At 43.5% G+C, this 72,089-nt stretch overlaps 1 non-coding gene across 1 annotated transcript; it reads left to right on the forward strand.

Annotated features, from left to right (window-relative positions):
* Nucleotides 1-23,736: 23,736 nt before the first annotated feature.
* LOC124992023 (small Cajal body-specific RNA 16) lies at nt 23,737-23,922 on the forward strand. Its single transcript, XR_007110031.1, has one exon. It is a non-coding gene; the product is annotated as a small Cajal body-specific RNA 16 (non-coding RNA).
* The last annotated feature ends 48,167 nt before the right edge of the window (nt 23,923-72,089 follow it).

Below are 72,089 nucleotides of genomic sequence, written 5' to 3' on the forward strand. Positions count from 1 at the left end.
TGAACTAGAGAACATTCATGATTTGTTTTGTCCATGTCTTGAGACTGTGTGAGACTTGATTTAATGGTGGTTGGCTAATTAATCTGGTGGTGAAAATTTAAGACAACATAGTTTTTAGGCAGTGTTATGGATTTTGCTCACAGCTTTTACAAAGTTTTACTGAGAATCAGGAACAGAAGGCAGTGAAAGAGGATTATGAAAACTTGAAGTTTGGTCATAAAATTTCAGGTAAACTGATGCCAAAGAAGGTGTTGCTGTTGGAGAAATTCCATCTAAGTACGTTTCACAGAAATAATAGGAAAGATGGCTTGAAAGCATCTCAGAAATTTGCAAGATCAGCCTTTTTCAGGCTAAAGGCTGTAGCATGAAAAATTCCTTTGAGAGGAGGCTATGTGGCACCTGCTTGCATATGGTTGCCTAAATTCTTTCACCATGCTCATCTCCCTGGGCACACAGAGGCCACTTCAACCATGACCTGAGAGAACTCAACCACTCTTTGAACTGGTGGCAGACCCTGGCATCAACCACGTGGTGCTGATTATTGAAAAATATAAAATCGTAGAGCTAATAGGGTCTTGAAGTCTTCCATTCAGATTTTAATTTTTCCAGGCAAAATGTGACAAGGTAAGAATTTCTTTGAATGGTCCATGAGAGCTGTGGGAAGGAAGCCAAAACTGATGTGGAGACACCTCAGATTTAAACAAAGAGATGCTAGTAATGTGAACTGTGTACTGAGAAAAGTTGCTAGCTATAGAGAGTGTCAGGTTAAAAGAAAGGTCATGTGAGCTGAAACAGGCAAGGCTAAAGGGGCAGGAATGTCCAGGTTTTCTGGACAGCATTTCTCTCTGTCACTGGCTCCCTGTGGTGCCAAATCCACAGGTATTTGTCACCGCCTGCAGCAACAATTTGCACGGGTCTTTATGGGCAGTGGACTGGAAACTGAGCTACCTCTATCTTTGAGCTGCTTCCTTCCTTGCTTGCTTGTTTATGGAGGATAGAGGAAATGAGGTTTACTTGCTTTGAGAGGAGAGAGAGAGAGAGGCTTTGCTTATTGGAGAGAAAGAGACTTTGCTTAAGAGAGAGAGACTACACTTTCAGAAATCTTCTTAGTTCTGTTGCTTCTTCTAAAAGGTGCATCCTGCATCCTGTGAACTAAGGGTGCGTCTACCTAAGGTGCTTTAGTGATATGTCCCGCGTACTGCGATCTGTGATCTGCAACCTAAAGATGTGTTCTCTGTTCTCTGCTCTGCAATCAATCTTCCGCCACTGCCCCTACTCGCTGTTTCTATCTGCTTGCCGCTTCTTCTTCTTCCTTTCTGCTAATGGCTTCTCTGCTTCTTTCTGCTAGCTGCTGCTCTTCCTGTCACGCCTTACTCCTTGTCACTTTTCTGTCTGCTGCTGCTGCTCCTTACTGTCACTCCTTACTTACTGTCACACCTTACTCCTTGCCACTTTTCTCTGTCTGCTGCTGCTCCTTACTATCCTGCCTTACTCTTATATTCCTGCTTATATTCCCTCCAGGAGGCGGAGGGCGGGGCCATGCCAGTTGTGATCAGGTGAGAAGTCAGCTGCCCCATCACGGCAAGGGTTAAAATGAGCAGGCCCAAGTTGGTGCGCTGGGGAACACCTGTGCACGCGTTGTGCTCATGGACTTAACTGAATACGGCCAGTGATAAATCACCTGAGTGCACTTATATCAATTAACCTCCTCACTGCTGATGTGATCAGGCGCCGTTCTGGCTGGCACAGCCCCCAACATCTCTCCACCATGTGGAATCTCCTAGATTCGTCAGTGCAGACACAGGACCTGTTCACTGGCTGGGTTTCAGTGTTGGTTTGGTCCCATCCTCTCTGTGCCCCCATTCCTCCATCTTGGATTCGGATTGTTCACTCTGTGCCACTGCATATTGAATATGTATAACTTGCTTTTGATTTCCACAGGAGCTGACAGTCAAGAATTCACCTTATTATTAGATGGGAATACGGAAAATTTCAATGATTTGTAAATTTGGGCAGTGCTGAAACTGTGAAGAACATGGAGTTCTTAAAAATGAACCAAATGCACTTTGGATTTTGAGATGGACATGAGCTTTCAGGGACCAGGGGTAGAATGTTATAGTTTTAATATAGGGTGTCCCCCTAAATGCATGTTAATATAGGAATTTATCAGAGTTGATCTCATCAGTCCATCCTGGTTTGAATGGACTGGCTTGGTAGTAACTCTAGGCAGTTGAGTCATGGCTGGAGGAGGTGTGTTACTGGGGGTATGCCCCAGAAGGTTTTATCTTCCCTGTGGGCCCTTCCCCTCTCTGCTTCCTAGCTACCACAAGCTGAGCCACACCCTCTACCACAATATTCTTCCTCACCTTCGAACCAGGACAATGGAGATGGCTGGTCAAAAGTTGAACTTCTGAAATTGTAGACAAAACAAACATTTCCTTCTCTAAGATATTTTTATCAGTTATTTTGTCACAACAGTATAAAGCTGACTAATATATGGAGTTCATCAAATGTAATCTACAAGCTGATCAAACCAAATATTCAAGGGAGAAATACTCAGTTTACATAGGAACTGGAAATTGAATGACTGATTAGCATCTGAAACTCTTCCAAATCTCCTTGGACTTCCCACACAGCTGAACCAGAAGGTGGAAAACAGGTTCACTATGTTTGCCACTTTAATTATTCTAAATTGCCATGAGTAAGTGGATCCCTGTCACCAGGGGTACAAGACATTGTGCTTGAAATTCAGAAGTTGCAGTTCTTCCTGTGAAATGATCCTAGTCACTGACAAATCACATCAGTTCACTAAGGAAAACAAATCTCTCCAGTCTAACTGAAATGAAGTCTTGCATTATATATTAATTAAAGAAACTTATCTATTCAAAATCTGGCAAATGGTAAAGGAAAGTGAAACTGTGTGGGTAAAGAAAGTAGTCATAGTTGTTCATTCATATTTTACTACAGCAACAGAGTCTACAGCATCTATATGTTATGTTGATTAATTATTTTCCCTCATCTCTCACCACATTAACAATGCTACTGGTGAATTTTGACCTTACATTTTATGAGGCAAGCAAAATTAATATCTTTAGTTGAAAATATCTTTCAAATACTCTTGATATTTCTTTGACCTATGTGTTATTTAAAAGTATGCTTTTTAGTTTTTAGCATTTGGGAGTTACTCAGTCATCTTTAAGTTTTTAATTTTTTATTAAATCTATTGTTATCCAACAGCATACCTTGTATAACTTTTTCTTCCTCACATTCAGTTTTACTTTTTATAGTATCCTAAAACTAAAATGTTGTCATAGAACTTCTTTTAATTCCATTGTGGTATAATAGCATACCTTCTATCACTGTAAATTTTTTTCAAATTTAGATTTACTTTTGTAACACAGTCTTTTTTTTATTGTAAACAAATGGGATATATGTTGTTTCTCTATTTGTACATGGAGTCAAGGCATAACATTTGTGTAATCATAAATTTACATAGGGTAATGTTGTTTGATTCATTCTGTTATTTTTTTTGTAACAGAGTCTAAAAAAGGAAACATTGTCATAGAGCTTCTGTTCTTTTAAATTCATTAAATTCTGTTTTATGAGCCAGAATGTTGTCTCTTTTGTGACTGCTCTGTGTGGACTTGTGAAGTTTTTAATTTACTTTTGTTGCATGAAGTAGTCCATGGAACTCACTTACATCCAGTTGCTGGTGATGCTGATACTGATCTGCCTTCCTGGATCAACTCAGAACTGATGGAGGGGTGCTGAAGTTCGTCCTGTTAATAGTAGTTCATCTCCTCCTCCTCTTCAGCTCTGCAGTTTGCCTTGTGCATTTTGACACTATTTTTCAATGTGTACCTATGAAGGAGTGTTGTGTGTCCTTTGAGAATGGGCCCCTTTATCAGTATCCCTGGCTTCACCCCTGATTGTGGAACCTCTAACTTTGCATCCAGACAGGCAGAAATGTGGGAAGCTTGAACCTGATCACAGGGTCTGGCTTCAGAACAGAGACTGGGACTCAAACATCCATACGTGGACAGTGCTGCCAGATCCAAGTGGTCAGAGTTGGATTGAATTGTGCCATAGGACTGCAGCTGGTACTGGAGGAAGCACCGCATACTTGGTGTCAGGAGAAAAAAAACCTTCCCACTGCTTTTTTTTGAGTTTCTATTAGAATAAATTTAGTGGATGTTCTTCATTGCTTTAGCATTTAATGCAAACATTCATGCATATTTGATAAAAGTGTACATATATATGTACACATAGACAAATATAGAGAGACTGTGTTTTGACTTGACACAAATACACATATAACTTTTCCAAATATGCATGCAAGTTCAGAAGTCATGGACTCTAATTAATAGTAAATGACAAATAAAGCACAGACATATTCACCCAACAGACTAAATAATATTTGAGTGGACCTGCTAATGCTATGGCATAACATTGAAGAAGCTACATTAACTTTGCTGTATTTTCTGTTTCAGATCAATTTTCAACATATTTAGGCCAGAATCAGCAAAATGTTTATTAATTTTTTTTCATTTAATTAGAACAATAATCATCAATGGAGAAGGTCATATGTTCTTTTAAGGAGCTTATAAGCATTTTATTTAGTTGCCCTACTAATGCTATAACATAAGCAATTTTATTATACACATTTGATAGAACAGGAACTTAAAGTTCATTTATAATGGTTATCCAGGATTGTAAAGTGGGTAAGGAATAGAAACAGGATTAAATGCAAAGCAAAAGAAAACAAAACAAATAAACTAGTCAGACAAAATTGTGAATAGTTTTTAGGTTGTCAAAGCACCAAAATCTAGTTTAGGATAGTGCCAAAAGGCACATTTAAACAGTGATTAAAGCATAGTTTCTCAAGGTGCAATTATCAGGCCTTCAGAGTGACTTGGGTGTTTCTTCAGTTTTGAGAATCACAAATTTAAGTGATTTAAGTGCCAAAATTCTTCCACTAAGGTATGTCATACTGATTAAATAGCAGAGTTTCTTAAAATTACTAGCATTGCTTGCATTTCTGTGAAAAGTACAAACTACTCGATCAAAAGCTGATTGTTAGATTAAATAAAATTCATGTAAAATACTGAGCATATTGGTTAGCAATTAGAGATACTGAGTGAATAAAATCCACCTGCATTGTCATCACAAATTGCAAAGCTTAATCTCTTTACTTCCTGCAGTTAAGTCATGCTTGTTGAGCCCAGTGATCATCACTGAGCAGATGCCAGTTTGCCAGACACAATTCATGGTATTTGCTGTTCTTAACAGGTACCTCTATACCTTCCCTTCCTCTTTAGCCTGGAGTAAATCCAGGGAGCTCATTACTGCCTCACATTCCTTTACCCTGTTCCTAGCCAAAGGTGATTTGCCTTCAAAGTGGCAGTACTCTTAGGAAGGTGTACCTATGTGGAGGAAGCTTTCAGTGGATACCTGGGATTCCTAATGAAAGTGGCATGATACCAGAAGCCCAGGTGAGAGTCTACAATGATGATTAAGGTGGATGTTTGCAGTCACCTGTCAGAGAATACATCACAACATATATGCAACCCATCAAGTATGATCCTCTGCTATGAAGGTGAGTGTGATTTGGTTGATACTTATTTTTCTAGTAATTTAGAAAGTCATTCCAAATGATTCATATACTTATGTGTCTGGTGGTATTTTACACATGAATTTTTGAATTGCAAAGTAAACTTTGTAAAGCTGCATCCACAAATGATGGGAAATAAGTCCCCTAACTGTTCGCATAATGTTTTGAAAATGTAAGATGCAGTTTATTTCCACCCAGACCCATCAAGTCCAAAAATCTTCTTGAAAGAGCCATCAGTTAGGTAAAATGATTAAGTTCTTGTTAGTAAATTTTTTTCACAGAATCATGTGGCTGCTTCCAGATGGAGAATTTTATTTATTTATTTATTTTTTTCGTGGAGGGCAGGATGTAAATTGTTGAATGTAATGCCAATATCTAGAAAAATGATCTGTGTTTTCATGTGTGAATAGGGAGATGAATCATTTTACCTACCAGCATCAGAAAGAACATGTTCTTGAGGTAAACAGATACAAAATCCTCATGTCATTTATAATGATCCTAAGATGGATAATTTTAAAAAACAAGGGCAAGATATACTGTTAATTTTGAAACAATAGAAGAGTCTCTCAATTTGGGGCGGGTACTGAAGCTTACCATTGAGCTTCATGAACAGTCTATCATATTTTTTTATTTTGATTTTGAGACAGGGTCTTGCAAAGTTCCTCAGGATCTTGCCAAGTTGCTAAGACTGACCTCAAACTTGTGATCCTCCTGCTACAGCCTCCCAAATCTCTGTGATTACAGGCATGTGGCACCACAGCCAGCTCCCTTTCTTTCTGTAAAGGTTGCATACCTAGATGATTAGGAAGGATCTAGCCCCTATTCCTGGAGGTGAAAATTTCCCTCACTTTTAAGCTATATACATACAGCTTAAAATAAATTTAATCCACAAACTGACCTAAAGAGGAATTATGCATTAGCATCTGTTAACATTCTCATAATTTTCAGAGTTACCTTTGCCTTTTAATTAGGGAATACTGATTTCAATTAGCAAATAAAAGCAGTCATTTATCCATAATGTCAGAAAATCCTTAATTTAAAAAATGCTTTGAAAAAAAGTAGAGTGAAGATTACCAATCTTCAGTGGTTTATGTAAATGAAAGAAATTTAACACCTTCAAATTTATTTTCTATTAAGTTATCTGACTGCTGTAGCATGCCATAAAGCATAATTTATTAGGATATTATACATTATTATTTTTTTTCACAGTATAGGAGAATGAAGATTTATTTACTTGTTATAATTTCTCCTTAACAGCCATAGTTCAGATTAAGATATTTTATTTAGACACAGATCTGTGTGCATGTCTATGTTTCTCTTTTCCTTTCTTTTTCTCTCACATACAAATACTTCTACCTCTTTTTTTCTCTATTTCTCTACTTCTACCTCTAAGAGTATTTATTCTGAAAAAGTCTTAACTATTTTGAATGAGAAATTCATTCTTTTCAAATCTTAGAATTTCAGCTTCATGTTGCAATAGCATTTGGTCGAATGATCAAATTGACATTTTCTCCTATTACTTTCAACCTTCTGAACCAGTAGAGAAAATGGTAACATGATCTAGACTAAAAACTAAAATTAAACCAAAAAACTTGTGTGAATATACAAAATGCCTTGGGAAATTAATTCTAAATTCTCCTATACATTAAATATATAATTCATTGGATGATATGTCTGGAAGATTTATAATTCAAAACGTAAGAAATAAAATTTAAGTAACTTGCCCTCTCAAGAATAAAATAATGATGACAATATTTTTTAAACTATGATTTTAGGTTCATTTTAGTATACATTCTGCACAGAGAGAAAATATTATTCCTAAAATCATCTCATATCCCACCAGGAACACCCTATTAATTATGGAAAGCTGCCTAGGAAGCAACACCCCAAGTTTGGTGATCCTCTAGCTGTAAATTCTGCAGCCACAGGATTGCTGTGTCATGTTTTGAAGTTGTAGGGAGGCTTTGCAGCCCAGGAGTCAGCAGACAGCACTAATTCTGCAGGAAAGGCTCCTTAGCTAGAATGCAAAGCAAGGGACCATACACACTGACAAGGACCTGCAAGTCAATCTGATTACAGAGACCTGGGTCCACAAAATCTCTGCCTGTTTCGCCCAATTTTTGCCTACAGGACTCATTTCCCTGACATCCAGTGCTTGAGCTAGCCCCTCTAGAGATACAGTTCCTCCTGTTTGTTCTGTCTACTCTCATCTGAATGCTTCTGTGGTGGATGTGACACTGCCCTTCTGTGGATCCCTGACGCAAACCACCTGTGTGTGAGGTCCTTGTGCAAGAAGTGGGTCCTAAATTTCACAGCATCAGAGTACTAACAAAATCAGACTCCCAGAGAGCAAAGAGCACCGCCACCCTTTCTGTGTGTGCAGTAATCAATGACCAGACAATGTCTACAGAATCGGTTCAGATATCTTCATGACTTTAAAGCTTCAAATGAAATAGATCTGAGTTGTCCTTGCCAGAGAGAGGTCTAATATTCTGTGGAGGAAAAAGCAGTGCATTTGTGCATTTTTCTTCTGATAAAGAGGGGCTTGTCTTCTTAGAGCTCTGCACTCTTTTGGTCTTCACGAGTTTACAAGTTTTGTTTTCAGTAGGGAATTAAAAAATTGTAAACACTCAAAACATATTTCTTATGCTCAGTGTGTAACAAATTTATACCTGCAAACCATTCCAAATGAAGGCACACTCATTTTTTTGGACATTTTAAGTTTGACTCTATCTCCAAAGAAAGTGAATCTGTTCAATTTTAAAATCAAGTACTGGGATGTCTTTAGTTATATTTTTTGCTCACATTTGCTGTGGCTAATTTCTGTCTTCTGTGTATTCTATATACATTTTAGGATAGTTTATCTACCAGATTATCCTTGGTATTTGAACAGGGACTGCATTGAATTTATAGGCCACTTTGGGTAGTATGGACATTTTAACAATATTATTTCTTCCAGTCTAAAACCATGGGGGCTCTTTCCTTTGTGTTTGTTTGCTTGCTTCTTCTTCAATTTCCTTTTTATGTGGATGTCATTCTTCATAGAAATATTTTATAAACTTAGCATTTGTATAAAACCATAAAGTCCCATATAACAAAACCAATCTCGAGCAAAAGTAACCCAACTGCTGTCTTCACACTCCTTGACCTCAAAAGTGACTGCAAAACTGCAGTTACCAAAGTAGCATACTACTGTCACATAAATAGAAACAAATACAAAAGAATAGAGGACCCAGAAATACATCAGCCAACTGACTTTCCACAAAGGTCCCAAGAATTTAAAATGAAGAAAGGATAGTCTCTTCAATAAGTGCTACTGAGAACACTGTGTATCCACATGCAAAAGAATGAGACTAAATTCCTGTCATCGTGTAATGAAATCTCCTCAATATGGACAAAAGACCTAAATGTAAGACCCGAAACTGTTAAACATGTATGTCATAAGAAAAATGCTATATGGCATCATGATATTGTTGCAGCAAGGATTCTGAGACAAAAATCTTTAAAGTAAGATTAACAAAAGCAAAAAAATTTAAAAATAGGATAACATTCATTTGACAATCTCCTGCACAACAAAGAAAAAAAGCCAAAAGAAGGAAAAGATAGACAAGAGAAATAGACAAGAAAATGTTTGCAAACTAGGAATCTGACAAGGGGTTATTATCTAGAAGGACTAAGGAACTAAAACTACTCAATAGCAACAAAAAAATTTTTAATACAGAATGGGGAAAGGACCTGAATAGACATTTCTCAAAAAAAAAAATTGTAAACAGCTATATGAGAAAACAGTCAATGTAATTAACCATAAAGGTCAAAACTACCATGAGGATCATCTCACCTCAGAATAGCAAATGCTAGTGAGGGAGAAGAGGAACTCTTGCACACACCTGGTGAGAAGGCAGATTAGTGCAGCCTTTATGGGAGAGAATAAAGAAGTAGAGCACCCATGCGACCCAGCAATACATGCTAGGAAAATCAAGTCAACACATCAGAGATACATCTGCATGCCCATACCCACTCCAGCACTATTCACACCAAGGCAATGTCATCCACTGAGGCCCTCATCAGTGAATCCCTGTTGACAGGGATATGGTATACAGGCACAAGAAAATACTAATTGCTTTTTAACAAAGAGATGTCATCCTATCATTGCAGCAGCATAGATGATGGGGGAGCATTATGCTAATTGAAGTAAATCAGGATGCCAAAGATGAATACCACATGATCTCACTGTGTGAACTCTAAGCAAGTTGAGCTCATGTGAACTAAGAGCAGAATAGTGGCAGCCAGAGACTGGGGAGCCTGGTGGGTCAGGGAATAGACAGGTATCAGTCAATGACCACAATGTTTCAATTAGTTAAAAAGAATAATTCTGGTACTCTAATGCACAGTGAGGCAAACACAGCTAACAAATAATGCATTTTGTATTTAAAATAACTAATAGAGAGAATTTTGAAGATTCCCATAACAAAGAAATGATAAATGTATAAGATGATTGCTATGGCAATTAACCTGACTTGATCTTTATATAATGTGTAAATATGTTGAAATGTCAAATTATACCCCATAAATATAAAGTTATTATCTGTCAACAAGTAAAAAAAAATCAAACATCAAATTCATAATTGACCACTCCTTCTCCCAAGAGCTTAAGGCCAAAGATGGTTTCACAGGCAAGTTCACTATTCCTGTATCAAGGACTATCATGTACAGACAAAGTGATCCTGACATTAATGAACAGATGGACACACTTGCAAAGGAACAAAACAGAGTACCTAGAAAGAGATCAGAAAAGGACAGTGGCTTAACATTTTCAAAAGTGTACAACTGGGGCCAGGTTGTAGCACAGTGGTCAAGCATTTGCCTAATGTGAATAGATCCTGAGTTCACCTGGGATCAATCCCAAGCTCTTCAAGAAAAAAGAAGTTTAAAAAAAAGAAAAAAGAAAAGAAAAATGTGTGCAAGTAATCCTATGAAGAAATAATAGTCTTGTTTAGTCTGCTAATATTGATCTCACTTTAAGGTGAGGTATTGGAAACCTGCAGGAACACTATAAGTCTATAGGGGGAAACTGCAATACCTTAGATTCACACTGCTAGAGGGGAAGATGCATAAACAACATGAGAAAAGAAGGAAAGAAAGTGTCCAAAACAAACCTAGATGCTATATCAATAGAATCAAATGACAGCATGGGAGAAGAAATGTCAGAGGGAGTTCAGAATGTACATAATTAAAATGATCCAAGCAAATGATGAGATAAGAGAGCAAATGCAGGCAATGAATGATAGCACAAAAATAACAGAAGAGCAAATTCAGGAAGCAAAAGATCATTTCAATAATGGATCCATGTACTGTTGAGAAGAAGGTGTATTCGCTCATTGATGGATGGAATATTATATAAATGTCTGTTAAGTCTAAATTATTGATTGTGTTATTGAGATCTATGGTTTCTTTGTTCAATTCTTATTTGGAAGATCTGTCAAATGGTGAGAAATGTATGTTAAAGTCACCTAGTATTATTGTGCTGTGGACTATTTGGTTCCTGGAATTGAGAAGGGTTTGTTTGACATACATGGATGTGCCATTTTGGGAGGCATAAATATTTCTGATTGTCATGTCTTGCCAATTTATGCTTCCCTGTCCTTTATCTCTTTTGATTAACTTTGGCTTGACATCCACTTTATCTGTTATTAGGATGGAAACCTCTACATTTTACTGAGTCCATATGCATGGTATGTTTTTTCCTATCCTTTCACCTTTAGTCTGTGGGTATCTTTTTCTATGAGATTTGTCTCTTTAAGGCAGCAAATTATTGGGTCTTTCATTTTAATCCAATCTGCCAGTATATCTTTTGATCGATGAGTTTAGGCCATTAACATTCAGGGTTATTATTGAGATATGACCTGTATTCCTGGTTGTTTTGGCTTATTTTGGTTTTTAACTTGACTTGGTTTCTCCTTTAATTGGATATTCCTTTAGGGAAGTTCCTCCCTTTGATGACATACATTGTTGTTTTTCATTTCTTCATCATGGAATATTTTGCTGAGAATGTTCTGTAGTGCTTGCTTTCTATTTGTAAATTTTTTTAATTTTTGTTTATCATGGAAGAATTTTATTTCATCTTCAAATCTGAAGGTAAGTTTTGCTGGATTTAAATTCTTGGTTGGCATCCATTTTCTTTCAGAGCTTGATATATGTTGTTCTAAGTCCTTCTAATTTTTGTGGTCTGGGCTGAGAAATATTCTGATATCCATAGTGGTTTCTCCCATGTGTAATCTGATGCTTTTCTCTCACAGTCTTTTAAATTCTATATTTATTTTTATGTTGAGCATTTTCATTATAATGTGCCTTGGTTTAGATCTGTTGTACTTTTGTACATTTGATGTCCTGTAACTTTTATATATGTGATTTTCCATATCATTTTTCTGGTTTGGGAAATTTTCTGATATTATCTCATTGACTAGATTGTTCATTCATTTGGTTTGTATCTCTGTGCCTTCCTCAATACTCATAATTCTTAAATTTGGTCTTTTCATGGAGGATCTGTTCATGATTCCTTAGCACCTTCTCTGTTTGGTCAACTTTGTTTTCAAGATTAAATATTTTGTATTCATTGTCTGAGGTTCTGTCTTCCAAGTGATCTAGCCTGTTGGTTATGCTTTCTATTGAGTTTTTAATTTCATTTGTTTTTTCCTTCATTTCAAAGATTTCTGTTTGTTTTTCTTTTTCAGAATTTCTATCTCTTTATTAAAATTATCTTTTGCTTCCTGCATTTGCTCTTTTAAATGTTTATTGGTGCAATCATTCAATGCTTGCATTTGTTCTCTTATCTCATTATTTGCTACTCTGATCATGTTAATTATGTACATTCTAAACTCCCTTTATGATGTTTTTCTGCCGTACTGTCATTGGATTTTATTGATATAGCATTTGCTTTGTTTGGGAAACTTTCTTTCCTTGTTTTCTCACATTGTTCACGTATCTTCCCCTGTAGGAGTGCAAATGTGAGGTATTGCAGTTTCCCCCTGTAGACTTATAGTGTCCCTGCAGTTTTCAAATACCTTGAAGTTAGAGATCAATATTAGCATCACACCATACCAACAATATACATTCTTAACTCAAATAGTCCCTTTTAAGATATTAACCATATTGTCTTATAAACAGAGGTTATGAGTTTGATTATTATCTACAGCATAACCAATAGGTTTGCCATAAGGACTACAATTTCTAATGGTGGACAAAAAGGATGGGGAGGGATGAAGGATACAACATTGATGAGATAAGAAGTGAGTCTATAGAGGTATTATGTCATAGGAATAGCAAAAGTGGAATTAAAAGAAATTGGTTGTTAGCATATGAAAAGGGAGAAAGAGTCTACAAGGAGACAGATAAGAGGAAAATAGGATGAGAAAAATATTAATAACAGAAAAGAAAAGTAGTAAGTATAATAGGAATAATTATAATATTACTACTAATAAAACAATCTACAATAAAACTATACAGTACTGTTCAAACTCCCTAGCCTTCAGGAGCCTGATATCTGGGAGTAACTTGATAATGCAGTGATCCAAGAAGGGTGCTGCTCCTCTAGGGATGGTGACTTTCAGGTGTGGTATAATCCCTGTTAGTGAGAAGAGGTACCTCCACGTGTTGACAGATGTTCAACAACAGCACAGGTGCTATACCATGGGCTCTAGCTGAGCTGCTCAGGTCCTGGGTCTCTGGGCCTGCCTCCCTGAGTGGAAGTCTCACCAACCGGCACTGATCTGGGCCTGGGTCTCTTGCCAGCATGTTTCTTAATGGAGGAAAACTAAAAGCATTACCCCTAAAATCTGGAAAGAGGCTGGGATGCCCTCTCTCAACACTTCTGTTCAACATTATCCTTAAAATTGTAGCTAGAACAATTACAGACCAAAAAAATTAAAGGGGTTTGAATAGGAAAAGAAGAACTCAAATTATTACTATTTGCTGATGACATTATTCTATATTTAGAGAATCCAAAAAATTCCACCAGAAAACTAGAAAAGATAAATGAATTCAGCAAAGTAGCAGGATACAAAATCAATGCTCATAAATCTAATGCATTTCTATTCATAAGTGATGAATCCTCTGAAAGAGAAATTAGGAAAACTACCCCATTCACAATAGTCTCAAAAAAAAAAAACTTGGTAATTAATCTAACAAAAGATGTGAAAGACCTCTACAATGAGAACTACAGAACACTAAAGAAAAAAATTAAAGAAAACCTTAGAAGATGGAAAGATCTCCCATATTCTTGGAAAGGCAGAATTAATATTGTCAAAATGACCATATTTCCAAAGGTGCTATACAGATTTAATGCAATTCTAATTAAAATTCCAATGACATCCCTCATAGAGATAGACAAAGCAATCATGAAATTCATTTGGAAAAATAAGAGACCCAAAATAGCCAAAGCGATCCATAGCAGGAAGAGTGAAACAGGAGGTACACAGTATCACACCTGCATCTATACTACAGAGCAATAGTAAAAAAAATGGCATGGTATTGGTAACAAAATAGACAGGTAGACCAATGGTACTGAATAGAGGACACAGAGACAAACCCACATAAATTTATCTCATATTGACAAAGGTACTAAAAGCATACAACAAAGAAAAGATAGCCTCTTCAACAAATGGTGCTGGCAAAACTGGAAATCCATATGCAGCAAAATGAAACTAAACCCCTATCTCTCACCCTGCACAAAAACTCAACTCAAAATGGATCAAGGACCTCAGAATTAGACCAGAGACACTGACCTAATAGAAGAAACAGTAGGTTCAAATCTTCATCATGTTGGTTTAGGACCAAACTTCCTTAACATGACTCCCAAAGCACAAGAAATAAAAGCAGGAATCAATAAATGAGATAGATTCAAACTAAAATAACTTTTTCTCAGCAAAGGAAACAATCAACAATGTGAACAGAGAGCCTACAGTGTGAGCAAAAATTTTTGCCACACAAACTTCAGATAGAGCACTAATCTCCAGAATCTATAAAGAACTCAGAAAACTTTACAGCAAGAATACAAATAACCCAGTCAATACATGGGCTAAGAAAATGAGCCCACACTTCACAGAAGATCTGCAAGCAATCAATAGATGCATGAAAACAATATTCAACATCTCTAGTAACAAGAGAAATGCAAATCAATACTACCCTAAGATTTCATCTCACCCAAATTAGAATGTCTCTTATAAAGAATACAATCAACAACACATGTTGGTGAGGATATGGGGGAAAAGGTACACTCATACATTGCTGGTGGAGAAGCAAATTAGTGCAGCCACTCTGGAAAGTAGTATGGAGTTCCTTTGAAAACTTGGAATGGAACCACCATTTGACCCAGCTATCCCACTCTTGACCTATACCCAAAGGAATTAAAATCAGCATACTACAGTGACTCGGCTACATCCATGTTTACAGCAGCACTATTCACAATAGCTAGATGTCCTTCAATATATGAATGGATAATGAAACTGTGGTATATATACACAATGGAATATTATTCAGTCATAGAGAAGAATAAAATTCCGGCATTTGCATGTAAGTGTTTGGAGTTGGAGAATATCACATTAAATTAAATAAGCCAGTCCCAAAAAACCAAAGGCTGGATGAGTTCTCTGATAAGTGGATGATGACACATAATGGAGTGGGGAGGCAAGAATGGAGGAAGTATTGATTGTACAGTGGAAAATGAGGGATGGAAAGGGGGAAGATAAGATAATAGAATGAGACAAACATCATTACCCTATATACATGTATGAGTGCACAAATGGTGTGAATCTACTTCATGTACAACCAGAGAAACAAAAGTTGTACCCCATTTGTGTACAGTGAACCAAAAGAAAAAAAAATCACTACAGAAAAGCATTTGGCAAAATTCAACATTATTTTATAAAAACTGTCAAAAAATTAGGTGTAGGAATGGACACACCACTACAAAGTGAAGGTATCATATGAGAGCTCACAGCTAATTTCACATTGAATTCTTGGAAGGTGGGTGATTTTCTTCTGAAGTCAAAAAATGCACAGGAGGCTCACCTGCATCTTATCAGTATAGCACAATTTTAGAAGTGCCAGAAAGACTATCTCTGAATTGGGAATAAATTATTTCCAAACAAAACACAGGGTACATTTCTGAAATATATGAAGCACTGAAACAACTCATCATGAAAGCAAAGTGATGGTATTTAATGTGGGTTGTCTCTTCAAGACCTTGTCCTTTTCCCAGAATGTCTTGCACTTTTGTAAAAAATCAATTGGTTGTGAACGTAGGACTTTATTTCAGCATCTCTTTTCTTTTCCTTCAGTGAGTGTGTGTATTTAAATACAATGACATGCCATTTAAAATACTATAACTTTGCAAAATAATTTGAAGTCAGGTGGGATGGTGCCTCATTCAGTACTTTTATTTCTAAGTACTTTTTGTAGCCATTTCAAATGGGATATAAATCTCTTTCCCAATTGCTCTTACCTCTTACATCACAGGAAAGGAATCTAATGCCCGAGTAGCTGACATTCATATAGGAAGAAGAAATTATATGGGGTCTGGGTCATCACTTTGAGTGTGTTCTGTTGAGAAAAATGTTCAAATGGAGTTGATGAGAAAATCCACAGTATTCAGCACCAATGGGTCAACTAATGTTGACCTTATTGTGACTGCTGAAACAGCGCAGGGAGGGAGATAGAAGAGAGGATGAAGAGAGGCACCAGCAGCCTTGTTTACATCTCTGTTCTCTACTTCCTTTTAGCAATCAGAATCAACACATGATTTGAAGATAAGCCTAAGCATTAGGCATCTGCATGTTCATTATGTTACAATGCTTTTGTCTGTGCATTTGAAATATTTCAAAATAAACTAAGATTTTTTTCTTTTTATTACATTATTCCAGGTTTCATATATATACCTTTTGTCTAATTGATATGATTGATAAGATGTAAAATTGAGGATTATAGTCCAGCTGGACTATCCCAAGGAGATCTCTTTGCATAAACATATAATGATACTTCATAGAGTGACATGATTAAATGCCTTGTCTTGGCTTAATTAAAGGAAGTAGATTTTTATCACATATGCTTCATACAGATATTAAATTCAAGACAACAGGTGATAAATAAATTGCATTTTGAATTGAAAATTTATTTTTATGTAATACTGATAAATCATTCTAATATCTATTGTGTTTCTGAATTTAAATTATCCCATTTTGACATAATGCCTTTACATTAGGCTAGAAGGAGCTGGTGTTTAATACTAAAAGCTTATCATCTAATGGGTAATTACTGAACACCAGGAAGCGACTGGCAACACTTGATTAGTTGGGTGAATAATTCAGAGAAAGGTAACCTAGTGCCACGGGATTTGTCTCTCTGCCAAGTGTCATGGTGGCAACACACAGTTGTCTCTCTAGTGTGCTAACAAATGTCCTTACTGGTCCCTGATAATTTCCCTCAAGTCCCTAAGGCGTTAAGACTCTAATTAGCTGCAAATTCCAAGAAAAAAATTAGTCTTAACCTTTGCTAATTGGGTGGGTGCTCAACTTTTCCACACTCATTAAAAGTTTTCCATCTCATATCAGTAACCTGACTTAATGAGTCCCTTAACACTACTCTTTTAACTAGGGCCTTTCCCTCCCATAAACTGTGCAGGGAATGCATTTGCAATTGAGTCCTGCCTTGATGTCCTCAGCAATGCACACCCACATACCCCCTAATATAAAGGCAGAAAATGCACCAAAGCTTCTGCTACTCTGGGCTCCCAGGCAGAAAGATGTGTGCTTCCAACCCTGCTTGCCAACTGTATTCATGATCTATTGGGTAATAGACTGTTCAGTCTTCTCCATACACTTTGGAATGCACATGAATTAAAACCCACATGGGGAAAGGATGTTGTAGGAAGAAAAGCAAACCCCACAGTGGCTGAGAGAAGCTGACCAGCAAACTCTCAAACCCAAAGAGCTGGTGAGATGCTGCCATTGGGTCTTTCTTTACTTATTAATGAGGTGATGTGTGAGAGGCTGTTGTGTGTGGTCCTTCTTTACCTATTCATGACTTGATGTACAGGCATATATACATAGTGGCCTATTGGATAGTCATTCTACTCAGTTGCATTGTATAAGTATAAAAGGATATGAGTGAGGGACTCACCTTATTTCTGAGGTGCTGTGCACCTCTAGTTGCTGCAGTGTATGACTGATGTCTGACTTTCCCCTGAAAGGCATCAGAGTGAAGAAGTTTTGCAAGTTAGTCCAAGTGTCAACACTGAAGCCTGGCTCAGATCCTAGCCTGTGGCTCTCCACAGCCATCCAGACAAACTCCCTGGTACAGATGCTTATGGTGCCCAATGCCAGGCAAGATGATCTTTTTTAAAAACATTTTTTTGCCCCTTCAGTCCTCAATTTAGAGAGAACTTGGAGAAGAGCACCCCTCTTCCCTTCGTATTTTCTTTCTCATCCACCATCAGGCTCAATACTTGATACACCCCAGACGGTTCACACACAGGTATAAAAGTGTGTATATATGACAAAGGACATGTGGTTTGCTTGTTAAAGTGAAGGAAATTCAACCATTCCTTCCTCTCAGAACTCCATTCTCTCTCTGAATGGACCAATGCTCTGAGGAATGTCCCATCTGGGAACCTTCTCAGGGCTTTGCCTGTGGGTGGGACTTCTGTGGGGATGAGGTAAGGGGGAAAATGCAGGTATTTCTTCCTGAGGTCTTGGTCACAGCTTCTCCTTATCCCATGCATTGTCAGACAGGTCCCTTCCAAGAGAAAATGCCATGGTCTGCCTCCCATGTTAATCATTCTCACCTCTGGACACCAGAAGCCCAAGGATTTCACCATTCCCCACCCACATCTGAAGGTCCATCTTCTAGATTCCTATCTACCACATAGCCCAACCCATGTCCCTGATGGAGACAGTCTACTGCTCTTGCTTAGGTTGAAGTGACTGGTCAAGGAGATCAGAGTTCCAAGCCACCCTGAAGACCAATGCTGCACTTAGTCTGCTGTACTTACTGTGAACTGCTGAGCATCAACATCTGGGACTGTAAACAACTATGGTTTGGTGCCCTTGGGAAGCATCAGAGGAGAATTAGCAGCACTCTGTTCATTCCTTTGTGGGTCCATAAAATCCCTTGTCCCCACAGCATCCCTGGGTCCCTACAACAACCCACATGATTATGCTGTTGCATGTTAAGGGTTCTTTCTTTCCTTAACTTCCTGTTTGGGGTTTTTATGAACAATGAACCCAGAAAGACTCTTTATCATCTCCCAGGATCTACATGCAACAAATTTGTTACTGTTTGTAAACTAAAATTTCATTTTGTGGTATATATTTGTGTACTTTACTACATAACACCTACATATTTTTCTAAATAAACAGAATTTAGACATCTAAATTCCAATTTAGACATCTACTGTCCCTTATGAGATAAGACTGTTGCTTCTCAGATAACTCAAGGCATTACAGAGTTTTAAAGAAATTTAAAATTGTGTTTCTAATTACTTTGTGACTTTAATTTTTTATTTCTCTGATTACTGTAGTTAAACAATTATATTGATAGAGCCTCACCTCTTACCTACACAGTGCTCTCCATGCTTCCTCTCTGTGCTTCCTCAAACACTGGGCATGGTTGGTGATCAGACATATGCTAGTGGGAAACATACTATCAGGAGAGGAGAACTGTGGATAACTTCCTCACTTCATACTCCCCAGGGGGAGGCTCCTACACAAAAGGGTCCTATGTCACCATTAGTCACCCCTAGTGGTGCTTAGCTGGGAATGCCCCAAGCTACCAGGCTGCACCCCTTTTCCACTTCAGCTCACTAAGATCTTTCTCTTCAATGCAGTTGTACAACTTAATGCTTTATGTCAGGCTCCAGTTTCTGAGGATCCTGAGACAAAGATGTTTTTTAGAGTTACTCTGGAAGAACATCCTCAAGATGGGGTAAGGATGCCATTGTTGATGGTCATTGATGCCCAAGCCATGTGGGACACAAAGCCTGTGGTTATGCAGGAAATGAAATAGTTAAACTCTTAAAATTTGAAATATGCTATGGTTGAGTGGGGTGGAAGTAAAGAAAAATATTGGAATTTTTTAGTAGTCTGCCTGTGGTTAAAATCACTGAAAATCAACTGACCCTATAAACATATTTGCATATGTCTGGCAAGAAACACAGTCTCCCACAAGGCCAAGGTGAGGGATGACAAATGAGGCCATGGTGTTCTGGACCCATGCATTCTTCCTTCTCAGGACACTGGGTTATATCCAAAATCTTGGTTCAAAAGATTTACTGTCTTAGATGATTATTCTCATTTCTGGGTGTTGTCTCTAAACTATGCCTGTTTTGCTTTTCAAAGATTATTCTAATACGCTTTTTAGATGTCAGTTTCTTGGTAATTCATTATTTGATGTAGCCATTAACTCTTGAGATTTCATATCACTCCTGCACCTCCTTTACTGTGAAGGGGTCTCCAGTCCAGTATGCTGATGTATCCAATGCTCTGTGAACCAAGGAATGCCACACCATACTCAGAACCTATGCTTGTTCTTTTGAGAATGAATCTAACTCTGCCATGGCTGATAAGTTCTGATGTAGTTAATTCATCTCCGTCGTGGCTGGGCAGCCCCTTTAAAGGATGTTTCCACAACAGAAGCCATCATTGCTCTCTGTGCAGACAGGTGGTCTCCAGAGGCATCAACACATCATCATTGGAGAGTTGGAGTGTGTGCTGTTGGCCTACACATAGCCTGTATCTTTGCCAGAATGGTTTCTCACTTGATATGTCCACACTGTGAATATAGCCAAGGTTGATGACAGGGTAGAGGACATTGACAACAGAATCATTTTGGGTTTTTTTGGTCATTATTGTCCTTTCAGACTATGTGTTAACAGGAAGTAAAATGTTTTCCTGCTTCCTCTCCACTGAATATGTAATTCTTCATGTGTTGAATCCAGACCTCTGTTACCCATGTTACCATCTTTTCCTTTCAGTTAGCCAAGCACTTCTGCTGGTGCACAAGTGGCAATGACCTCTAACCTTGAGCTGCCTTCTTTCTACACAGCAAACAACCAAATGTGTTTTGAAAGTGCACTGTCTCACTTGTCACTATAGACTCCCCTTGTGAGAGTCACAGGTCCTGTCCTGGTGTTCACTGTGCTCTCCTACTGTGAAGGGCACTCAGGGATGTTCCTCCTCTTGCTGAGTTGCTCCTTGTGGTACCAGATGTGAGATAAAGGTGAAGGATGCTGTTGAAGTAGCAGCAGACAAATGAAGACTTGAACTGCCTGCTCACATCTGCCCAGTTTTTCCAATTTGCTGGTTCAATGCTGAATGCAGGCTATTCAATTTACTATGTATTGTTCTGGAGTTGTTGAGTCTGATGGCTTGGTGAGAGGAGGGAATCTTGGTCACTGTAGTTATGGCTATGTTGTCACTGGATGTCCTGTGATGAGATTTCTGTGTCTGCCAGGATCCAGTAGCAAGGCAAGGTTTGTGTTTCAAAAGGCATGTTTTTCCCAATGTGAGTGTGTATTTGACTTGTGGGTATTCCACTGGGGTGTATGATAAAAGACATAAGACACCATTCCCAAATAATAGTACGTGGTAATACCATAGATTTTAGCAATCGTGTGATCCAAGTTACAGGGCTGACATAGCATCAAGATTATTTGTGATCCCTTTGCTACTTATTTTCCTATTTGATTCAATTTAAAGTCAGTTGTTTATGTGTAGCCTTACCATGTGATTCAAAACAAAAATCCAGGTGTGGGCAACACTACCTCCCAAGCCCAAAATGTATACTATTTTTTTTCCTGTTTTTCGGTTTTTATTCTTTGACTAGAAGTCAAGGTGCAATGATCCATCCTGTACTTTGAATATCCCATCACCCTTTAGCATGTAGCTTCCTATAACCTGTTTTTTGGTAAATCTTTGATTGTGATAATGTTCATCTGCCACTCTCTGGAGTACTTGTGTTTTAGAAGGCTTCCAATGTGCCAGACACTTTCTGTTTTTAGAATTTCAAAGTTTGGGTTTTGAATAATAACCAAATGATTTTATGTTTATTTCACATGTTGACATATTCTCATTTTAGTAGCAACAAAAAGAGTGTCATGAGTTATCCTCAAAAATAGGTCAAAAAATACTGATTTCATGAACACTTAATGTCTTCTTAGTGCATTAATAGCTATACATAATAGTAGGGTTTATTTTAACATAATCACATAATCATACACCCCTGAATCCACTTCAGTACCAAGTGTTTCCTCTTTCTCTCCTCCCTCCCCTCATTCCCTTTCTTTTACTCTATCAGTCTCCCTTCCATTTATTGTTATTTTTGGTGCTTTAGAGACACATATGCAGGTGAGTTTCATTGTGTTGTACTCAAACATGCACAAAGCATAATTTGTTCAATATCATTCTGCAGTTGCTCACTTTTCCTGCTCATCCTCTCTCACCTCTTTCCCATTTCTCTACTGCACTGATCTCCCTCCTATATTCATGGAACCCCATCCCCTTTTTCTCCACTTGCTTTGGTCTAGTTTTCTCATAGGAGAGAAAACATTTGAGTCTTGGCTTTCTGTGTCTGGCTTATCTCACTCTGCATGAGGTCCTCCAGTCTCAATCATTTACCAGCACTGCTATAATCTCCTCTTCTTTATATTTCTTTTCGCCAAATCCAACCAGCCCATTTTCATTGAATCAGTTTGTCTTTTCCATGGTGTGTCAAAGTAATTTGTAAATCACTCCACTATATTATAATACAAGGCAGGAGAAAAAGCATGATCCCAAATGAAACTGCAGACAGAAGTCTGCTACATGTGAATGCAAATGGTTTTTGCCACTCTTCTCTGTAGTGACAGAAAAGAGTTTACTTAGCAAATCAATAGTATGTGCGTAAAATCATGTAAATGTTCCCTGCAAATAAGCCAAATTTAATGCAAGAACTTTCACTTGAGTTTCAGATGTTAGGGTAATAATCTAACAAGATATTACACAAGATATTAACACACCATGCCCCCAGCCCTACCCCAGAAGAGCAGCCTCAGGCAACCAGGCTGGGTAACTGCAGGCAGCCAAAACCCTGGGCAAGCTGATGGACCTCAAGGTGAGGGGAACTGAGGGGAAGGAGGTCAGTCTGGTGGGGTCAGGATAGGAAGCTATGGCTGATTTGGAGTGTGGCCTCTGAGGGGTCATGAAGGACATCACTGAGTCCAACAAATGGTGGGGCAGCTGGGGAGCTGGAAGCTTAAAACCCTCACCTATTCCTTGTTTTCAGGGTGACTTCAAGCAGGTCGCTTAGAATTTTGGCCTGTAATGAAAGATAAGCAAGCGCAAGATCAGCTAACTCGCAGGGAGTTCTGAGGGTAAAGGAGGCAACCACAAGCTGTGACCTCCAGGCAGGCCCTCCCTTGCTTTGCATCAGAATTTAGGGCTTGCTGCCCCACTGGACCCTCAGCCTCTGAGGGAGAGAGGATACTCAGTCACTCAGGGCCACAGGGCTTTGCCAGAGCCCTTCCGGGTCCCCCTGAGCCATTCCACTAACAGGGATAAAGAGCTCTCATGAAGACGAGCAGACACCCCCAGCTGACCTTGCCTGCGCACTCCCGCTGCTCTGGGGGCTCCTCCTTCTCCTCCTCATCACCATGATTTGGGAGCGGAGACACTTGCTGCGGCTGTTGGCAGGGACCCGCTCTAGCCTCCTGATGGCCGCGGCCCCCTCTGCCACTGGCCCGGGGTCACCGAGACCCCAGGCCCTCCTCACGGGGCCCCTGCCACCTGCGGCTCCCCGCGGGACCAGAACCGAGGGGCCGCGCCCCCCAACCCCCAGCCGCTGGGACCTGGATGGCGGCCCGGAAGCGGGCACTGGGCGAGCCGGCTGCTGGAGGGTGTGAGTGTCGACGCGGCCGTCCTCCTCAATCTTTGCTTTGCTCTTCCCCAGGGTTTCCGCAGAAAGTGAGAAACATCCAGCCCCGGGTAGTGGGGCGAAGGCATGCAACGAGTCCTCCCTCCTCTGCTGAGCGTTTTCAAAAAATGACCTTCGCTTGCGTAGAGCAGGTGCATGCAGCTTTGGGACAGTGTGTCCAAAGGGAGATGGTCTGGGTAAAGGCGCCTGTGTGGGTGCACCTGCCCCGTGGTCTGTGTAGCTGGTACCAGGCAGCCCCACCCTGACCTAGAGTGAATTCCCAGGGGGAGACTTCCCTGGGGTTTGAATTTGCAGTAACAGGTGTGACCATTCTAGCAGCAGCTTGATGATCATGTATGACACTGAAAAGAGGTCCTAGCCCATGGGAGGAAGCTATAACTTGTTTGGGAGAGCAAGTAGTTTTCAAAACTGTGGACCATGTTGTCATTTGTTTCTTGGAACCGTTTACTGATATGTTGACCAGGCACCACCGGGAAGTGTTGGGGATATGAAGATAAAACAGTCAGGGCTTTTCTCAGGGAGCTACATGCCATTGGGGAAATGAAGTTAAATTATCGAACTTAGAAGGGTGGAGTTCCTGGGGCACCATGGCACACACCTGTAATCCCAGTTACTGGGAGGTTGAGGCTGGGGAGGATTGGAAGTTTAAGGCCAGCCTGGGCAATTAAGGAAGATCTTGTCTCAAAGGATAAAAAGGCTGCAGGTGTAGCTCAGTGGTAGAGCATCCCTGGGTTCATTCCCCAGTACCAGGTGGAAAAAAAAGAGGTGGTTAATTTAAGCGAAGGTGAATGTTCTGAAGGAAAGCACAGTGTATCCCAAGGAGTCTGATGGAGGTTGGAAAGCATTTCTGAGGATGAGACTTGAGCTGGACTTTGCATAAGTAGGACTTTGCTTAGAAAGCAAGTGTGTACAAAGGCCTCGTGGCCTAACCAGTGTGACTGGAGGTGGAAATGGAAGAAGACCATCTTAGCCCAGAAAGCAAGCAAAGCCAAAAAGGTGCAGAAGAACCAGACCACCCAGGGCCTTGTGGCTCAGTGAGGATTTTGGTCTTTGTCCTTAGAATAGTGGGATACTATTATGTGTTTTAAACAAAAGGAAGATGTGCGTAAATCTTTAATTTCAAAAGATCACTGGGTCCAGAGCAGTGCTGTTCAACAGGGCTTTCTACAATGATGGACATTGTCTAGGGTGTATGGAGCAGCCACTAGCTCCATGTGGCCAGTAAGCATTTGCTGTGTGGCTGGCATGACTGAGGGATAAGATTTCTTACCTTTGGTGTAAAGTATGCCTGATGGCTGCCGTAGCCTAGCCCACTTGGGCGGGGAATGGTGACCCTCACTAGGGCTTCGGGCACACAGGTATTCTTGCGTCTCTTGCACCTTGTCTCTTCATAGACAGAGAGCTTCCAGTTCCAGGGGCTTCCTCTTACTTTCCCTTTAGCATATGAAATATAGGCAGTAACTCATGGTGGAACTGTTAGTATTTTCTTTCTTGCCTGGAGTTTCGCCTGCTCCTTCATGAAGCAGCTTCTTCCTTCCCCTGACTGCCTGTTTGGTTGTCAGCCCAGGTTGCAAGGTGACATTTTCAGCTGGCATCGTGTCACATGCCTTGGAGGGGGTATAAAGTAAAGAGTGGTCCTGGCGGTGGAGCACATGCTCAGTGAGCAGGCGGCCCTGGGTTGAGGGGCTCGGTGTCTGTTGAGGTGGACATCAGTAAGTATGTGGGACAGTAGGCAGGAGCATTTTTAATGGGAACTGGGAGGAGGTCAAGGCCATTCTTAACTGAGGAAACAAAGGCAGGAAGTGAGAGCGTGTGTGGAGGTAGGGGAGCTAGTGCTTGTGCTGGGCTGGGGAAATGCATGGCCTTGGAGGGGAAGGAAAACGAGGTGGGAATGTGTGGCAGGGGCTTTGGCCAAGCAGACTCAGGCTGGTTGTGGCTTTGTGACCAGCAGGTCTCTGAGGTAAGAGCCACAGTTAAAGCCTGGAGGGCGATGGTCAGGACACCACTATGATCACCTTAGGGTGGTAGGTGACCAGTCTTGGGTCAACCAGATCCTGTAGACCTAGAAGGAGAGGGGCAGGTGGAAGCAGGGTCCTCATGGGGTAGAACCCCAGGGCACTTTCTGCATTAAGTGTTCAGACTTGGTGAAGTAGAATGAGAGCTGATGAGGTGTCCTTTATTGCAGATCAGCTTGCTGGATGAATACCTGATTGTGGTCCTGCGGGTTCAGTGCTGGCATAAGCTGTTGTGGTTTAGAGCCTCCAGGTTGGTTTGGTCTGGTTCTTAGCCACGTGTGTTGTGAATGGTGACCTGCTGAAGACTGTTGCGTGTGGGTTTAAATCAACAGTGCAACCCCAGGGTGTCTCTTCACCCTCTGTGGTTTCCTTGTGGGTGGCCGCATGGGCCAGGGGCTCCTGGCTGAGATGCACACTGGACACTGTTTCCACCTGTTCCAGGGAGTGACTTGCACTCACCACCTGCATAAGTCCTTGGGACCTGTGGGTGGGCACTGGGACACTTCATCCCCCGGGAACATGAGCTGTTGAGAGGTGATGATGTGCGTGGGGAGATAACCAAGGTCCCTGGCATCAGCCCCTGTGCTCCTGGGTGGTGTCAGTGCCTCGCTTTGGATGGGAGTTGCTGGAAGGTGAATGGTCATATGCTGTGCCAGGCTATGGTTGCTGCCCCTGTTCCTCAGGTTCCTTCAACCCACGTGGGCCTCTTGCTTTAGCTCGCTGACCAGGACCTGGATGTCACCTGGGGCACTTCCAGCCTTCTGTAGGGATGAGCAGCTCCCTTGTCCCTACCACTTTGTCCCTCTCCACCCCTGTCTCAGGAGTCCCCAGCAAGACCAGAACCATGACCATCACCTCCCTTCCTGTCCCCAGTCACACACACATCCGAGGAGCGTCGTAGGGATGGGGGACACTTGGCATCAGAATGCTTGGTCATCTGTTATGTGAACCACTCGCCTCCACCAGCCCATGTTCTGGCTGAGTGTTTCTGGTTTTGCATGTAGTGCATACATCTGACCAAATGCTGTCCCCACGTGGGGGCCATCGTAGCAGTGGAAAAGGTTTGTCCTGGACCTCTGGCTTGTGGTGTCTGCTTGCATTCCTTTTTATGGACCTGCTCTTTGAACAGTGACTTCATGGTCCCCTGCCCACCCCTATCTTGTCCACCTCAACTCCTAGAGGCTCTGTCCATCCAAGGCCAGGAATAGAATTTAAGTCCCATGAGGTAAATATTCAGTGGGTTCATGGCAGTTGGCTAGTAACCTGAAGGACCTGTGCTGCAGAGCGAGGCAGCCCCCATGGACACAACCACACTTTAGTTTGGGTGACCCACTAAGGACCTCAGCACTGAGGTAGAATGTGGGCTTCAAATCCCAACTCCACACCAGCTGCTGTGTGACCTCAGCAGGTCACTTGCCTGTGCCTTGATTACTTCAGATGCGAATGGTGATGATGATAACTCTCCCAGGGGGTGAGGTGAGCAGGTTGTGTGACTCATTCTGATGGGACCCGGGCCTGCTTGCTGGGGTGTGTCTCCTGCGCTCAGAGCACATCAGTTCTCCAGTTTTGAGTTCCTTGACTGCAGTTAGGAAAGTCCTTGGGGCCTTGACAGGTGCTTTCATCAGCAGGAAGGTACCCGCATGCCATCTAGGCAGGGAGCCAAGGTCTGAGAAACTAAGCTGTGCTTTGAGACATGATACCTACTGAAACAGCAGTCCCATGTTGATGTGTGAATAGACCATGTTGGAGGCCTGTTAGTGACTCATTCTGGTGGGCAGTCTTTTCCTGCATGCAGAATATTGATCTCCATGGCTCCAGGCATACCTTGTCTGTCTCATAGTGTGAAGATGTGGCTGTTGCCACATACAGGCACGTTCCTGGAGCTGGTGCCATCTTGTTGGGCAGTTTGCCTGGAGGTGCTGGTTCTCTGAGCTTTAGGAAGCCAGCAGCTGGTGCTAGGGAGCCATCCATGAACGCCAGCGCTTCTTCCAGGTAGCAGCAGCATCCCGTGAGTCCTCTGTTAGGGTTGGGACTTCTTAGAGTGCAAGAGTGCCAAGAGCAGGGAAGAAGGTCAAGGAGAGAATGACTGACCCAAGGTGGATGACTGAGTTGAGCCATGGGTCTCCCCACAAGTCTCCATGCCTGCAGGTGCTTCTGGCCTTTGCCTCCTGTCCTTTTCTCTTCCACCCAGGTGCCGCCCCAAGGTGACTTAGTGTTGAATTTCCTCTGCCTTTCTCTGTGACTGTCCTGTGGCCCTGACTATTGTCTTCATTAGTTCTCTTGAATAGTCATGGGCTCCTGTGACCTGGTGTGCTGTGGCCTCTGGTGGATAGTGGGAGGGAAGTCCAGACTCCACTGGAGGAGGCCTGAGACACCCAGATCGGTGGCCTGGAAGGTTCCCACTCATTGCCCACTCCTTGATCAGTTTCTGTTCCTTCGTGGATTCTGCCCCTGCTGGCCTATCCATGACTGAGGATCGGTTTACATGTTTAAAATGGGTGGCAGTGTGTCTTAGATGCACATGCCTGTAATCCCAGTGACTCTGGAGCCTGAGGAGGAGGATGGAAAGCTCGAGGCCAGCCTCAGCAACTTAGTGAGACCCTGTCTCAAAATAAAATTTAAAAAGGATTGGGGTTGTAGCTTAGTGCACCTGGTTTTATTACCCAGTGTTACAAATAAATAAAAAGAAAAATGTTTTCAATTATTGGAGATCACTGTGGGACATAACAGGGTTTATAACCCGAAAAAGTATAAAACCTGAACCAAAGTAGTTGTAATCAGGACTGTGAGCTTCTCTCTGTCCACTAAGGGGTGTGAATCCTACACCAGACTGCTCGCTGGAAACAAAGTACACAAGCTGCGTTTTTTTTTTTAAAGCCAAGACATTTTTTTCACCAGAAAGTTATACCAAAGATTTATCTGCAGGGTGGGGCTCTTGCTTAGGAATCCCTCCATTGGCCCCAGTTATGTACAGTTCTCAGGAAGTGTTGATCATGCCCTGGAACAGCTGCATTCTGCTCAGGCACTTTGGGGACAGGAGCATGCTGTAATGTTTCTGTCCCTGCAGAACACTCCCAGTGCCAACTGGTGGATTACTCACAGGGAAAGTGTCTCTGATGAGGAATCCAGCACGGTAACACCACCATATTAAGGACTTGCCAGTATCTCAGGACAACATTGCTCATACTCCAAAGGTACATATCAAGACAGCAGAGTTTGCACAGAGCTGCTGTGGTTTAGATTGCTGGTGGTTGTGCACCAAGAGAGGACTGTTGCATGTGGGAGAGACTGGCAGTTCTGGAAGTGTCACTTAAGTAGAGTGCTGTATGCCCTCTGGGCCTGGTTAGCAGTTTTCAGATGGATTAAACAAATGTGTAATTGAGCACTTACTGCCAGCTGCATTAGGCTACAGTGGAGCAAAACCAACTCTCCACCCTCAGGGAACATCTATCCCAGCATAGGAAGATAGGAAATAATTCATAATTTGTGGAGAAAAGAAAACCACTAGGCTGGGAAGGAGTCAGGTTTGCAGTTTTAGGTGAGGTGGCCAGGAAATAGCTGGGGAGATGACATTTAGGAAGATCCTAAGTCAGAGAGTAATTTTTGAGGCGGCAGGAAGAGCCTCCCATGCAGAGGGGGTTGCAAGTACAGCGGGGCTGGAACAGGAGAACCAGAGGGTTCTGTGGGGCATCTTGGTGGGGTCTTCCAGGCCTTTTGTACAGGAAGGAGAAGCCTGGGCTCTTCCTTAGGGAGCATCAGGAGCTCAGACTCCTCTGTGCCCATCTTGGCAGGGCCTTTCTTTTCCTAATACAGTAGTGAATTGGAAGCAGTTCCTGTGCTAAGCATGCCCAACGAGAGGGTCCCCAGGTCCCAGCATGGGGAGCACCGTCTCTCTTGGGGTAGCTGTAGGAGTTCACTGGGCCCAGAAGATAAGTGACATGGGAATGGTCCTGTGGATATGGTAGGCAACAGCTCCCTACACAGCCTGCCTCCTCATGAAGACCTGTCCCTTCACTATGTCCACAAAGACAAGAGACCTCCCATCCCCAGGGCAGGGGCCTCACCTGGCACCCCACTTGGTCCTGTTGCCCTGTCCTGGACTGCTTCCTCCTCTGCACATCTCCTTGAGGGTGGCAACACTGTGTGCACTTAGTTTTTCAACAAAGAGTAGATTTGTTTCTTCCCTTTATATTTAAGTTGCTAACAGGACTACAAAAAGCACCTTCTATAATCCTCACAAGCAGAAGCCTGTTTGGGCTTTTCATGGTTCACATAAAACAATTATTTGTTCTGGATTTTTTTTCTGGATCAATTACGCAGCTACAGCAGAAAACGGGTTCTGCTATTGCAAATGAAATTACAGTAAACCCATGTAAGTCGTTGGAAGGTCACGCATCCGTGAACCGTCAGCTGTGGGCAGTTATGTAATGGTTATGCGAGGCTGTGAGGCTGCAGCTGCCAGCAGAAAAACATTTAGGTTGTTTTGTGTATTAAAGAAAGACTCCAAATTCCTTCCGACAGCAGTCCTCCTTTAACTGAACCAAGGCCCAGTTTCCAGGGCTGGCTCCCTCAAGGGCTCGCTGCCCTTCCTGCCTTCTGTGCAGGGCCGTCCCCACCTGGGATATTTCTCTATTCATAGTTCCAACATGAGGCTGCTGGCAAACTTGGTTGCCATCTCTTATCAAGACAGTCATGGGGCCTGGGGTTGTGGCTCAGTGGTACAGCACTTGCCTAGCATGTGTGAGGCACCAGGTTCAATTCTCAATACCACATAAATAAAGGCATTGTGTCCATCTACAACTAAAAATATTAAAAAATAAAGTCACAGGCGAAGCCCCACAAATCCAGAGGCCCCTCCCAGGTACATTTGCTGATGAACATGCCATCTTTGTTCCAAAAACCTTCGCCCTTTTGAAAGTCGATGGGGAAGATAAAAAGAAGAGTTTAAAAGGAGATAAGGCTTCACGTCCCCCAGCTTGGCACTGCTTTTACTTTATTTTTCCATGCTGCTCAGCCTCTGGTACAGGGCATGTAGGGCTCTTCTTCACTCATCTTCATTCATGACTGCCAGCTTCCTTTCTGATGGGTTTGGACAGAGCTGTCCCGAGCACCCTTCTCCCCTCCCCAGGCCCCAGTGCCACCATCCTGTGACTTGACTTCCTGTTGAAATCTGTCATAGTCTGCATTTAGGGCTTGCATTATGTATTGCAGACCTCCCCCGCCCCTGTGGCAGGGCCTCCACACTTCGCTTCCTCTTATTTTCCCTCCATGTTTTCCCCTTCTGTTTTGTTTTTCTCTTCAGCTGGGCTGCCTTTGAACTTCTTACTAATTTTTCCCAGGCCTTAGCATGACTCTGTACCAAGTCAATCACATTAAGTAATCTGTCCATTTCAGTTTTTTCTTAGAGGCACGAAAAGAGACTTCTCAGCCACCTTAATTATAAGTTTGTGTTAAAAGTCTTGTTACAGCCAGGCACAGTAAGCACCCTGTAATCCCAGCTAATTGGGATGCCACGGCAGGGGGATTGCAGGTTCAAGGCCAGCCTGGGCAACTGAGCAAGACCTTGTTTCAGAATAAAAAATACCTGGGGATGGAGCTCAGTGGTAGAGGCTGGCCTGGCACATGCAAGGCCCTGGGTTTCATCCCTAGAACCAAAAAAAGTTTTTTCACAGTCTTGAGTGGACCAATTCAGAAGCTGATGTTTCAGTGGGGATTTTTTATAGAAAAATTAAAAGTTTGACTTATCAAGCTAAATACATAAAGAATGACCAGCTAAAAGCTCTAACAGCCAGCTGGCTGGGTGGGTAACTGGTTTTCCTGAAAACTTAGGAATCTTACCAGTCTCTTGTCAGACGGAAGTTATAAATTAGACCAGGTGGGAAGGGCCCTGTTACAGCCTGGCTTAGACCAATCTTTATTGTCCCTCATTTTGACCAGGCAACATAACTGCCTTGGTTACCTCTCTATTCAGAAGGCCCGTCTTGTCTCATTCTTGGTCTGATGTGCATGAGTCTCCTGGGCATCTTACCAAGGAGCAGTTCTTTAGGCCTCAGGCCTGAGAGTCCCGTTTGTCTCCACTCCAGGCCAACTCAGTGAGGGTAGCCCTGTCATTTCCCAGGTGTAAGCCATGCACCATCCTGGCCACTGGCCTTGTTGATGGACTCACTTGTGCTTCCTGAATAAGGTAAGTTTCCCAGCAGGGGCATCAGAGGTCATGATCCCCTGTAGTCTGGTCACCTGGGCTCTGTACTGTGCATGGTTGGATCTCTGAGGCCTCTCGTTGACGTAGGTGCAGCCAGACACGATGAGGAGCCTCCAGAGACCTTGCTGATTGCTGAATAAAACCAGTCCCTTGTTGGGGAAGTATACTTAAAACCTACTCCTGGCCCAGAAAGCCCCTCTAGGAAGGTCAGAGGGAAGGAAAACAATCTCACGAAATACACATTAAACCAGCACACAGCATCATCATGGCAGCCTGCTAATGGGCTGGCAGAGGTGGAGGGAAGTTGCCTGCTGGGTGAACTCAGAGGAAGTGGTCAGGGGATGGTCAAAGTTGGGCCCATAGCCCAGGAATGGTCTGGCTTCCTGGGTGATAAGGGAGAGGTTGCTCTGGGATCCTGGAGGAAAGATGGTGAGCCATGAGCTCTGGGTCTGGGAGAGACTTGTTCAGTCACTAAAAAAAGTGTGCACTTTTTTTCTCCTCTTCTTTTTTTTTTTCCCAGAAAGGGAAGTTCTGGAAGAAGAGGGGTGGAGGCCAGGTGGGGAAATCTCTTCCCTTTTGTCCAAGGGGAAGAGTCTGACCTTTAAGATTTAGTCTGTGTTTGCCCTCACGTGACGTGATTACCAAGGCTGGAGTTGACTCCTGTTTGCACAGTATTGAGAGACTCAGAACAACAGAAAGCCAAACTGTTTCCTAACCAACTTTCATCACTAGTGATCTCAGAGACAGTGAACTGAGGATCATCTAAATCACCCAGACCACTGCCCTGCCTGGCCTTCCAGAAAGGGCACGGCTACCTGGAAGGCCAGAAGTGGCTTCTCATGGGAAGTACAGTCCTATCCCTGGCGTGACACTTCTGGCACAAATAAGATGATAGATTAGTTGTATCTAATTATATCCTGGAAGGAAGGAGGCCAATTGTCATGGAGCTCACACAGGCACCTATTTTGCCAGGAAAAGTGGAGGGACTTGTCAAAGGCCCTTGACACTGACCACCCTTGGGAATGCTGTGGGCAGCACAAATGCATGTGAGCTGCATTTTTACCAAATTGCTATAGACTCAGATATTCTATTCAAAGTTCAAATCTTAGTTTTGCTACAAGTCTGGGTGAGGAACTCTAGGACACCAGACCTGAGTCTCCATTTCCTCACTAGTGAGATGGGCTTCATGTTCACCCTCTGCAGTTACTGTGAGAACTGCATATGAGAAAATATGGGTGATGCTTCCCAAGGAGGCATGGGGTATTTTTGAAAGCAAGAGCCGGGGTGTGGCTCAGTGTTAGAGTGCTTGCCTAGGAAGTGTGAGGTCTGGCTTCTGTCTCTGCCTAGCAATTGTGAGGTCTGGCTTCTGTCTCCACAGCATAGAAAGCAACACTCCAATGATGTTCCTTAAAATCTTTGCTCTAAGGCTTTGGCCACACAGCTCAGCCCTGTGTTTGATCCCAGCACACACAGGCCTCTCCATGAAAGGAAGCTGTGGTCTATCTCGTGGACCTGGGATAGGGGCTGGAAAGGAGGGTCCCAAGGACAGAAGGAAGGAGCTAGGCCTGGTGGTTTTGAAGAGAAGTGGAGTGGGGAGCAACTCCAGTGAAGAGAGGGTGTTCAGAAGAGAGAAGGCTAAAGAAGGGTTCTTAGGGTAACTTGGAGACCCAGTCAAGGCAGGTTTGTCACATTTTGCAGATACAAGTACAAGACACATGGTTCAATTTGAATTTCAAATGAACAATGATTTTCGTAGACTGAGTCTTAAATATTGCATGATGAATATCTATACTAAAAAATAGCTGAAACTCAAAATATAATTGGTTGGTTCTGTACTTCACCTTGCAGCCTGGGTCAGTGAGGCCTGAATGACTTTCACAGTTGCTGAGAGGAGTGTAAGCCTGCTCTTGGACTCTCTGAAATGCAGCGTCGCACTACTTCTCCCTCTCGGGAGACTTGGGCTTCCTTTGAGTTGCTCAACTCCTTCTTAAACAAAAGGGGACCCTGGCCCTGTTGGATTTTACCAGACCCCCACCCTCTGAAAGGGGAGGTGGTCAAGAAACAGCACTACACCTTCTGTGGGCTTTGGGTACAGTTTTGGTGGCTTGACTTAGAGGAAACCATGGATGCCCCACCCATCTGTTATCTTGTGACTCTCCAGATTCCCATAGGTCTCATACATGATTAACAGAACTGTGGTACCCACTGATAAATGGACACAAGGCACTTGTCAATGGAATTTCCTGTCACATTCATCTCCTTCCTGCAGGCCTGAGTTTAGCCTGGCCTCCCCCAAGAGCAGGATACGGCCCCTTCCAGAGCCCCTCACAGGTGAGCCCCCAGGCTACAGCTGATGATCTGTTCCCACCAGCCATCGTCATGCACTTCCCACACCTGGTTGCTCCCAGGCCTTTGCTCCTCCTGTAAGAGCTAGCCTTCTGTCTAGCCTTCTGTCTAGTGTCTACCAGAGGCACTTGCAGACCTAAAATTCAGAGGGTTTTTCCATTGCAGTACACTTCCCCCACCTCCCTTGCAATAATCAGTATTCCTTTCCAATAAAGTCTCCTACACTGAATTCCCCAACACAGTGGTGCTGGGGATGAAACCCAGCATGCTGTTCAAGTGCTCTACCTGGGCCGCATCCCCAGCCCTGGATTCATTTTCCAACACTGGGGCATCTGAAAGGCCCTGCTCTATTGGAGTCATGGACGGAGGCCTCAGCATCAGCAGGCAGCTTGGGGCTTGGTCACAGAGCCACCCCTGGTTCTGGCCTGCCATGCAGCCTCTCCTGCTCTCCCACATCCTCTTGAGATTCAGCTCAGCTGAGACACTGCCAGCAAGGGCTCCCCTCTTCTCCCAACCTAAAGGAGAGATAAAAATTTGGGACAAAATCAGTTTTAAAGGTGTATCTGAGCAAGGGAGAATTCATGAGTCAGGCAACCCTTGGAACCAGAAGAGGTTCAGAGAACCCTGGTCTGGGCACGGGATTTACAGATAGGCAGGGACTGGGGAAAGTGGGAACAGAACAGGAGCAGACCAGTCTGGTCACGCCAAAGCTGCCTCCTTGCAGAGGCACAGCAAAGGACTTCCTTATCCTGAAGGCTACAACTGGCCTGTCTGGCATTAGATATCCTCTCCCTTGATTTCTCTGAAGGTCAGATAAACAATTTAGTTTTGGCATTTGTCCTGAAACTTTACCATTTTGGTCAGGTCCTCTGGAGCCTAGTACAGGAGCTCAGGCAAATTGGTGGCCTCATGAGTTTATTTAACATCAGGAAACCTATCTCTACTTGGTTCTGAGATAGGAATTTTGAAATAAAGAGAAAGGTACTGAGTCCCAGAGGAAGTGCCCATTCAGCACTGAAATGCAGGAAGCACAAGAGAATAGTCCCAGCTCCTGAGTGACAGACCCTGACCCCGGCCTTGACCCCCACCCTCTTAACAAGAGGTAATACTTAAGTGCAGAGAAGAGCGGAGTGGAAACAGCAGCCCTGGCACTCACCCCCTGTGAACGTCAGCACCCACCCAGTGGGCCACTGTCTCCCTTCAGAGAGGGTCCCGTGCTCCCTGGAACCTGTATTCACTTTTCTAAATGAACCTGTCTATGCCTTTGACTGACATGTGCTGAAATTCTTTTCCATCTCTTAAGCCAGGAACCCCTGCTGGTCTTGAGTTAAGTTCCCCCTGCTCTCTGGGACCCCTCTTTGATGACCCCTCTTCTCCCCTGACAGCCCTGTGACCATAAGGGAAGGAGTCTTGTCCCAAGGGATTTTCTTTGTGTGTTTCTTTAATTTTTTTTTGTCCCTCAACTGGAAAGTCCACTGCAGGCCATGATGACCATCCTGCTCACTCTTGTGTCCCTGATGCCCAGCACAGATGCCCGAGAGTACACACAGAGTGTGTTTGTGAATGAGAAAGAAAACACTGGCTGTGACCTCATGTAGTCACTGCACCTGGCTGAGCCCAGGTCCCAGGGGAAACAAGGGTCCAGGGCATAGTGTTTGCCATTAGACCTGGAATAAATCACCTTGACTGGCGGGGGTGTAGCTCAGCAGGAGAGCATTTGCTCAGTGTGAACTGTGCCTGGGTTTAGTCTGCAGCATCATAAAACCCTTTCCATAATGTTTCCCATTCTTCCATGTTTGATAGAACATTTACATCAACCTCCAAAGGATTAAATGAGGGCAGGTTATAGTGAATGGAGGCTGCTCCCTTTGGGAGGAATGAAGAACATTTCCTCTTACACACTTAAGTTTGATAATTGGGGGTCTGTGAATTAAACTGATGAAAGACAGATAAGCAACAGAAAAGACCAACTTTTAAAAATTCAAATACACAGGAGTTCACAGAAAAACCTGCCTCAAGAAAGTGGTTAGAATTTGGGATGGGAGAGTTTTCTGGGAGAATACGAGAGAAGTGTTGGCCCTATGATTTTGTGACAGTGTTTGGCTGATCTCATTTTGTTACTAGAGATTGAATCCAGGGGCACTTAACCACTGAGTTACACCCTAGCTCTTTTTTATTTTTTATTTTGAGGCAGGGTCTTGCTAAGTTGCTGAGGCTGGCCTTGAATTTGCAATCCTCCTGCCTCAGCCTCCCAAGCAGCTACCTCCACACCTGGGATTACAGGTGTGTGCCACAGTGTCTGGTTCTTTAGGTGATTTCTTATCCTTCTGAGTTCAGTGGTAGGTGACAGGAGTCAATCTTTCCCGGTTGTAAAACAAATATCCTGGGAAGGGACTTATGACTTTGGATTTTCAGGAAGTTCTGCCTTTCAGGATTTAAGGGTAATTCAGAAAAAGAAAGAAAGGGAAAAAAAATAACAAACCCTCCGTCTGGCGATCCTTTCATCTCCTTCTTTTGCGGTTGCTGGGGAGGAACCCAGGGCCTCACACATACCGAGCACTCCAGCCTTCAGTGAGCTCTCTACCCGTAGCCTTAAAAAGAACCTCATTTTGCTCTGGACCAAGGCAGTCATCCTCTACTGCCCTGCCTCCAGGGAAGAGGATCCTCTTCAGAGTTAGGAGAGGCAGACTGTCGCTGGCTCTCTACGGTACCAAATCCACGGGTATTTGTCACCGCCTGCAGCAACAATTTGCACGGGTCTCTATGGGTGGTGGACTGGAAACTGAGCTACCTCTATCTCTGAGCTACTTCCTTACTTGCTTGCTTGTTTATAGAGGATAGAGGAAATGAGGTTTACTTGCATTGAGAGGAGAGAGAGAGGCTTTGCTTAAGAGAGAGAGACTACACTTTCAGAGATTCCATATCTTCTTAGTTCTGCCACTTCTTAAAGTTGCGTCCTGCATCCTGTGAACTAAGGGTGCGTCTACCTAAGGTGCTTTAGTGATGTGTCCCACGTACTGCGATCTGTGATCTGCAACCTAAAGATGTGTTCTCAGTTCTCCGCTCTGCGATCTGCCTTCCGCCACTGTCCCTACTCTGTGCTTCTATCTGCTTGCCGCTTCTTCTTCTTCCTTTCTGCTAATGGCTTCTCTGCTTCTTTCTGCTAGCTGCTGCTCTTACTGTTGCTCCTTACTTCTTGCCACTTTTCTCTGCCTGCTGCTGCTCCTTACTTCTACCTACTGTCCGCTTATATTCCCTCCAAAAGGCAGAGGGTGGAGCCATGCCAGTTGAGATCAGGTGAGGAGCCAGCTGCCCAATCACGAGCAGGTGCAAGCAGGAGTACTTGAGAACACCTGTGCATGTGTACCTCCAATGTGATCAAAACAGCTTATGGCTGGCTGCCAGGCGCCATCTCAGCGAGTTCGCATGGCATAGTCCCCAAGAGCAGACCGTGGCCTCCAGTCCGAGCACCTCCTCCCTCAACCCCCACCAGCCTCTGTCCTCTCCCTTCTGGAGAGCACCTCTGTGTGACCACCAGCATTGGTGGTCTGTGCATAAGAGCAGTAATGTCTGTGTCACCAGAATGAGTGCACGCTCCCTGAGGTGTGTGATTTACTACTGAGAAATTACTCACGTGCTGGAGAAAAGCATCATGTCAATGAAGTCTTAACAACGTCGGATCCTGGGGCAGGAATGCAGAATCTTATTAATTCAGCCAACCACTGCAGTTCATGAGGGAGAAGACAGAGCCATATACCAAGAAGGACCACTGCCAGGCTGGCTCCCTCTCCTCCCTTCCTTCCTCCCTCCTCTGGGCCTCAGGGCAGCTGACTAAGGCCAGGGTCCTGCTATCTCCACTTTTATATTTGTACTGAGGATGGAACCTAGGAGTGCTAAACCATGGAGCCACATCCCAGCACTTTTTATTTTTTATTTTGAGACAGGGTCTCACTAAGTTGCTTAGGGCCTCACCAAATAGTTGAGGCTGACCTGGAACCTGCAGTCCTCCTGCCTCCACCCCCTGAGTGACCGGATCACTGTGCCCACTGCTCATCTCCACTTTATAGCCTGGACCAGGGTGCAGGGATGGCTACGTACCACAGCCACACAATTGGGGAGCCCTGGTGTCCAGCCTGAGTGGCACCTGATTCTCGCCACCCAAAACCAACAGCCTCATGTGGTTCCAAACAAACTAAAAATGTACAAATAAAGATAGTTTAAGTAGAAACTGTGCATCTTTCCATTCTGTGTTTTACCAAGTTAATGAAGACGTAGGAGAGTGGGAGACACAGAGCCCAAGAGAGCAAGAAAGAGGAATCTAGACCTGGTTGAAGACACCATGGGATGAGAACATGCCTGACCTCTATCCCCCAGGTCCTGGGTGATGTCCAGCCTTGAGTGGGTCTCTGACCCCACTTCCTCACTGACAGCAGCCCTGGCTTGAATCACAATGAGGCCTAATGGCTTCATGTCTGCTGATGGTCCTGCTGGCTTTCAGATTTCCATTGGAGCATGCCAACACTATTGACAACACCCAAGAGTGCCTTTGAGAAGGGACTTTGTCTACTGGTTGTATTGTGTGGCCTCCAAATGTGACAGTGTGGGGTGATGTGTGTGTCACAGTGTGCAACTGCCTGGACACACCCCTGCCCAGCATGTGCACACATGAGCAGCCTTCCCTTTCCTCTGAGTGTGCAGTGACCACCCAGGATGTTCAGCAGGATCTCTTGGCAACACAACCCAGCACCCTGTAGCTCCTGCACCGTGTTTTCCAGGACATCACAGCTGAGCCAGGAGGCGGGAGCCCTTGTTACTGGGGCTGGATGAGGCAGGAGGTTGGCTCACAGCCTGGCTGCTCTCAGACCCTTCCCTAGCATGAGTAAGAGGAACAGGGCCAGGCATGGGACCTGGTTTTGTAAGGTGACTGGCACTTCCTATTCTGAATAAGCATTCATCTCAATCCTGTTAAAACTGGTTGTAACAAGAAAAAGCTTCCAATGTCCTGGTACTCAGGGTGAGTCCTCACTGCCTCCCTCTGAAAGAGGAGGAACTCATGCCCCTACCTCCAGGCCTGTTTTCTCTCCCTTGCATTTTTATGTCTGACCTTGGAAGCAGACCCAGTCCCACCCGTTCTGACAGCGTCCACGAGTACCTGGAGTCAAGTGACTTCCAGCATTGGAGACCCCCATCCATCACACCTGGCCACTGGCATCTTTGGCAGCATTAACTAAATGCATGGAGTGCCACCATCTTGGTGTGCCTAGTTTTGAAAAGCAGCGCTCTGGCCCCTCCAATCACGGAAGCTCACATTTTTCTTGGAATCTGCTGGGTCCCCCAGGCTTCTTGATCCTGTTCTTTTTGTGCAAACAACATAATGGTGGGAACCTACTGTAGGCCAGCTGCTCTGCTTTTCCCTCTGTCACATCCCTGGGAACAGAGGTGTGCCCCTGTTGACTTGGTTTTCATTCAGGAACATTCTTTGTCTTCCAAGGAACACATAAGACTTCCTGTCTCAGAACTCAAAACCCTGAGTGGTGACTTTTCCACCAGAGTAATTAGACCAGTTGACCAGGCTCTGGGAGGAAGTAGGTTCTTGGTTGTCAGGTTGCAGAGGGAGGAAGTGTTCTGTGCTAGGGGACATGGCTGCCCAGGGCATGAGCCCTCAGGGCCCCTGTAGAGCCTCCATCCACAGCACAGCAAGCACTTAAGGAAGTCACTTAAGGAAGTCGCTTGGGAGTAGGTGATGCCATGATAGCGATGTCTGGGAGCAGCCTGCAGGCTCTGCTGTGGGTTTTTACCACTGGCTGACCTACCACGGTGAATGCAAGAAGCCTGATGCATCTTGGATGTTTAGTTCTCAAAATAGCCCCAAACTGGAAGCAACAGAATATGACCCATTAAAGAAATTATGCTGCAGTTGAATATTGGAGATGATGCTGAAGATACTTTGATGAATGAGGGAAAATATAGCCTTCAGCACACTCTGATTCCATTTATATAAAGTCCAAAATCAGGCAAAGTGATCACTGGTGATGGGAGTCAGAAAAGTTATTTGGGGAATGGGCCATGGTTAGGGAAGGGAACAGGGCAGCTTTGGGGACATGACCCCTATCTTGATTCACAGGTTGATCAGGTGTGTGCCTGCATAGAAACACACTCAAAATTTGCACACTTCACTGTGTAAGTTAAAAAACACATAAGCATTTGTTTCGCATGATTTTTTTCAACGTTCAAGAACAGGAAAATTAGGCTATGACATTAGAAATCACGATAAAGGAACTGAGGGAGCAACTCAGTGGTAGAGCATCTGTTTAGCCTGCACCAGGGGATTCCTGGGGGCCTACCAGGTGATGTTCAAGTTTTTTTTGTTTGTTTGTTTTTGGTACCAAAGATTTAATCTAGGGGAGCTCAACCACTGAGTCACTTCCCTGGCCCATTTTTTATATTTTATCTTGAGGCCATGTCTTGCTAAATTACTTAGCATCTCACTAAGTTGCTGAAGCTCACTTTGAACTCCCAGTCCTCCTGCCTCAGCCTCCCGAGCTACTGAGATCATAGGAGTGAACAATTGTGCCCAGCCCAGCTCAAGTTCTTGACTGGAGCTGTGCTCACACAGGTCTGTTCTCGAGAAGACTCTAGCTGCACAAGGGAGATTTGTAATTTTTTTTTTCTTTTTCTGGTGCTAGGGATGGAATTCAGGGCCTTGTGTATGCTGGGTAAGGATTCTACCTCTGAGCTACACCCCTAGCCCCAGATTTGTACATTTGTATTTGTGTGTTATCCTCCCATGAAAGTTTATTCAAAAATATTATGGTCAGTATGTTTCTGGATTTTTATGTTGAAAGTATATATGCAAAGAAAAAGACCTGAATGGGCACCATCTTCATTTCCTATGGCTGCCATAGCAAATTACCGCAGACTTAGCCACTAAAACCACACACATGTATTATCTTCCAGTACTGGAGGTCAAAAATCTGGCTTGAGGTTTCTTGATTGTTCACTGTCAGACGCCTATCATCCGCCATTTGCCTGCCTCTCACCTGTCCATCACCTGCCTTACACCTATCCATCACTCAACACATGAGGTTCACCTCCCGATCCTCTGACAACAGTCAGCAAACTGATCACTGACCACCAGTGGAATACCAGCTGCCTGCTTTTGCCTGGAGGTTCACTGTTACAGTACCTGCAGGTTTCATTACACGTGGCTGCCGCCATTTTGAGACAACAGCCAGACCCCATAGGACCCCTGGATGGACTGACTGAGCCCCATCTCCAGGATCCCTCAACCCAACTGATCACTCCCTGCCTCTGGGGCTCTCACATCGACTGAATGCTCCCTGCCGCCAGGACCCCTAGACCAACAGAACTGTGCCCTATCACTGGGACCCCAGACCGACTGATTGCAACTGGCCTCCAGGATCCCACAAACACACCAAACACACCTGACCTCCAGGAACCCTGACTGACCAACTGCATCCTGCCTCCAGGACCTCCTGCTGACCATGGCCACACCCTGAGCTGCAGCTCCCCATTTGCCAACACATTTCAAAGCCAGAGTGGCCATCTTGGATAATCCTGGAAGCAATAGCTCTGATCTTTAGATGGGGCAAAACCCATCCTGAGATGCCTGCTGGAAGCTTCAAGCTCATTGTCAGGTACATTTCATGCATCAGGCTACTGAACTCTGGGAGGTTTCATTACTATATGACTTTTTTTATTGTAAACAAATGGGATACATGTTTTTTCTCTGTTTGTACATGGCGTAAAGGCATACCATTTGTGTAATCATAAATTTACATAGGGTAATGTGGTTTGATTCATTCTGTTATTTTTTCCCTTCCCCCCACCCCTCCCACCCCTCTTTTCCCTCTATACAGTCCTTCCTTCCTCCATTCTTGCCCCCCTCCCTAACCCTATATCTATCCCTAACAATAACCCCTCCAACCCCCCATTATGTGTCATCATCCACTTATTAGCGAGATCATTTATTGTTTGGTTTTTAGAGATTGGCTTATCTCACTTAGCATGATATTCTCCAATTTCATCCATTTGCCTGCAAATGCCATAATTTTATCATTCTTTATGGCTGAATAATATTCTATTGTACATATATGTCACATTTTCTTTATCCATTCATCAATTGAAGGACATCTAGGTTGGTTTCACAATCTGGCTATTGTGAATTGAGCAGCTATGAACATTGATGTGGCTGTATCTCTGTAGTATGCTGATTTTAAGTCCTTTGGGTATAGGTCGAGGAGTGGGATAGCTGGGTCAAATGGTGGTTCCATTCCAAGTTCTCTAAGGAATCTCCACACTGCTTTCCAGAGTGGCTGCACTAATTTGCAGCCCCACCAGCAATGTATGAGTGTACCTTTTTCCCCACATCCTTGCCACCACCTGTTGATGCTTGTATTCTTGATAATCACCATTCTAATTGGGATGAGATGGAATCTTAGGGTGGTTTTGATTTGAAATTCTCTTATTACTAGAGATGTTGAAATTTTTCCGTATGTTTCTTGATTGCTCGTAGATCTTCTTCTGTGAAGAGTCTATTCATTTCATTAACCCATTTATCGACTGGATTATTTGCTTTCTTGGTGTAGAGTTTTTTGAGTTCTTTATAGATTCTGGAGATTAGTGCTCTATCTGAAGTATGATTGGCAAAGATTTTCTCCCACTCTGTAGGCTCTTTCTTCACATTGTTGATAGTTTCCTTTGCTGAGAGAAAGCTTTTTAGTTTGAATCTATCCCAGTTATTGATTCTTGCTTTTATTTCTTGTGCTATGGGAGTCCTGTTGAGGAAGTCTGGTCCTAAGCTGACATGTTGAAGATCTGGACCTACTTTTTCTTCTATAATCTGCAGGTCTGATTCCGAGGTCCTTAATCCATTTTGAGTTTAGTTTCATGCATGGTGAGAGATAAGGGTTTAGTTTCATTCTGTTGCATATGGATTTCCAATTCTCCCAGCAGCATTTGTTGAAGAGGCTATCTTTTCTCCATTGTATATTTTTGGCCCCTTTGTCTACTATGAGAAAATTGTATTTATTTGGGTTTGTGTCTGTGTCCTCTATTCTGTACCATTGATCTACTTTTCTCTTTCAATACCATGCCTTTTTTGTTACTATTGCTTTGTAGTATTGTTGAGTATCTGGTATTGTGATACCCCCTACTTCACTCTTTCTGCTAAGGATTGCTTTAGCTATTCTGGGTTTCTTATTCTTCCAGATGAATTTCATGATTGCATGCTCTATTTCTGTAAGGTACATCATTGGGATTTTAATTGGAGTTGCACTGAATCTGTATAGCACTTTTGGTAGTATGGTCATTTTGACAATATTAATTCTGCCTATCCAAGAACATGGGAGATCTTTCCATCTTCTAAGAATTTTTAATTTCGTTCTTTAGAGTTCTGTAGTTCTCATTGTAGAGGTCTTTCACGTCTCTTGTGAGATTGATTCCCAAGTATTTTATTTTTTTCAATGCTATGGTGAATGGGGTATTTTTCCTAATTTCTCTTTCTAAAGATTCATCACTTGTGCATAAAAATGCATTGGATTTATGAGCATTGATCTTACATCCCGCTACTTACTGAATTCACTTATGAGTTCTAAAAGTTTTCTGGTGCAATTTTCTCGTTCCTCTAAGTATATAATCATCATCAGCAAATAGGGATAGTTTGAGTTCTTCTTTTCCTATTCGTATCCCTTTAATTTCTTTGGTCTGTCTAATTGCTCTGGCTAGAGTTTCAAGGACGATATTGAATAGAAGTGGTGAAAGAGGGCATCCCTGCCTTGTTACAGTTTTTAGGGGGAAAGCTTTCAGTTTTTCACCATTTAAAACGATATTAGCCATGGGCTTAGCATAGATGGCCTTTACAATGTTAAGGAATGTTCCCACTACCCCAATTTTTCTAGTGTTTTGAGCATGAAGAAGTGCTGTATTTTATCAAATGATTTTCTGCATCTATTGAACTAATCACGTGATTCTTGACTTTCAGTCTATTGATATGGTGAATTACATTTATTGATTTCCTGATGTTGAACCAACCTTACATCCCTGGGATGAAACACACTTGCTCATGGTGCACTATCTTTTCAATATGTTTTTGTATGCGATTTGCTAAAATTTTGTTTAGAATTTTTGCGTCGATGTTCCTTAAGGATATTGGTCTGAAATTTTCTTTCCTCGATGTGTCTCTGTCTTGTTTAGGTATCAGGGTAATATTGGCTTCGTAGAATGAGTTTGGGAGGGTTCCCTCCTCTTCTATTTAATGGAATACTTTGAGAAGTATCGGAATGAGCTCTTCTTTAAAGGTTTTGTAGAACTCGGCTGAGAACCCATCTGGTCCCGGACTTTTCTTTGTTGGTAGGCTTTTGATGACTTCTTCTATTTCATTACTTGAAATTGGTCTATATAAATTGTGTAGGTCCTCCTCATTCAGTTTAGGCAATTCATATGTCTCTAGAAACCTGTCGATGTCTTCAAAATTTTCTATTTTGTTGGAGTACAAATTTTCAAAATAACTTCTAATTATGTTTTGTATTTCAATTGTGTCTGTTGTGATATTTCCTTGTTCATTCTGAATTTTAGTGATTTGGGTTTCCTCTCATCTTCTCTTTGTTATTGTGGCTAAAGGTTTATCGATTTTGTTTATTTTTTTGAAGAACCATCTATTAATTTTGTCAATTTTTTGTTTTGTTTAATTTGTTTCAATTCCATTGATTTCCACTCTGAGTTTAACTATTTCCTGTCTTCTACTACTTTCGGTGTTAGTCTGTTCTTTTTCTAGGGCTTTGAGTTGTAGGGTTAGGTCGTTTATTTGTTGAATTTTACTTCTTTTATTAAATGCGCTCCATTAAATAAATTTTCCTCTAAGCACTACTTTCATAGTGTCACAGAGATATTGATATGATGTTTCTTTGTTCTCATTTACCTCTAAGAATTTTTAAATTTCTTCCTAATATCTTCTGTTATCCATTCATCATATAACAGCATATTGTTTAATCTCCAGGTGTTGGAGTAGTTTCTGTTTTTTACTCTTTCATTTATTTTCTAACTTCAATCCATTATGATATGATAGAATACACGGTTGTGTCTCTATTTTCTTATATTTGCTAAATTAGCTTTGTGGCATAATATATGGTCTATTTTAGAGAAGGATTCATGTGCTGCTGAGAAGAAAGTGTATTCGCTCTTGGTTGGATGTTATATTCTATAAATGGCTGTTAAGTCTAAATTATTGATTGTGGTATTGAAATCTATGGTTTCTTTGTTAAATTTTTGTTTGGAAGATCTGTTCGGTGGTGAGAGAGGCATGTTAAAATCACCTAGTATTATTGTGTTATGGTCTATTTGGTTTCTGAAATTGAGAACGATTTGTTTGACATACATGGATGAGCCACTGTTTGGGGCATAGATGTTTATGATTGTTATATCTTGCTGATTTATGCTTCCCTTAAGCAGTATGAAATGTCCTTCTTTATCCCTTCTGACTAACTTTGGCTTGAAGTCTACATTGTCTGAAATGAGAATGGATACCCCAGCTTTTTTGCTGGGTCCATGTGCATGTTATGTTTATCCCCATCCTTTCACCTTTTGTCTATGGGTATCTTTTTCTATGAGGTGAGTCTCTTGCAGGCAACATATTGTTGGATCTTTCTTTTTAATCCAATCTGCCAGTCTATGTCTTTTGATTGATGAATCAGGTCATTAACATTCAGGGTTAATATTGAGATATGATTTGTATTCCTGGTCATTTGGTTCATTTTTAAATTTTTTAAAAATTTATTTATTTTTTTGACACAACTTGGTTCCTCCTTTATTTGACAATTCCTTTAGGATAATTCCTCCCTTTGCTGATTTGCTTCTCTGTTTTTCATCTCTTCCTCATGGAATATTTTGCTGAGAATATTCTGTAATGCTGGCTTTCTTTTTGTAAATTCTTATAGCTTTTGTTTATCATGGAATGATTTTATTTCATCGTCTAATTTGAAGGTAAGTTTTGCTGGGTATAAGATTCTTGGTTGGCGTCCATTTTCTTTCAGGGCTTGAAAAATGTTGTTCCAGTCCCTTCTAGCTTTTAGGGTCTGGATTGAAAAATCTGCTGATATCCGTATTGGTTTCCTCCTGAATGTAATTTGGTTCTTTTCTCTCACAGCCTTTAAAATTCTGTCTTTATTTTGTAAGTTAGATATTTTCATTATAATATGCCTTGGTGTGCGTCTGTTGTAATTTTGTGTATTTGGAGTCCTGTAAGCCTCTTGTACCTGGTTTTCCATTTCATTCTTCAGATTTGGGAAATTTTCTGATATTATTTCATTGAATAGATTGTTCATTCCTTTGGTTTGTTTCTCTAAGCCTTCCTCAATCCCAATAATTCTTAAATTTGACCTTTACATGATATCCCATAGTTCTTGGAGATTCTGTTCATGATTTCTTACCAATTTCTCTGTTTGGTCAACTTTGTTTTCAAGGTTAAATATTTTTTCTTCAATATGTGAGGTTCTTTCTTCCAGGTGTTCTATCCTATTGGTTATGTTTCTATGGAGATCTTAATTTGGTTTAGTATTTCCTTCATTTCAAGCATTTCTGTTTTTTTTTTTCAATATCTCTAACTCTTTATTGAAATGATCTTTTGCTTCCTGTATTTCCTCTTTTAACTGTCGATTGGTGTGATCATTCAATGCCTGCATTTGCTCTTTCATCTCATCATTCAATGACTGCATTTGTTCTTTTATCTCATAGTTTGCTTGCCTGATAATTTTAATTATGTGCATTCTGAACTCCCTTTCTGTCATTTCTTCTGCCATGCTGTCATTGTATTTTATTGATGTAACATCTAGATTTGTTTGGGGCATTTTCTTCCCTTGTTTTCTCATATTGTTCAGGTATCAGTGGACCGCTAAGATATTGCACATTTTCTCTATTGACTTATAATGTCCCTGAATATTTCTAGTATATCCCCTCTTAGCCTTCAGTAGCCTAAAGTCTTGGAGGAAGTTGATAATGCGGTGCTCCACAAGGAAGCTGCGTTTCTAGGGGTGGTGGGGTATATTCCCTGCTAGTGGGCAGAGGTGCCTCCACTTTTTGATCAATGGTCATCCAAAGGAGAACTAGGCTGCGATCTGAGGCAAGGCCTGTTTGGGCCTGTGTCTCTGGTTTTACCGTCCTTGTGGAAAAATCTCACCTGGCAGGGAAGACTCACTCAGTGGGGAGGTCTCGCTGGTCAGTTTCCCTCCTAGAGGTTCCCCTCAATCTACAATTACCACCTTTGCTGGGCTGCCTTTTTCTTTAATGTTCCCAGGGGCTCAGACCTACTTCCTGGGAGCCTCATCCTTCACAGACAAGTCTCCTTAGGCTGCCTCTCCTCAGAGAATCTGCCTGCAGCCCTGGAACCTTCGCTCAGCCCCTAAGCTTGTCTCTGTGCAGCTCTTCCACCAAGAAACCTCCTAGGTCCTGGGACCCTGCTCTGCACCTACTTGCCTGCCTATGTGGCCCCTCCTCTGAGCAGCCACCTGGAGCCCTGTACAGTCGCTCTGAGACCCAGCGACCCACCGCATGCCTCTTCCTCCGGACAGCTACCTGGTGTTCCGGTGCACTCACTAGGAGTCCAAGCAACTCACTGTGCGGCTCCTCCCCCCACCAACCACCCGTTGTCCTGGGCAGTCACTCTGAGTCCAAGTGACCTGCCATGCTCCTCCTCCTCCGGGCAGCCCCCCAGGTGTTCAGGAGCAGTCGCACTGAGTCCAAGCAACCCGCCACACGCCTCCTCCGAGCAGCCACCCGGAGCTCTGGTGCAGCCAATTCAAGACCAAGCGACCCACCATGCTCCTTCTCCGGGCAGCCCCCTGGTGTTCAGGAGTGGTCACTTTGAGTCCAAACAACTCACAACTTGCCTCCTTCTCTGAGCATCTTCCCAGAGCTCTGATGTAGTCACTCCGAGTCCAAACGACCTGCTGTACTCCTCCTCCTCTGGGCAGCCCCGCAGTGTTCAGGAGCAGTAGCTCTGAGTCCAAACAACTCGCCGCCCAGCTCCTCCTCTAGCTACCACCTGTAGCTCTGTTGCAGTCACTCCGAGTCCAAGCAACCCACCACAATCCTCCTCCTCCTCCGGGCAGCCCCCCGGTGTTCAGGAGTGGTTGCTCTGAGTCCAAACAGCTCACCATGCAGCTCCTCCTCTGGACAGTCACCCAGAGCCCCAGTGGTTGCTCCAAGTCCAAGCGCTGTGCTGAGTTGTCTCCTCTACAATGCTCCCAGTTGTCCAAGTTCACTGCTCCAGCGGGGGGAGGGGTGTCTCATTGGGTAATTCTACTTCACAAAGTTCCCTGCATTCCAGGACTACCACCCCATCTGGGACGCCTCCCCAATGGGAGAGACTCACCTGATGGTTTTGAGTTGGTCCCAAGTCTCTCACTATCTCCTCTTTTGAATCCTGAGTCCTGGAACAACATGAAATGCAGCCACCCTCTAGTCCACCATCTTGAAACCCCTCACTATATGACTGTTATACTGTAGATTTTCTTTTTTCTCCTTATTGAAAAAATTTAAGTTTTTGATTCTTTATTTTCTTACTCTCTTTTCCTTTTGTTTACCCATTCCCTCTGAGTCTCTTTTTCCATTTTTTGCATGCTAACATCCAATTTCTTTGATTACACTCTCACCCTTTCTATTATCTAGAACTTCTGTATATTCTTTCTTACCCCATTAACAGCCACATTCTACATCCCTCTGCATCCTCTTTGTCTTCCATTTGAAACTGCAGACCTTATTGCAAATCTGTTTGTTTTACTGAAGATAATATTTGAACTCATTGTTTATTATGACAACATTGTAATATCCTCATGGGGGCTTTTTGGTCTAGGATTGCATAGTGTCTTATTTGGGCATTGTTAATATTGATCTCCTCTTAAGGAAAGGGTTTTGGAAACCTATAGGGTCTCTATAAGCCTATAGGGGAAAATCTTCAATAACCCAGATCTGCACTGCTAGAGGGGAAGATACATGAACAACATGAAAAAACGAGGGAAGAAAATGATCCAAACAAATCTAGATTCTATATTCATAGAATCCAATGACAGCATGTTAGAAGAAATGTCAGAAAAGGACTTCAGATTATACATGATTAAGATGATTCGTGAAGCAAAGGATGAGATAAGAGAGCAAATGTAGGCAATGAATGATAATACCAATAAGCTGAAAACGCAAGAGCAGGAAGCAAATGATCATTTCAACAAAAAGAGAGATTCTCAAAAACAAAACAAAACAAAACAAACAAAAAAACAAATGGAAATCCTTGAAAGGAAGGAAACAATGAACCAAATAAAAAAACTCAATGGAAAGCATGACCAAAAGACTAGACCACTTGGAAGACAGAACCTCCGACAATGAAGACAAAATATTTAATCTTGAAAATAAAGTTGCCCAAACAGAGAAGATGGTAAGAAATCATCAACAGAATCTCCAAGAACTATGGGACATCATGAAAAGAAACGAAAGGAATGAACAACCTATTCAATGAAATAATACCAGAAAATTTCCCAAACCCGAAGAATGAAATGGAAAATCAAATACAAGAGGCTTACAGAACACCAAATGCACAAAATCACAACAGGTCCACACCAAGGCACATTATAATGAAAATGCCTACCATTCAACATAAAGATAGGATTTTGAAGGCCACGAGAGAAAAGCATCAGAGTACATATAGGGGGAGACCAATATGGATAGCAGTTGACTTCTCAACTCAGACTCTAAAAGCCAGGAGGGCCTGGAACAAAATATTTCACACTCTGAAAGAACATGGTTGCCAACCAAGAATCCTATACCCAGCAAAACTAACCTTCAGATTTGAAGATGAAATAATGTCCTTCCATGATAAACAGAAGTTAAAAGAATTTACAAGTAGAAAGCCTGCACTACAGAATGTTCTCAAAAAAATATTCCATGAGGAGGAAATGAAAAAAAAAAAAAAAAAACAATGTATTTCAGCAAAGGGAGGAACTACCTTAGAGAAAAATCACTCAAAGGAGAAACCAAGCCAACTTAAAAACCAAAAATAAGCCAAATGACTGGGAATACAAATCATATCTCAATAATAACCCTGAATGTTAATGGCCAAAACTCATCAATTAAAAGACATAGACTGGCATGTTGGATTATTAAGAAAGACCCAACAATATGCTTCCTGCAAGAGACTCATCTCATAGAAAAAGACATCCACAGACTAAAGGTGAAAGGATGGGAAAAAACCTACCACGCACATGGACTCAGTAAAAAAGTGGAGGTTTCCATCCTTATATCAGATAAATTGGACTTCAAGTCAGTTAGTCAGAAGGGATAAAGAAGGACATTTCATACTGCTTAAGGGAATCAAAAATCAGAAAGACATAACGATAGTAAATATTTATGCCACAAAGAATTGCGCATCCCTGTACATCAAACAAATCCTTCTCAGTTTCAGGAATCACATAGAACACAACACAATAATTTTGGGTGATTTTAATGCACCACTGTCACCACTAGATAGATCTTCCAAACAAAAACCGACCAAAGAAACCATAGAACTCAATAACGCAATCAATAACCTACACTTAGTAGACATATATAAAATATTCCATCCATCAACTAGCGGATTCACTTTCATCTCAGAAGCACATGGAACCTTCTCAAAAATAGACCATATGTTATGCCACAAAGCAGTCCTTAGGAAATGCAAAAAAATAGAGATACTGCCTTGTGTTCTATCAGATCATAATGGACTGAGAATAGAAATCAATGACAAAATAAAGAACAGAAATTACTCCAACACCTGGAGACTAAATAATATGCTATAGAATGAAACATGGATAACAAAAACATCAAGGAGGAGATAAAAAACTCTTAGAAGTCAATGAGAACGACGATACAACATATCAAAATCTCTGGGACACAATGAAAGTGGAACTAAGAGAAAAATTCATTGCATGGAGCACATTCCAGAAAAGAATAAAAGTCAATAACTAAATGACCTAACATTACACCTCAAAGCCCTAGAAAAAGAAGAACAGAATAACAGCAAAATAGTAGAAGAGAGGAAATAATTAAAATCAGAGCTGAAATCAATGAAATTGAAACAAAAGAAACAATTCAAAAAATTGACAAAACAAAAAGTTGGTTCTTTGAGAAATAAGCAAAATAGACAAACCCTTAGCCACACTAACAAAGAGAAGGAGAGAGAAAACTCAAATTACTAAAATTCACAATGAAAAAGGAAATATCATGACAGACATACAGATACAGAACATAATGAGAAGCTACTTTGAAAATCTGTATTCCAACAAAATAGAAACTACTGAAGACATTGACAAATTTCTAGAGACATATGCTCCTCCCAAATTGAACTAGGAGGACATACACAAATTAAGCAGATCCATATCAAGCAATGAAATAGAAGAAGCCATTAAAAACCTACCATCCAAGAAAAGCCCAGGATCAGATGGATTCTCAGCTGGGTTCTACAACATCTTCAAAGAGGAACTCATTCCAATTCTTCTCAAAGTATTCCAGGAAATAGAAAAGGAAGGTACCCTACCAATTTCATTCTATGAAGCTAATATCACCCTCATACTCAAACCAGGCAAAGACACATCAAGGAAAGAAAAATTTAGGCCAATATCCTTGATGAATATAGATGCAAAGATCCTTAAAATATTGGCAAACAGTATTCAAAAATATATTAAGAAAATCATTTACCACGATCAAGTGGGGTTCATCCCTGGAATGCAAGCATGGTTTAACATCTGTAAATCAATAAATGTAATCCACCATGCCATTAGACTTAAAGATAAGAATCATATGGTTATTTCAATTGACGCAGAAAAAGCGTTTGACAAAATACAACTCCCCTTCATGCTCAAAACACTAGAAAAAATAGGGATAGTAGGAACACACCTGAACATTGTGAAGGCTAAGCCCATGGCCAATATCATTCTTAATGGAGAGAAACTGAAACTATTCCCTTTAAAAATGGGAACAAGACAGGGATGTCCTCTTTCATCACTTCTACTCAACATTGTCCTCAAAACTCTAGCCAGAGCTATTAGACAGACTAAAGAAATTAAAGGAATATGAATTGGAAAAGAGGAATTTAAGCTGTCACTATTTGCTGATGACATGATTCTATGTTTAGAGGATCCAAGAAAACTCCTCCAGAAAACTTCTAGACCTCATCAATGAATTCAGCAAAATAGCAGGCTATAAAATCAACACACATAAATCTAAAGCATTTTTATACACAAGCGATGAAACAGCTGAAAAGGAAATGAGGAAAATTATTCCATTTGCAATAGCCTCAAAAAAAAATAAAATACTTGGGAATAAATCTAACCAAAGAGGTGAAAGATCTCTACAATGAAAACTACAAAACATTGAAGAAAGAAATTGTGGAAGACCTTAGAAGATGGAAAGATCTCCCATGTTCTTGGATAGGAAGAATTAATATTGTCAAAATGGCCATACTACCAAGAGTGCTATACAGATTCAATGCAATTCCAAATAAAATCCCAATGATGTACCTCACAGAAATAGAGCAAGCAATCATGAAATTCATCTGGAAGAATAAGAAACCCAGAATAGCTAAAGCAATCCTTAGCTGGAAGAATGAAACAGGGGGTATCACAATACCAAAACTTCAACTATACTACAAAGCAATAGTAACAAAAATGGCACGGTATTGGTACCAAAATAGACAGGTAGATCAATGGTACAGAATAGAGGACATGGACACAAACACAAATAAATACAAATTTCTCATACTAGACAAAGATGCCAAAAATATGCAATGGAGAAAAGAGAGCCTCTTCAACAAATGGTGCTGGGAAAACTGGAAATCCATATGCAACGGAATGAAACTAAACCCCTATCTCTCACCCTGCACAAAAATCAACTCACAATGAATCAAGGACCTTGAAATCAGACCAGAGATCTTGCATCTTATAGAAGAAAAAGTAGTTCCAAATCTTCAACTTGTTGGCTTAGGATCAGACTTCCTTAACAGGACTCCCATAGCACAGGAAATAAAAGCAAGAATCAATAACTGGGATAGATTCAAACTAAATAGCTTTCTCTCAGCAAAGGAAACTATCAGCAATGCGAAGAGAGAGCCTACAGAGTGGGAGAATATCTTTGCCACTCATGCTTCAGATAGGACACTAATTTCCAGAATATATAAAGAACTCAAAAAACTCTACATCATGAATACAAATAACCCAATCAACAAATGGGCTAAGGATATGAACAGATGCTTCACAGAAGAAGATCTACAAGCAATCAACAAAAATATGAAAAAATGTTCACCATCTTTAGTAGTAAGAGAAATGCAAATCAAAACTACACTAAGATTCCATCTCACCTCAATTAGAATGGCGATTATCAAGAATACAAGCAACAATTGGTGTTTGAGAGGATGTGGGGAAAAAGGTACACTCATACATTGCTGGTGGGGATGCAAATTAGTGCAGCCACTCTCGAAAGCAGTGTGGAGATTCCTTAGAAAACTTGAAATGGACCCACCATTTGACCCAGCTGTCCCACTCTTTGGCCTATACCCAAAGGACTTAAAATCAGCATACTACAGAGATGCAGCCACATCAATGTTCATAGCTGCTCAATTCACAATAACCAGACAGTGAAATCAACCTAGATGTCCTTCAATTGATGAATGGATAAAGAAATTGTGGTATATATACACAATGGAATATTACTCAGCTGTAAAGAATAATAAAATTATGGCACTTGCAGGCAAATGGATGAAATTGGAAAACATCATGCTAAGTGAGATAAGCCAATCTCAAAAAACCAAAGGATGAATGATGTCGCTGATAAGCGGATGAAGACACATAATGGGGGTGGGAGTGGGGCAAGAATGGAGGAAGGAGGGAAGTATAGAGGGAAAAGTGGGCTGGGAGGTGTGGGGGGAGGAAACAATAATAGAGTGAATCAAACATCATTACCCTATGTAAATGTATGATTATGCAAATGGTATGCTGTTACTCCATGTACAATCAGAAACAAGTATCCCATTTGTTTACAATAAAAATAAATTTTAAAAAAATCTGAGTTGAGTCCCAATAAGCCAAAACCAATGTATAACAGAGACCCTATGAGGACAGTGGGCCCACCTGGGGGAAGCTGGCACATCACCCCCACCACCACCACTGAAACCATGTGTGAGCAACCTGAATGCCTTCCATCTTTGGCTTGTGACCTAACACAGTCACAGGTTCCAAGGTTAGGATGTAGACATCTTTGGGAGGTATTAAATAAAAGTTATAGGAGGACACTGTAAAAGTTATAGGAGGATACTGTAGGACAAAGCTTTGCACTGGGCTCATCAGACCAGCCCTAAAGTTCCACCTCACCAAACTAAAACTAAGTTCTTTTTGTTGTTTGTTTTTCTTTGTTTGTTGTTTTTATTTTTGGTACTGGAGATTGAACCCAAGGGCGCTTTACCACTGAGCTAGTTTTAATTTTTGTTTTGAGAAAGGGTCTCACTACATTGCTTAGACTGGCCTTGAAATTGGGATCCCCCTGCCTCAACCTCCCCTGGGGCCAGGATTGCAGGTGTACACCACCACACCAGGCCAAAACTAAGTTGTCATCTGACCTGAGAATCAGGGGAATGAGAGAGAACCAAATTTCCCTAACAGGCCCATCTACGTGGCATTGAAAATCCTGTTTCAGCCTTCACATCCTGATTTAATTCTAACAAAAAGTAACCTGAAGTGTCCTGACATTAACCATCTCTTATTTTTCTGTTGTTCTCTCTCTTTATTTCTGTCTTACAAGAAAAGTCACCTTGGAATGAATGTCTTCTCCCCGCACCTGGACTGGACATTTTTTGGGGTGCTGGGGATGAACCCAGAGCTCTGTGTGTGCTATATGAGTATCCCCTCCCTGTCCCCCCCAGCAGCATCCCCAGCCCCCGTCAGCTCTTTGTTCTTTGTTCTGTACTCGGCCCTTCTCTGCTCAGGAACCCAGCTTCTCTGCTCGGCTATCAGAGTGCTTACTCAGTTTTATGGAAGAAAGTGCTGCTGATTCTAGCACCAGGAGGATTGAGATCTTCAAACCTAGTCAGTGCCATTTTTGCCCTTGGAAGGGGTGGATATTTCGCAGACCACAGAGAGGTGCACAATAAAAAAGTTAAGAACAACCATTTCCAAGTGATAGTGCTTTCTCTGTCCCTCTTTGTTTACTGTGTTTTCAGAAGTTTTCCTGGAAATATATACTGCTTTTGAGATAAGTTAAATCTCACTTATCTGTCTTGATGATATCTCCATAGTGTGGTAATGTACCTCCCAGGACAACCCCACTCAGCTAATAGGGAACCTTAAAATGTTCAAGGTTTACAAAATACTTTAGGGGGCCCAGTATGCACCTCGGTGGTGGAGCACTTGCCTGGCACTTACAAGACCCTGATTCCATCGCCAGCATGGCAAAAAATAAAATTAAAATTAAAAATCCTCGCCTGTTGTCTCTGCCCTGCTCTTTCCAGGAAGGCAGAACCATCTTCTAATTCATAAAACAGGCTTTTCCACTTCAAAGTTTACAGTTTAAATTTTGAAATCAAAGACTGTCTTACTATAGATGGTTTCAAGTATGTGAGACAAATGAACTCTACCTTGGGGATGGAGTAGGGGCAATTTGCCACAAAGCGTCCCTTTGCATCAGCAAAGGCCACCTTCCCAGCACTCTGATAAGCCTTACCCCCAGCATGGCCTCCCTTCCTGGATACTTTCTGGGTCACAGGCTAAGCACATGGAAGAACACACCTGCAGCAGCAAACTCTGTGAAGACAGGAGGAAGTGCCCGCCAAGGTAACTCACCTCCCAGGAACCCAGCTGGGGTCAGCAGTGCAGGCCCTGGCTTCTGCCTCCATGGAGGGTGTTGGGCAGGAAACATGTCACAGTAGTTATTACTCCGCCTCATGCCTGCAGGGTTGCTTCAGCAGGTGCTGAGAGCACAGGCTCCTCTCCCACACATGGGCCTATAATACTCCTCAGGCACCCGCCTCCAGGGCCCAGGAGATAGTCTCTGTTGACTAACTGCAGGTGCAAATAAAATCAGCAAAAGGACTTACCCTTTGTCAGCCTGCAGTTTTTTCCTGAAGCGTTTGCACAACATTATGGTGTGGCCACCTGGACATCATGAGGCCAGGTGGCTCCCTGTCCCCTCTCTCCAAGCATGACCTTCTGACACACCATCCAGCCCCCATGGCCTTTCCCCAGGTGCACGGCCACAGTCTCAGTTCCTGACTGCGGAGCTGCTTTCTTGTTTTGCCTTCAGTCATTTCAGTCCTTCTGGAAAGCTGTCCTACTTCCAGCTCCTGCTACCTGCTACAGGTTACAAACCAGCTGGCTAGTGCAAGCGTGGGTTTTCTACTTTGCAAACTTCAGGCAGTGTGGCTGAACTGTAGGGTGTTTTTAAAGCTCCAGGCCTCCTGGTTTGTCTTTGGCAGTGAGTCTGTGCAAGGGTATCGATGACTCTGCCTATTTCAAGTTCTTTTGGGGACCTGAGCCTCATCCTTGCTCTGTGGGGTGGGGAGCTCTTAGGCTTTCACTCTGGGTGTTGACCACCCTTCCCTGATGCTGCCCATTTCTAAGAAAAGGGACATCGGCAACCCCCACCACCATGAAAGAAAGAAGAGAGAAGAAGAAAAGAAAAGGCACCTTTTAGCTCTGGTGACCCTGGGAGTTGTTGAAAGCAAAGCAGCATGTTCTCTTGCTTTCAAAACACAGGAAACAAATCACTGTTTCCTAAATGGAAAGGAACAAACTCAGCACTGAGAAGTCGTGGGAGATGTTTTCCAAATACCTTGGAGTACTTGACAGGATGAAGTGAGAACACTCATATTTAAAATACTCCTTGTCAAGGCTTGTTTTGAAGTCAGTTCATTGTGTGGAGGAGGAAAGAGAAAGGAATGAAGGAGTTGAATTTCATACTGTTAAACTCTATAAAAATCCAGGGCTGGGGACATAGCTGTGGAGTGCTTGCCTAGCATGAAAAGCCCTGGATTCCATCCCCAGCACCGCATACAAAAAGAAAAGAAAAGAAATAAAAGAAAACATCACATCAGTTTCAGCATTTGGGGGAGGGTGGGTAGTCCTTGCTCCTGGAAGAGTCCCTGTGGGGGAGGAATTCCTAGGTGAGGCGGAACTTTATGAAGGCTGCTGCAGGGTTGGGAGCCAAACCTGCCCAACCCTTGGGTCAGGGCAACACGGGAGGAGCTGACCCATGAAGGATGTCATGGGGCTCTGGAAGGAAAGACCTCCAGGGGAAGAGGCTGAAGCTGAGTTCTGGGGGAGGGGGCGGGGTTCTGAACGTGTGGCAGCCTGGGGCTTGCGACCGGGTACAGCTCACATCGCCTATTTCCATCATGTTTTCATATGGTGCTTTACCATATGAGTCTGAGAACTAAATTTGCTAAAAACGGGTCTTTTGATTTAGAATTCGAAGGGATTTTTCTTTCTGTGGTACTAGGCAAGCACTCTGCCTCTACAGTAACAGGGTATTTGTCTGGCCTTGGACTTTCATAGGCTTTTCTGCTACTTCCTCCCATTTCTCCCAGGATCTGCCACTGTACTGCTGCCTTGCAGGATTCTCCGTGGTCTCCCACCCGGCGCCACCCACTGTGGTATATGCCAGTGGGGACTGGGGCTGTGCAGGGAGGGGGCTTTTGGACCTTGGGGAGTCCAGATCAACACCCCATCTTTACAAAATTCAGCCTGAGGCTTCCTTTCTGTGTGTGTGACTGCTGTCCCTTGTGTGTTGAGTGTATCCACCCACAGTTCTTCCTCTCTCCCTGTTCTCTGCAGTAATGGCTACTCAGGTCATCTGCTTGGAGGGGCACTTTTTGGGTACATGCAGAAGCCCCACTGACATCGTCACCAGAGACTGTTATTTCTAAAAGCCCTAATAAGCTCTTCTTACAGGCTGAATGAATGTTTTGACAGCCTAATGGTGATAGATGTGCTACAAACTATTAGACAGAACTGATGAATTACAAAGCAACTTCCTGGATCAAGACTGAGATGAGGATTTTCCCCTGGAGTTGGCCTGTCACCCAGGAATTGCTCTAGAAAACCCAGCCCCCATTGACCCTGGTCACCTCCTGCAGAGAGAGACAGTGGGGAGAGCCGAGTTGGGGGCTTTGGTCTTTGAGATGCCCCTGTCTTTCCCTCTTCATTCCAGGGGAGGGTCTATGTGGAACAGCAGGATGATTTGGCCTTCCTTTTACAAGCCCATGCCTTGGCAGGACCCAGCATGGTAGCCCAAGATCAAGACTGCCTGGGCATCTCCAGGCCCTGCGTGGGGCTGGCCCTGAAGTTCCCTTGAACCCAGGGCCTGAAACCAAAGACTCTGGAGGTCAGCAGCAAGACTGCATTTTACCTGCTTAGCTTCAGGGCCACTGGGTGGCAAGAATCATTTGGTTTTTCCAATCTTGGTACACTGAGCCGGCCCACAGGTCTTAACTTCTATAGTCATACCAGTGCCCCAGAGGCAGGGAATACGTGGCTGCCCAGAGCCATTAAGGGTGAGAATAGCAGCTCCTGAGAAGGGTTTGGAAATGCTGCTGTCCCCGGTTACTTCTTCATCCCAGGCGGTCTCAGTGGGCTCCACAGCTTCCTGGAGCTGTCTCCCTACCCCCTCCCTGGGGATTGTAAATTAGTCAACTTAGAATTTTCACCCAACCAAGTCCCCATGGAGACTGAAAAGGGACATCATTAATAGTCAATAAGCATAAATGAGACTGTCCCAGGTCAGTTGGAATGTGTCACCCTAATTATAAGGGATGGAGAAGGGAAAGAATGTGACTCATTAATGAGGCCTCTAATCTCCACCCAACTTAGGACAGTCCCCTGTGTCTCCATTTCCAGTGACAGTGGACACTTTTCTGTTAATACAGCCCCAGCACCACCGAGTCCCAAGGTAGCAGCAGTGCAGAGTATTTCCAGCTGCTGGTGCAGGAACACCACTTGACATGAGGGGGGCCTTGGCCCAGCCAGAGAAGCACATGCTTCCCCAAGTCAAGGTTAAATAAGGCCCCTTCCAGTTTCCTGCTCCTGTGCTCCAAGCTGCTGTCTGTTGAGCTTCCCTCAGCATCACAGGCCTGTGCTGCCTGCCTGTCTATGCAGGGGGTTAAAATGGCAACAAAATAACCAGTTCCTTCCAGTAACCATCCCCCCATGTCACAGAAGGCAGCCCTGGCTTCCCAGGCAGGGTCTAAGGGCCAGCTCAACTTCAGAGAAACACCTTTGCAGGCAGTGAGGCGGGAGGGAAAAGACAGCAGACCCAGGTCACCTGTCCTAACTGAACAGGAGGCTGGCTGGAGGAAGAGGAGGAAGGGGCTGGTACCCCCAGAGAGAGCAGACTGGCCGTAGTGGAGGAGGCAAGCTCTCTGGCAGGATGGGAAGCACCATTTCTTTTATCTACCCACAGGATAAAAGAATGTGTATTTGATGATAATTTATGCTGAGCAAATGCAAAATATCATCTACAGCATAATTGCAGGTTAATTGATAATGTCTTCATTCATCAGAAGAGCACAGTCTGGCTTGTCTCCAAAGGCCCTCGTGCCCTGGAAGTACATGCTTATTACATTTGTCATCCCCAGATAACATAAACCAAACTGTGCTTGCATCTGCAGGCTCCGCCCACCCTTGCAAAGGCTCTGACTACTAGAAAGTGTGGAGCCTTTGCTGGCACATCCTGATCCTGAGCCAACAAAAAGACAGCCGCTTAGAGTATCAGGAGCACTCTCAGAATCTGACCCGGGGCTGACTCAGTACCTGAATGTGCCCTCACTAAAAATTCCTGCACTGAAAACAGTTTCAGCTCATTTACAACACTGCCTGGGAGGCCAGCCATTGAAGATGAGATTTGGCAAACTTCTTCAAACACAAAAGGTGAAGGGTTCACAAGATGGCGTCCCTGGTGCTCCCATCTCAGCTCAGCCAGGGCTCCACCTGAGGCCTGCTGTCTGCATCTTAGCTTAGGAAGGCATCCAGGGTCTTAGGCTACACCAGAGTTCTTTTCTAGTTTCTGGGTTTCCCCCCTGCCATGTGATGCTGGGATTGGGTGAGTACTCTACCACTGAGCTACCTCCCCAGTCCCTGCCCCAGAGTTCTTGAATCTTCCATCCACGTTCTGATTGTAAGTATCCTCTTACCTGCAGACACATGAAGCCTGCTGGGGTTCAGGTGTTTGACTTAGATTCAGCTGATCACCTGTTCCTTCCACAGAACTGACAATATGGAGGAGACAGGGAACAGGGCATCCTTCTGTGGATCTGGATTCCACACAGGCAGCTTGGTCCGAGTCAGGACCTGAGGCAGCAGCATCCTGACATGGTTATTCCCTGTGTGAGCCTGTTCTTCAGTGTGCTGAGGCCAGCTGCTTGTCCCTGGATGGTGCCTACACTCTGTACCTGAGTGTACTGAGTGGGTCCTGCTGTCTGCAACTGAGAACTCCCTGGCTAAAACAGGCAGGGAAAAGACAGCAGAGGACCAGAAATGGAGGTGCAGGAAGTGGTAGAAGAGTCCAGAAAGAGAGGAGAGAATTTGGCAAATATTCCTGAATAATGGCCACCACTTACTGTGGCCTTTCCTGTGCATTCTCTCTAACTCCTAACGCAACTCTCTGAGGCATTATTCCCAATTTACAGATGAGGAAACAGGCTCAGAATGATTAAGAGGCCTGCCCAAGGCCACACAGCTTTTCAGGGACTCAAGCCTAGGTCCTTGGTGCTCAGAGCCTCGCCTCCCCCACTTGTGACTCTGCTCAGGCCATAAAGGTACAGAAAGGTGTGGATGCTGCATTCAAGTCCCTTTTTCTCCTCTCGTCAGAGTCCAGACATTCAGCTGGTCATCCCAGTCTCCTCAAGTGGGTTGATAGGTCAAGGTGTTCTTTAGACAGGACCAGTTGACATGTTGGGAAATATTGATATGCTGGAGAGAAGTTCCTAGAAGAGACAGCAAACTGCAAAGCCCCGCTAAGGAGAGGAATTACTGGAGCTGTTTGCCAGGCGTGTTTGGTCACTGTGCTGTTTGGATTTTTCACAAAAGAAGTTGTCTTGCCTCTGAACTTAGGCATCACAATTGTGCACCAACTTGCCTCAGGGAAGAGGGATGGGAACCCAGGAAAATGAAAATTGTGGTTAGGATTGTGTGGTGGGATTGCAGGTGATTTTTATTTTTTCCTTCATGCATTTCTGCATTAAACATGTTTCTAAAATGAGCATGTGTGCATGTTGCTTTAGTTATAAGTGTGGAGAACCCTGACTCGAACTGACACTGACCTCAAACTTGTGATTCTTCTGCCTCAGCCTCCAGAGGTGCTGGGATCACAGGCATGCTCCTCTCTCTCTGGGACCTCAGCCTCCTTGTTGGGGAGAGCACAGCTGTGTCAGAACCCCTGAATGGGCTCACATACACACTCACTCCTAAATCAGTCCCTGGAAGGAGGGGTGTCTTTGACTCTGGCCTCCAGGCTGGAGTCCCCACATATGGAAGAGGACAGACACCTGACCAAAGTCATGGCCTTGGGAAGGAGGCATGGGAAAATGGATGTCATGTGACAAAATATGTGTCCGCTGTGGCCTATTTTAGTTTATAATCGGAAAAATGTCATCGATTTAAAGCATTTAAAATCCACCTTCTTGTGCTGCTGAGGACTTTGGCTGGAGCTGTGCTCTTCTGTTTAGGAAAACTGGTCCTGGGGCAAACGGTCATGGTGAGACCTGGACAAGACCCCAACCCACTTCTGCTCCAGATCACTGTCCCTCTGGAGACACAGGAGCCCCAGCAGGGCCCTGGCATCGGTGGGCCTGCGGTTCCCTGCATGCTCCGCAGATCTCAGGAGGTGGGCCACCTCACCGCGTTCACTGTTTCTGCCAACAGCAAGCCTTTCTTAAGTTGTGGTGCCTGGAAATGAAGCTTTCTCTGAGCCTGGAGCGGTGCTCGGCTTTATCAGGCATAATTTGATGCTACCCTCTTAAACATTTGAGGACTGGGCCAAGGTAGGTAGAATGGCCTTGGAAGCCAGAGGGTTGAGGAGCTGAGGCCGCTGGAGGTGGTGTGGGCTTCCCAGCTTGGGTTTGGATGAGCCCATGTCCTCCTAGCAGGTTGGAGTGACTGTGGAGAATCACCTTTCCTTTCAGAGTTTTGTACAGTTGTTCAACCACTTAAAAGCAAGTGCTGAGAGAAATCAAGATGGTGCTTCAATATCTCTCATCAGAATAAGCTTTACTTTTTTTTTCTTTTTTTCTTTTTTTTTTGCTATGAGGGATTTCACCCAGGGGTGCTTAACCACTGAGCAACATCCCCAGTCCTTTCTATTTTTTATCTTGAGACAGGGTCTCACCAAGTTGCTGAGGCTGACCTCAACCTTTCAATCCTCCTGCCTCAGCCTCCTGAGTCACTGGGATTACATGCGTGGACCACTGCATCCAGCTAAGCTTTACTGTTTATTGAGATCCAGATTGGCCTGGCAGCCTTTGCTGGACATAAAAATAAGTGGATTTAAAGAAAAGAGAGGAAAGAAAGAGGAGGGGAGGGGGGAAGGAAGGGAGAGAAAAAACTTACTGTTTTCACCAAGTTAAGGGCAACTTTAATTTCATTCATCATGCTACAACTTGAACTTAATCCCTGGACTCCCCTCTTCCCCCTGGGTCATGTTGTCACATGCTAGGCACTGGGAGCTTTGCTGTAAATGTCAGAACAGGGAATGAACAGACGGGAGACAAGTGGAGTCATGCAGGTTGTTGCCACTTGCTATTTAAAGACTCCATGAGTCAGGCCACTCCTGATGCACACAGACCAGATGGGAATCTTTTAAGGCAAACATGTTCTTAATTCCCCTGCTCACCAGAGCATGTGAGGATACACAGGTACTGACATTCCCTCCAGGCCCGGCAGAGCTGGCTGCCACCTGGTTGTGCCACATGCCTGATGTCCCCACTGGGACACCAGGACAGACAGACCTTGAAACTGTTGAGCTGGGAGAAGGAATAAAAAGCAGGAAAATTAAGTTAAACAGAAAGGCAGGGATGCTCTCAAAGGACCTCTGGGGGCACTGGAGTCACTGAGGTGGGTGCTGGTCCTCTGTCCTGGGTGTTGCTAACTCCCTGTGTCTCCCATCTGTGAAATGGGCTGTTGGGAGAACAGAGTGCTGGGCCTGATGTGTGGATGCATAGCAGAGGGAGCTTTTCATTCTTGGAGGAAGCAGAGATGGGACACTTTATTTAAATCCTGTGAGGAGAGAGGACCTGTCAGCTAACCCCAGGTTCCGACTTACCCATAGGAATGAACAACCAGACCTCCCCGTATCGCCTGTCCCCACTGTGGAACAAGCTCAGGTTGTCAGCATCATGGGGATTCCTCAGATGCTCTCCTGAACTGCTAAGAGGCTGGTCCCCACGAAGCCTTTGTGGCCCAAGTGTGTCTCCTGACTTGAGGCCCATGCTCCCTTCCAGGTGCACAGAAACCTTTGAACAGAGGCTTCTCTTTACCGCTGTGGACAACAGTGTCTTTGTTCTTGGCTCCTCCCAAGTGAGGGGCAGGTCAGCCCTGCCCTTCCTTCAGTCTCACTTGCCCCTGGGGCCGGTGGCAGAAGTGCCTGCTGACCCAGGAAGGGCCCTTCCTCAATGCATGGTGCTGGAAAAGACTCATCCAGCACAGGGACAGAGTGTGTCCCTTCTCTCTGGAGTTCATTTTCTTTAGAGGGTTAAATGTGGTCCCCCAAAAGATGTGTCCAACTCCTAAATCCTGTAGCTGTGAAGGTGCCCTAAATTGGATATATTGTCCCTATAGATATAAGCTAAGGATCTTGAAATGAGATCATCCTGGATTTAGTGTGGGTTCTAAATCCAGTGGCTGGTGGCCTTAGAGGAGGGAGTTTTCACACAGGAGAAAGCACAAGGATGGAGTGATGTAGCCAGAAGCCAAGGAACGCCTGGGGCTCCCAGGTGCTTAGCTAGCCTTCTCCCACAGAGTTGCAGGAGGGCGCTGGATCCATGTCACCTGGTGAGAGTGCATTTCTGTTGCTTTAAGCCATCCAATCTGCAGAAAACTGCACCAATATGGACACTTCTGGAGCCTTGTGGGGGCCAATGCTCCTATTCCTGCTGTGTGAGATCCAGGGCAGTCCCTTGCATCCCCAGGATCTGCAGGGAGCTCACATGGGTTCGTGGCTTTATGTCAGTGTGGTTATATATTTCTGAGGCGTGCCAGAGCCTCCAGCTAATGTCCTAAAGGAACCTGAGGTCACAAGCTGGCATTAGCACAGCACCTGACCAAGAGGCCCCTGGGGAGGCAGAGGGTGCAGATACAGGCCTTTTAGGATGAGTTATGCATTCACAGTTTAGCATTTTAAATTTGAGTGAGCTTTCCTCAGCAGGGCATGATGGTCTCTTTGTGCATCCCCAAACCCTTACCTGTCCATGCAGCTCACAATTAATAGAAGATGGTTTATCAGAAAAGACCCCTGTATTTTTTTCAGCCTATTGGTATCAAAAAGTCATACAAGGGCTGGGGTTGTGGCTCAGTGGTAGAGCACTTGCCTAACACATGTGAGGCCCTGGGTTCAATTCTTAGCACAGCACATAAATAAATGAATAAAACAAAGGTCTATCAACATCTAAAAATAAAAAAAGGAATTAAAAAAATTTTAAAAAGCCATACAAATGGGGATTAGTATTTTACTCATGTTTTCCTTTGGGTCTTCTAAACAATTTTCATAGTGTTTTTCTGTCTGTGGAAAAATTTAAGATGGGAAAAGATTTATCTGGAAATAGAGAATGAGCCTAGCAACCAGCTAGAGTGTAGACAGGGTGGTAATTATAATCTATGTGTCCAAAACATTCTAGAGGCTGTAGGATGCTTGGCTGTGGGAAGTATTTACAAAGTGTTTTCATGAACATTTTCTTATCTGAGCTTAACAACCCAGAGAGATATGTTTTCTGACACCAAATTCCATCAACATCCAATTAAATTATTTTTTTCCCTTTGGGGGAGAAAAACCTTAAAAGCTGCTTTGGGCCACTGAGAAGGCTCAGTCAGGCACACAGACCCTTTTAGGCTGGCAGAGAGGTGAGATGTAACTTTCAGCAAGGTGCGAAATGAGAGACACGAGATTCTCAGCCATGAGTCACACTGTGTGTGTACAGAAACTTCCCAGGGCAAATCTGTGGGACTATCAGTCCTGGGATGCACTCAAATAAAAAATGTAACTGAAACTGAGAGAATTCAGGGTCTTAGTGATCCTCCCTCTACCCACGTCAAGGGGGCGAGCTCTGGCCTCTGATGACCATTATCTGTGTGTCCTGTGCCATTCAGTCTCTAACCACAGAACTGAAGCTGGCCTTGGGGAAATTCTTTAACTAACTGGATTTTGGATAGCCTGCTTTTTATTCCTTACCCAGTGGCCCCTCTGGTCTGTCTCTGTGAGAGCTCCATTCCTTCCTCCTGGCCTGTTAAAACCAGCAAGTCCAGCCCATCTCCAGCTGTGTTACCAGCAGCCATGCAGCCCTGCCTTGAGCTGGGTTTGCAACCCCTAGTACAGATCTGGCACTTGGAAGAAAGAATGTGCCACACAGCTGCCTTGGAGGAGTGAGGTGAGGGCTAAGCTTGGAAAATGAGCAAGCTGGGAAGAAACATGGCGGCTGACTTCATTCCTCTGATCTAGAAGCTCAAAGGCCTGGGGTCATCCTCTCTGTCAGCTCAAATCTCATCAAAGGCAAGTTGCATTTCCCACTGTGGAAACCCTTGGCCAAGGCCCAAGCCATGTCCCTAGGCTTGATGTCCTTGCTTGGTGACATAAGGAGGAGAAGAGCTATGGGAGCATCATTCCTCAGGCCACTCCTGCTTGGTCCCTGCAGCAGGGAAGCATGTTCAATGCATTCAGAACACAGACCTAATTGAAGGCTCCTTCAGTTCAACCCAATGGCTGCTTAATAGGGTCTAAGAAAACACCAGGTGCTATGGACAGTAGAAGGAAATGAGCAACCATGGTCTCAGAACCCAAACCACTTACAAGTCCCTGCAGGAGATGGACCCACTCTGCAGCACAGACCCACAGGCAGAGGCCTCAGAAAAGGCTGCAGCAGGGGGAGCAAGAGCAGCTGCTGGACATCTCGACTGTCTGTCCTAAGTAGCGCCTTTCTAGACTCCAGTGCTCCCTGTGGTGTCTGAATCAACGAGGGTGCTGAAACCGAGCTCACTGCATTGTCAAGAGAGGAATAAATGAACAGAGTGGAGAAGACAGCCAGGTCATCCTTTACAAATGAAAGCTGGGACCAGATTTACAGAGACCTTGAATGGCAGGCAGGCTTTGAAGCTTACATTTCAGTCTGTAGTTAATGTCATTTTGAGCAAGGGAGCGAGAGTTCATCTGTGTTTTTGAAAGAAAATTCTGCCAGCAGTGTGGAGAGTGCCCCGAAAGAGGGGAGACTTGGGCAGAGAAAACAGTCACATTCCAGGCAACTTGGCCCTTCCAGACTGAAAGGAGGGATTTTAGAAACAGATGAGGATGGGCGATAACTTTTGCAGATCTGACTTCTTGGCCAGAAGTTTTCCTGACTTGGGAATGAAGCAACGTATTAGCTCAAGGCCACTGGATTAATGGCAGAGCTCAATTAGGAAATGGTGCCTGTAGGGTAACCTACATTTTCTGTACTTTTCCAGGCTGGAAACCTTGCCAGATGGCCCATGTCAGGAGACTCTGCAAGTCTGTCTCAACTCTGGCCACCAAGTGGGAAAGTGGCCACTTCTGGAAGTGGGTTTGGATGTGCCCTTGAATGACAGGTGGAAACACAATGCCAGAGTGTGCAGGGACACCAGGGAGTAAGAAGGGGTCCTGGGCCTCTCGGCAGCCCCCTAAGTAGCTGAACTTGCTCTCAGCATCATCATTTCAGCTATAGTGGTGAAGAGGGTGTGAGCTCTGGAGCCCAAAATCCTAGTTAAGATCTCGCTTGCTGCCCATCTTCCTGCAGTGGCCCTCGCCTGGTCTCTACCCCAGGCCTCTGGCACTGCCAGCTTTGGGCTTTCCTTGAGATGTCTCCTAACACTGTGTGAAGAGGGGTGGAGAAGATGTGACCCAGAAGCCAATGATCGGTCCCCACCTCAGGTTAATCCTGTTTGGGGAGGTGCCATCTGCCACAGAGCGTCTTGTCCATCTATGATGGTGCCCATGTAGGTGTGGGCAGGCTATTGATCCTGCATCTGATGTCATCCAGCAGGACTAAAGGGAATGACAGCTTCAGACTCAGGTTTGGAAGGGGACTCAGCTGAACAGCTGGAAAGAGCCAGAGTGTCTGGCTGTGGAATGCCAGGGCTTGGAATCCTGACTCCAACCCATGCACACCTGACAAGTGGGACCTTTATGTCACATCCATCAAGGCTTCTATCTGCCAGGGAGGAGGTGACCACACACAGAAAAGGAGTCAGCAAATAGAAATGCTCACAGAGCAAGGGGCACACTTGAAGTATTTGGGAATACAACTTCAGAGAAAGGAGAAGAGCATCCCCACAGACAAGAGCGCAGTACTGGGTCCCTGGGAAGACATAGCCCATCCTATGGGCAGTACCTGATGTGATTCACAGGTTAGGTGGGGGACACCTGCAGCTTTTCAGCCCGTGGATGACACAAGAACCCAGGGATTAGAGAGAGGCACAGGGCAACACCTGCAAAGGATTCTTAGAATTCTTCTCCTCCTTCCTCCTCGCCTCCTTCCCTCTTGGTTCTCCTTTGTAGAGAATGCTGTGTTTCCTAACATTGCTTGAGTCTGCACACTCCCTTCCTGGCATCCATTCTGTTCTCTGCAGTCTGCCTTCTGTCCCTGAAACTTGATGAGTTTGTGTCCAGTAGTACACCAGTGACTCTCTGACTACCAAATCCTGGCCTTTGGTTCTGTTGACTCCACACAGCTTTGAACTTTCTTTTGGTGACCAGGATGTCACCACTCTCTTCTGCTCTCCTCCACCTCTCCAGCTGTGTATTCTCATCCTTCCTTGCTCTTGCTCATGTCCCAGCTCTTTGATATTATTATTGGTAATTTGTTGATACTGGGGATGGGCCCAGGGGTACTTTACTACTGATTCACATCCCCAGTTCTTTCCCAGATCCCCAGGGTCTTTCTAAGTTACTGAGACTGACCTTGAACTTGAGATCCTCCTGCCTCAGCCTCTGGAGTTCCTGGGATTAACGCCTATAACACTGCTCCAGCCCCAACCCTTTTTGGCGTTCTTGAGATTTTTGCTCTTGCCTTTTGCTGCATCTATGTGCACACTTGCACACACAATTCTGGGGATACAGCACACCCACCAGTAACTTCATTTTGATTTGAATGTAGCCCTGTCCCACTGTTTCTCTGAGGTCTTCCTCACCTCCCCAGGCACGGGATCCATGGCAGTTCCTCCATTTCCCATTTATAGCACTTAATCAGATGGCATATCTGTCCCTCCTTTTATATTGAAAAATTTCAAACACATTCACACTGCATCATGGGTGTCTGTTTTCCTGGGGTCAGAGTCAGGGTCTCACGTATGCTAGGCCATTGACTATGCCAGGCAAGCACGGTTTCACTGAGCTGCATCCCCAGCCTCCACACTGCACTTTGATTACACCCTTCATAAGAGAGCCCGAAGCAGCCACCCTCCGATTTTTTTCTTGGTTACAGAGTCCATCGCTTTTAGCTGGGAATGTGGCCACTTTTAGCTGGGTATATAAACAGGTTCCATTTCTCAGCCTTTCTTGCAGTTACGTGTGCCCATGTGACCAAGTTCTGGCCAGTGGGATGTAAGGGGGATGTGCAGTATGTGCCAGAGGTTTGATGCCGGTACTTGCTCCTACTGGCTCTCTCAAGGTGGACCATACTATGTAGTAAAGGCAAAGCAGGGGTACAGAAGGAACCTGAGTCCCCAGGGTGAGGGATGAGACACCTGCATCCACATAGGTCAACTATCAGGACTGAGATCCAAGACCTCCTGAGTCAACACAATTTACTCTGTGATCCATAAAAATTCTTATTCAGCAAGATTTGACTGTAACTCAATAACTAGTTTCAATGTTTGCTTCAGGAAATTTATAAGAAAGAATTTATTCTAACAAAAGTTTGCTCATCTTGGACAATAACTCCACCTCAGCAGGACAGATTGTTCTCCTAGGCAAACAGCTCATTTATCAAACAACTAAAGTTTATCCATCAAGACTCAAATTTTCAAGACTCAGTGTGTCTACCAGACCTAAATGTCACATTGAAACTGGACCCAATCCTATTAGATCCCAGCACTGAGACATCTGCTTTGGACACTCGAGCCAAGGCCCTGACACCTGCCAAAACTGCCTGGGTTCCTCACCCCACACAGTGTCCTTAAAGGACTGTTTAGGTGGCCCCCTCTCCTACTGCAGTTGGTCCCAGGATCTAGCTTTGGTTCGTCAGCAGGTTACCCTGGTGGTTTTCAGGGGAACTGGCAGTTGAAAGGGATCCTGGGGGGGCACTTATCAGCCCTGAACTTCATTCACATGAGAGGGACCTAAACTTCTATCTCATCAGGACACTTTTACTTTGGGTTTTTGATCACTGGCAGCCAAACCTGACCCCAGGGCACGTCCCCCCTCCCCCTTCATACCATGGCCATCTTTTTTTTTTTTTTTTTTTTTTTTTTGGTGCTGGGGGTTGAACTCAGGACCTTGAGCATGTGAGGCAGGCACTCTACCAACTGAGCTACATCCTCATTCTCACCATGGCCATCTGCATGCCTCACACGGGGCTACCATGTAAGTGCTCTGCACCTGAGAAAGGCATAGGACCAGAGCATGTGGTCTCACTCTGGGACATGTTGAGCTGTAGCATTTCTTGTACATTTTTGATGTGAGCCCAACAAAACTGGTTCTCAAACAATCAGATGGGCCAGGAATGCAGCTTACTTAGCATGTAGGCTCCAGTCCCTATGCTCTGTCCCTAGCCACCCCCACTCCATAACACAAACACACAGTACTGTAAAGTGTATGTCTAGGCAGGCATTGTTCCCTTCAACTTATTTACCTTAGGAATTTACTCATCTATCTTAATAATACCAGTACTGCTTGAGACATTTTAAAATAACTTTGATAATTATAGTTTGATTTGCATCCTGGTGTTTGATAGAGTAGACTGTCCTTTTGTTCAAAACCTCTTTGTATGGATAATTTCAAATATATTCGAAAGTGGACAGGATAGTCTAGTGAATGATGGTCACTTCAGGACCATCTTATTCCTTCTGTGCCCGGCTTCTCCCTTTCTCCATATGGATTATTTTGTAGCTAATTCCATATATCATATTATTTCACCCACAAATATTTCAGTGTGTGTTCATGAAAGAGAAGGATGGTGGTTGTGGTGCTGCTGCTGTTGCTGGGGACTGGACCCAGGGTGCTGTACCCCTGAGCCACCTCGCCAGTCATTTTTATTTTGAGACAGGGTCTCCCTAAGGTGCTGAGGCTGGCTTTGAACTTGTGATTCTCCTACCTCTCCTTCAGGAGTTGCTGGCACTACAGGTGTGTGCCACCATGCCTGGTGAAAAAGATTATTTCCTTATTTATTTGGGGCACTGGTGATCAAACCTGGGTCCTGCACACACTGGGGAAGTACTGTACCACTGAGTTCCACCTCCAGCTTCTTTTAAAACACCAGGCATAATTACATTGTCCCACCTCAAGATTCATCATGATTTCTTAATATATGTATTTTGAATGGCATTTAATTTTTTTAACTATTTGTTCAATACAAGATAGAAATGAAGTTCATGTGTAGCTATTGGTGATGGTTCAAGTCTGTTTTCTTAAAATTTTTAATTAAAGGGATAATATACATACAAAAAGAGAATATGAACCTAAGTATATGGCTCAATGGTCTCCCCAAGTTCTTTTAATATGTAGGTTGGACTTTCCCCTTTTCCATTTAAAATTCATTGATGATGAATGTCTGCTTTGAATCTCCAGGTCTTTACTTCTTGGATCTGCAATGGTTTGGATCTGGAATGTCTCCCCCCACCCCACCCTCTCAAGGTCTCCTGTGCTGAAGGTGTGGTCACCAGCACATGGCAATGTAAGAAGGTGGCAGGACCTTTAGGAGGAGGCACCCAGTGGAAGAAGTCAGGTCACTGGGGGTGTGCCCATGAAGGGTATATTGGGACCCTGACCCTTTCTTCTTTCTTCCTGGCCACCTTGAGATGAGCAGCTTTGCTCCACCACATGCTCCTCTTATGCTATTCTGCCTTGTTGTAGTCCCCCAAATAACAGAGCCAACTGACCATGGACTGAAACGTCTGAAACCATGAACCAAAATAAACTTTTCTTCATTTTAAGTTGATTTTCTCAGGTATTTTGTCACAGTAACAGAAAATTAACGGGATCATTCTCCACAGTGTTTCCCATTTTTCTGTTCTCAATTTCTTGTAAATGGATGATTACATCTAGAGGTTCATCAGATCAGGTTGGCATTTTGGTAAGATCATTTCAATAGCTGTTTACTACAACCAGGAGACTCACTGTAACTGAACAGTCTTTTCCAGCAATGTTTTTCTTCCTTCCTTCCTTTTCTGTAGTGCTGGGACCTAACCCAGGGGCTTAGCACATGCCAGGCAAGCACTCTACCATTGACCTACATCTCTAGAGAGCTCTCTCTTTCAAACCATCTTTTGATCATGGATGTGATTTCTACATACAAGCAAAATCCATTCAGATTGAGTGTAGTGAGTCATGTGGGTGATTGAGTTGAAAAATGATGGTATGAGTTGAAAAATAAGGTGTGATTTACTTGTGAAGCTGGTAAACAGACCCTGAAGGAAATTCCAAAACTGTTCCATGCAAAGACAGCCCTAAACAGCCACACAGGTGACTAATGTGATTGGAACAACAGTGACATTGATTGAGAAATTGC

This window comes from Sciurus carolinensis, chromosome 8 (assembly GCF_902686445.1).
Source record: "Sciurus carolinensis chromosome 8, mSciCar1.2, whole genome shotgun sequence".
In the NCBI taxonomy this organism is placed as follows: Eukaryota; Metazoa; Chordata; class Mammalia; order Rodentia; family Sciuridae; genus Sciurus; species Sciurus carolinensis.